Genomic DNA, 50,625 nt, shown 5'->3' with positions numbered 1-50,625 from the left:
TTGGGGGTTGAGATATGGGAGGAGGGAGGGGGGGGGGGGGAGAAAGAAATGAAAAAAGTAAAGAAAATAAAGTTAAAGGCAAAAGTTGAAAAATGATATTTAACAAAAAGTTAAAATATTTTTGAAATATTTTTTTATCAGTTCTTTTGTCTCTCACATGTCTTTAAGAGAGTGATCACACTCTTTGTGTCATGTCAGCACTTAAGGGTGCATTTATTTCGGTTTAATTAATCATGAGTTTTACACTAACTAAAGTAAAACTTATAAATAAAAAGGAAAAAAAATTCTTTTGGTCCCAAAATTTGGTCAGAATGATATTTTACCTATATTATTTTAATTTTTTTGAACATTTTTACCATTTTAATTTTAATATCTTTTAACTAAAAAAATGAAAAAAAGATCAATTTATTTTAAAATTAAAAAAAAAAGATATTTTAGATTTTTTAAAATTCTGGCCAAATTTTATGACCATTTAGCATTACCCAAATAAAAATATGCATTTGAGTATCAAGATGCTCAATTTTGACTTATTTATGCTTAAGTATTTCTGGAGTTTTCATGTTTCTTTTTTGTGCGGGTTGTATACATCCAATAATAAGGGGCAAAAGTCAAATGAGATTAAGGGTTCATCAAATCTTGTTTGATAAAAAATTAATTATATATTAAATTTTGAATTTCTCTAATATTTTCATGCGTGTTTATTTTTTTATATTATACTCCCTCTATTCCTAATTACTTGTCCACTTTTGAATTGACACACCTATTAAGAAAATAATTATTGACATAGTGCGTTATCATTTTACCCCTATTAATTATGAAGTTGATGAATTAAAAACTTAAGATTTTCAAGAAGTTCTACATTTTTCAATGTAATTGATTGAGGATATAATAAGTAAAAATATTTTGTCCTTTCTTGATTTGTCAAAATAGACAAGTAATTAGGGACAACTAAAACAGAAAAATGAACAAATAATTAGGGACAGAGGAAGTATTTTTTTAATAAAGAATTTAATTTTACTATTACGATAGGTTTATGACAGGATTTGAATCTATTCAATATTCAATTATGTGGCTATTTAGGATATGCGTACCTTTTAATATGATACGCACTTCATTGACTCGGAAAGAAGCAATTTTTTTGTGTAAATAAATAAAAAAAATGCATTTGAGTATCAAGATGCTCATTTTTTACCTTTTATTTTGTTTAAATATTTCTAGATTTTTCATGTTTTTTTTATGTGTTTCTTGTGCAAGTTGTATGCATCTAGTAATAAGGGCCAGGAGTCGAATGAAATTAAGGGGTTCATCAAATCTTCTTTGATGAAAAATTAATACTTTCTTTGTCCCTAATTACTTCACCACTTTTTCTTTTATAGTTGTCCATAATTACTTGTCCATTTTGACAAATCAAGAAAGGACAATTATTTTTACCTATTATACCCTCAATTAAATGATTAATTTTTTTGAAAAAGATAGAACTTTTCATCCACCTCATAATTAATAGGGATAAAATGGTAAACTCACTATGTCATTAATTGTTTTCTTAATAGGTGTGTAAAGAGATTGAGAATTAAAAGAAAACTTGAATGATTTTATTCATTGCTTACATCTGCTTAAATACAAGTAAATGCAACTAACTTGACTAACTTAAAGGAACTAACTCGACTAGCTTTAAGCAACTAATCTAACAACTTAAATCTTTAATCTTAAAAAGATTAGTTGACTTATTCAAACTAATTCAAAATTTAAACTTAAAATACTAACAAATAGATAACCACATGTTTATCTCAATACACCCCCCTCAAGTTAGGTGTGGTGCAACATTATCTAACTTGGCTAGACATCGAAGAAAGGCAGGTTTGGGCAGCGGCTTGGTTAGAGTGTCTGCTACTTGATCCATGGAAGGAAGATATGTGACAGTCACTTTGCCGGAGTTCACACTGTTGCGAAGATAATGAAAGTCTACCGCAATGTGTTTCATCTTAGTGTGAAAAACTGGATTCTTGCTAAGATATGATACGCCAATGTTGTCACAGAAAATACTTGGCGTGTTTGATATATGGTACCTCAGTTCATCCAAGAGGTTTTGAGCCCATGTAAGCTCCGCGAGTGCATTGGCGACCGATTTGTATTCAGCTTCTGTGGATGATCGAGCAACTGATTGTTGTTTCCTGGAGGACTAAGATATGGGATTTGGTCCCAAGAAGAGCATATGACCCGATGTTGAGATTCTATCACTGGGATCACTTGCCCAGTCAGCATTAGCATATCGGTGTGGCAACCCCTTTGCAATCTGTCATATCCACATCAGATAGAATCTCAAGAATATATCGAGATTGAGATAGGATGATCCCATTTGGAACACGCTTAACGTCTATTCCCAAGAAATAATTAAGTTCACCAAGATTCTTTAGTGAGAACCTGCTAGCCAAAGAGTTGATGACCTGCGCAACTAAGTTTGGATGGTTCCCAGTAATGAGAATATCATCCACATATACTAAAATGTAAACAGTAATTGCCAGGGATTTAAAAATGAACAGTGAGGCATCTGATTCGGACTTAACAAATCCAATAGTATTCAAATAAGCCGTGAGGGCCTCATACCAGGCGCGCGGGGCTTGTTTTAGGCAATAAATGGCCTTTTTAAGGCTGCATACATGATCTGGAAAATCAGAATTGACATAGCCTTTGGGCTGAGCCATGAATACCTCTTCCTGTAAGTTACCTTGTAAAAATATATTGTTCATGTCAAGTTGGTGAACCTACCAGTTATTTTGGACAGCAATGGACAGAACAAGTCTAATGGTGGTTGGTTTGACCACTGGACTAAAGGTTTCATGAAAGTCCAATCCCGGACATTGTGTAAAACCTTTTGCCACTAAACGCGCCTTATACCTATCAATAGAACCATCAGCTTTTCGTTTAATGCAAAATTGTCACGACCCGAGAGTATCCCCTAGTCGTAACATGGCGTATTCGACCCCGAAGGGGTCTTATACGAGCCACATAGTCATTCATTGCATTTTATAATGAAAATAGTGCGGAATAAAAAAAACTTATTTACATCCATACATTTAAACTTTATTTAAACAACTTTAAAAACACACAGCGGAAGTCTAAGTCTCACATGGCCATCTTAGACACAGTCACAAAACATAAGTAGGGACACGGCCCTTTACAATCAAAAGAAGTCTATTAAGTCTATTACATGAACAAAAGAACTTAAAAGTCTTATCCTCGAATCCATGAGGACATACCAAGTCTTGGAGAAAAGCAATCCAACACTTCAAACTAGCTAGGAGGGATCACTTGCCGGAACCTACACTTATAGTAAAAATATGAAGAATATGGGTTAGTACACAAAATGTACTAAGTATGATGACCATGCAAAACATGCTTTAAAAGGGACATTTTGGTTAGAAACCATGCATTATGCCACTTTTGAAGTACCGTGAATAGTTGCATACAAGACAAGCATAAACACCAAGTAAGTCATAATATCACCTTTAAACAATATCAACATGAAAACCTTTACCTCAAGAAACCCTTATGCTATACCTCGTGCAATGTATGGATGGCGTCCCATACCACCATCCATACTAAGGCACCACATTAAGGTCACTTAAGGTAACTTATCATTCCTTTCTTTCACCTTTGCACAATATTCATACATAAGAGGTATATCATTAATTAAGACATGACAAGGGAAAATAACTCATAATATAACCCAAGTATAGCATGCATCTCATATTAAGCATTTGAGAGCCAACATTCTTTAAGAAACCATTTAGGGCACATTTATTTCACATACATTAGGATTTAGAGAAACTCACTATGACCCTCTCCAAGCCTACTCGTGCAATGTATAGGTAGCATCCCATACTACTACCTACACTTTGTAGAACCTGTCAAGAAACCATAATGAAATCTCACATGATGGGAAGTAAGCATTTAACCGACATAGACCATGAGAGCTTGTCATGGAATCCGGTGTCATAAGTCCCCACACCGTAAAGAGGTGGTCTACTTGCCTAAGGAAGACCGGTATATATAGCTTAATGGATCCACTAGCTTCCTATGCGGGCACATAGTTTATGGGATAAGGTAGACGATCATTGAAACTCATGCCTAACTATTGGGGGAGTTTCCATCTAACCAAATCCACTCGGTGCTTAGCCAACATTCCCATAGAATAGTTCGTTACCTTGACATTATCACATATGAGAGGTGCCATTGGCCTACCAACTCCAAATTACATTTATTAACACATGAAAGGGTGCTTTAAGCCTACCGTTTCAAGGTTCATTTAGGAAAGCTCATTAACTCCTCTTGAAAGGGTGCCATGGGCCTACCGGTTCAAGTCTCATCATTAACCTTCATGGAAAGGTGCCATAGGCCTACCGAATCCAAGGTTCATTACTTATCATTAATGGAAGGGTGCAATAAGCCTGCCGATCCGAGGTACATTATAAGCATGTGTGGAAGGGTGCCATAAGCCTACCGATCCAAGGATTCAACAATCAACAATATAATCATTTATACAAGAAAATGATGCATAAGCCCTACCAATTCAAGGTATACTTTATATTGAAGAATCCTTCATATTCTATCATCAACATTCATGAGTGTCAAATTGAGAAAAATCCTTTCAATAATAACACATTTACTTTCATAACATAATCACATTAGCTCCATTGAATGTCCATTCATAAAAATGTCATGTAACACTTAAATTTCTCATACTATGCCTTCAAGGCCATGGTCACAATACATTCCATAATTAAACACCTCCACCATAAGTGGATCAAACCAAGCAAGAACAATTTTATCCATAATATGAGATTAAGCCAACTTACCATCCTCCAAAGCCATAATCAACAACACTCAAGTCCCAACCATTTTTCTTACCACAAGAGAATTCATCCATAACTTGCCCATAAGGCCACAACTTTCAATTCATCCATACATCACCAATCCATCATAGATAGATGTAGAAAATCATCATAAATCATCATTTAAACACTAATACAATCATAATAAGTCATTAATAACCATTTGAAAACGTTTGAAGAAGGAACCCATGAGTTAGAATAAAAACCCTAGGTTTTGAAGAACTTGGAAGCTTTGAAATCATGTTTTGAAGGGACTCTATGGGTGAAAGCTACCCATAGATGAAAAGCCACCATACCTTTGCTATGATCTCTCAAGAAATTTGATGAAGAAAAACTTGAATCCAAAGCCTAGCTCCCACTTCTTCTTCTTCTTAATGGAGGATTGTAGAGAGGGAAATGTTTTTAGGGATGGGAATTGGATTAATGGTATCTAGGAAATAATATATGTCCTTTGGAAGAATGGTCCAACACTTAGAAAAAAAATGAGGCGGGGGAACAGTAATTTCGGGCACTGGAAATTTGCATTTCCTGCCGGATAGATTTTACGAAAATGGGCATAACTTCTTCGTCCGAACTCCGAATGAGGTGAAACGAAGTGCGTTAGGTAGCTAACTCAAAGGGCTTTCCATGGATATATTATTGGCCACCCAAATAATTTGTGTGCTAGGAGATATGACCCTCCAAAGTAGACCCTCGAAAAGGCTTCACTTGGAAATTTCGGATTTTGATACGGTTGCTCTAAAATTTGGGTTAGACCCATTTCCCACTCAATTTGACCCCCTAAACAAGAATATGAAGTCGGATTTTCGAAAAAAGAAACGGATCTTTTTATATACAGCTAAACAAGTTTTCGGTAACTTTTGAAGCACATTTTTAAGAACTTTTTGGGTCAAATTCAAATATAATCATTTCATTAAGTTCTCGACTCCAAACTCACATGTGAGGCTCTAGTTTCACTCTATCATTTTTCGGGTTGTTACAGAAATAACCATTTACAGTCAACAATATTTTTCGTCGGCTCCCGAGGAGCTAACTCCCAAGTTTGGTTTCTCATTAGTGCTTCATATTCTAAATCCATTGATTTCTTCCATTCGTTGTGCTTAACAACTTGTTTAAAGGTGTTTGGAGTGGGGGAGAGATGAGCCAAGAAGGTGAATCGTTGTGTTGGTTTGAAATGTTATTTTTGGACCTTGTGATCACACCAGATGATGTGTTCATGGTGGGATGAGGGTTTTGTGGATGCTGGTTTGATATTTCTGAAGGGTAATTATGAGTGAGTGATGGAGTAGAAGTGGCATCTGCAAGATTATTATATAGACGAGAAGAAGAGGAAGAGATGGGGAAAATACCTGATTGATGAAGATTTGCTGGTAGTTGGCCTTCCGTCATGGACTCTTGATTATTTGAGGATCAGTTCAAATCTTGTGGATAACTAGAAGGAGATGGGATTGATAAGAAGATAGGGATAGGTGGCAGAAGAGTTGGAACAAGGTTGGAGTCCAAAGTCTGTTGATTTTTTGAAGTCTTTTCTGAATGGGATTCTATTATTTCCCAGTTTATCTTGGAAAATTTATTTTTTAACTGTGAGAACATGGTGGTAAAAGGAAAAATAGTTTCAAAAAATTGTACATCACGACTAACAAATACCTTTGAATTTACTAGATCAAAACATAGGTGTGCATTATGAACAATTGAAACTCCTAAATATACGCAAGGCATGGATCTTGGTTGAAATTTATTTTGAGTATATGGTTTGAGCCATGGATAACAAAGACAACAAATTTTTTTTAGCGAAGAGTATTTTGGGGTTTTGCCAAATAATTTTTGATAAGGAGACTCATTATTTAAACCAGGAGCAGGAAGTCTATTTATTAGATAGACTGCATGGTGACAGGCAAATGACCACAATTCAGGTGGAAGTGAGGGTGGAAGTGAGGCTTCATTGAGAAGAGTTCTTGCTGTTTCGACAATGTGACGATGTCGTCGTTCATCTATGGTGACTCGTTGAGGAGTGTAAGGTGGTGAAATTAAATGCTCAATGCCCTTTTGTTGTAGGTAGTGTTTAAGACCCATGTATTCACCCCCACCATCTGTGTAAACAGAGGCAATTTTGTGTTTGAAAAAATTTTCCACCAGAGGATGAAATTTTTCAAAAATAGTGGCAACTTCACTTTTATTTTTTATTGTATACAACCAAATATATTTGGTGTAGTGATCAACAAATATGCAGTAATACAAGTTTTTATCAATGGATAAAACGGGTGATGGACCCCATAAATCACTGAATAAAGTTTGTAATGGAGCATTGCTATTAAAAGTGAGTTGTTGAAATGGCAAACGATGAGCTTTATTGGATAAACAAGAATTACAAAACTCAAACTTTTCTTTGCTAGAAGTAGGAGGTGAAAATTTATTTAGGACAAAATCTAGAATTTTCAAATGAGGATGACCAAGGCGACGATGCCACAGTTGTCGAGAGACTTTGATGGAGGTGAAATTGATGGAGGGAAGATTATGACGCATATGTGGCCACTCATAAAGTCCATTTTTGTTCCGGCCTCGTACCAGTAGTCTCCGAGTTTTGAGGTCCTTCACATGAAAAGAGTATGGAAAAAATTCAACAGAGGTTAGATTGTCACTACAAAACTTGGCAACTGAAATGAGATTCTTTTTTATAGAAGGAGCACAAAGAGTGTCAGAAAGAATGAAATTAGCATTAGAAGCTTTTATTTGAGTTAAACCAGTATGAGTAATAGGAATAGTTTTACCGTCACCCATGGACACTTTCTCATTGCCAGTGTATTCGTCAAGATTGTCAGAATCTGTCGTTACATGATGTGTTGCTCCAGAATCAAGAATCCAAGGATTTTCATCTGGGTGATGATTCGACACAAAATTAACCTTTGCTTCAAAGTGATTATGTGACTTTGAGCGACACACATCAGCCGTGTGACCAATATTTTGGCACAATTAACATTTCACAGCTTGCCTTGGTTGTTTGCCACTTTGTGGGTTGTCAGTGGACTCTTGTCGTTGACCTGATGATTTCCATGATTGGTTGGAGAAGCGACGATTGTTCCTGTATTGTTGAGGTTGAAAGTTGGTCCTTTGTGCAACTGCAGCAGTGATGGTTGAGGACGATTTTTCAAGATCTTGGTGTTTCAGGGAAGAGTTCCTGGTCCGTGAGTTTGTGGAATAGTTCCTCAAAGCTTAAGGCTGTATCTCGTGCTTTTATGGCGGCAGAGATCTCACGATACTCAGGACCCAAGCCACTCAAGATCTTGACAGCGAGTTCTTCATCAGCTACTGGTGAACCAGCTACTTTGAAAGCATCAGCAATTGATCTAATTTCTTGTAAGTAATTAGCAACAGACCTGTTGGCCTTTTTCAAATTTTGCAACTGATCTCGCAGGCTGAAGATGTGAGTGTGACTCCTGTTGGCATACGCCGTATGAAGGAGTTCCCAGGCCAGTTTAGCCGAGGAAGCCGTTGCAATCGTGGGAGCAATGGTAGGATCGACTGATGCCATCATTGCCTGTTGGATCAGTTGATCCTGGCAGAACCACATTTCAAATTCAGGATTTTCGATAGTGGTATCATTATGAGTGATGGTGGATGGCAGAGCAGGTTTTGCTCCAGTGAGGTGCCCAATGAGTTTGTGTCCGTTGAGAAGCATCACCAATTGTGCTTTCCATGTTGCAAAGTTAAGATTACCTTGCAGTTTGATAGGTAATTGGGCAGCGGGATTAAATTGAATCAATTGAGGGATAGGAAGATCTGTAGTGCTATTATTGCCGGTGGTAGCAGGTGGACACATAGTATAGCTTAGTGAAAAAAAATGGATCAGACTCGTGAGAGTTTAGAGAAGCTCTGATACCATAAAGAGATTGAGAATTAAAAGAAAACTTGAATGATTTTATTCATTGCTTACATCTGCTTAAATACAAGTAAATGCAACTAACTTGACTAACTTAAAGGAACTAACTCGACTAGCTTTAAGCAATTAATCTAACAACTTAATCTTATCTAAAAGATTAGTTGACTTATTCAAACTAATTCAAAATTTAAACTTGAAATACTAACAAATAGATAACCACATGTTTATCTCAATAGTGTGTCAATTCAAAAGTGGACAAGTAATTAGGGACAGAGGGAGTATATATTAAATATTGAATGTCTCTTATAATTTTACGTGTGATTATTTTTTTATATTTTAATTTTTTTAATAAAGAATTTGATTTTACTATTACAAAAGGTTTATAACAAGGTTTGAATTTATTTAACATTCAATTATGTGGATATTTAGGATATATATGTGTATCTTTTAATATGATACGCATTTCATTGACTCAGAAAAAAGAAAAATCTGTGTAAATAAATAAAAACATGCAATTGACATTTGAGTATCAAGATGCTCAATTTTGACTCTTTTTTGTTTAAATATTTCTAGAATTTTCATGTTTCATTTTTGTGTATTTCTTGTGCAGGTTGTTTGCATTTGATAATAAGGGACAAGAGTCCAATGAGATTAAGGGGTTCATCAAATTTTCTTTGATGAAAAATTATTATATATTAAATATTAAATTTCTCTAATATTTTCATGTCGGTTAAAATTATAATATTTTTAAATAAAAAATTTGATTTTACCATCACGATAGGTTTATGACAAAGTTTGGATTCTTTCAATATTCAATTATGTGGCTATTTGGGATACGTATATTTTAATATGACATGCACTTCATTGACTCAGAAAAAAGCAAAATCTTTGTGTAAATAAATGTTACCAACGCCCTAACTCCTACCCAAACTATTGTATCCTTGTACATACTGCTTACCTCTCAAAGATTTTAAAAAATACGATAAGATATTATTAGTATAAATTTTAGGAATGCAATCTATCCCTATTTAGTTTGTCATTATATTAATATCTGAAAAAGTAAAATAAATCGGATACATAATATGTAGCTCGGATACATTAAAAGCTAGCTCAGATACATTATAAAATAAATCGGATACATAATATGTAGCTCGGGTAACGACTTGTTCCCGTCGTTATAGAAAAGCCAACGGGGGAAAATTTGGGGGCGAAAAACTTTTTCGTATTATTTGGATTTTCCTAACCTAATCCAGATTTGAACGAAATCGGAGTCTTTGAGGTGTAGGGAAATCTGGTAACAATCGGGTGAATCATTTATGATTTTGATTGCATGAGTGGTTAGATAACTCGTTAAGAAATCCGTACGACTTTACGGAATTGAATTCGGGCGAGGAACTCCCAAAATCGATCTTAGCATAAGAGGTATTTTCTGAGCATCGGTGTTTAGAGGTGTGTTGTGAAATGGGGATTTTGGAATTCTTTAAATAGCTCTCTATTTCGTTCTAGCCGCTTTAGCGCTGGATTGTGCCCCTCTGGGGGCCGCTACAGCGGGATGATGGCCGTTGTGGCGGGATCAACGCGACTTAAGGTTGTTAATAAATCCCTAAACAACCTTAGTATGCATTTTTTGACTTTTAGAGCTAAGGAACGAACCCTAGGCGACTCCTACTCGTTTTTCACCATTCTTGAGGCTAAATGTAAGTTTTTCACTCCCCGAATCTGTTTTTCGATCCGTAGAACGTAATAGAATGAGTGAATAATGATGGGGGAAGGTTTTGTTATAGATTCTATGGTGAAAACAACTCTAATTTGGATAATTGGGATCATGAGTTTGATCTAGGGTTCATAGAATTGTTAGTAATTCGGGTAATTAGTGATTGTTTATTGATTCCTGTATTATATTGATTATTTGTAGACCAAGAACAAGCGGAACGAATCCGAAAAGGGAATGATCAAGTTTCTTAGGGTTTCAAGCTTGTTTCGAGGTAGGTGATAGTTGTGATTCTACGATAGTGTGATGTATGTTTGTTCTTGCTTCATTATGATACTTGTATATGTATGAATGTTGCAATGTTGATCACACTTGTTGCAAACGAGAGAGATGAATGATGATTGCCATGAAATCATGACCTAAATGTATGATCTTGATGATGTACTTGTGATTGTGATTGTGGTGTGTTGAATGGATCAGTTGCCACGTTTCGGCATAACTAACTTGGATCGGTTGCCACGTTCCGGCATAACTATGGGATCGGTTGCCACGTTCCGATATAATTATGGGATTGGATACCACGTTCCGGTATGTTAACTGTTTAGGTTTGGGTTCCATGAGAGGACCAATGATTTGATATAAAATGTGACGTTGTTCGTTGTTCATAAATGTTGTTAATATTGTATATGTTGATATATATGCATATGATTATAATGTTGTCTTGACTTGGTTATGTGACACTTAGTGGGATAGCCGCGTGATCCTACCAGTACACTATGGTTGTGTACTGATACTGCACTTGCTCTTATTTTTGTTGAGTATAGGGCATCTTTAAGCTGCTACTGACAGATCTCGCTTAGGAGATCAGTGATCGTTCGAATTCAAGGGTGAGCCAATTCTTTCGGGATGCCATGGGTTCTCTTTCGTCTATGTCCACCATTTCCGGACTTAGACTATGTTCTAGTTAGTTGATTAGTTCATTAGATTGGGGTTGCATCCCTTCTTGTTTAGACTTGTTAAACCTTAGATGTTTTGGTACATTGACTTTCAGGTTCTAGGTGTTACTTCCGCATTTGTTTAGTTGATAGACTTTTGTTTGTAGTTTATGGGAACTCCCTACACTACACCAAAATGTATTTTTAGTGGCAATAAAATAATTACCCCTAATTTACTCTTTGAAATGAGATATAGCGGCAAATGTACATTCACCGTAAAAAAAGTTCTCGTTTCAGTGGAAATAATAGACAGTTGCCACTAAAAGTCAATAACTAAATTCAATTTTGATATTTTACTTATTTCCTCAAAGCAATAAAAACGCTGGCCATTAGATCCGTTGCCTTCCTCCTCCAGAGTCACCGCCTTTAGAGCCATCGTAGCCACCGTATTCACCGCCACTTAAGCCCTCGTATTCATCGCCACTGGAGTCTCGTATTCTCCACGGCCACCAAAACCACCGTATCCACCATCGCTATCTGGACCTCCAAATCCACCTCCGCTACCAATCAACACTATTACTATGTTGGTATTCTTCCTCCTTCACCGGTTACTATTTGAATTTCCTTATTTTTGGAAATTAAGTTATGATATTTTTATTCGTGGTTTGCAATATTCGGAGCAATTTTAGCACGTGCAATCGTCTCATGAGAAAACTAAGTTGTTAGAAATAAAGCTTGAGCCATTTTACAATTTCAGTATGTCTTTGTTTTCTCTGATCGATCTAATCGTATTTATGTATTCAAGTCCTCGCTCGAATCGAATTTGAGTCGTTGTTTTCTTCAAGCCCTAATTTTGAACACACCGTCAATTTCCAATCTAACACAGGTTGAAAATTTAACCTTTCATCTTTTCGATTCAAAATTCTTCTATAATTTGCACTTTTAGGCTACTTTATTTGTGTGTTGTAAGCATCAATAGCTTCTAAGGAGTATCTAACATTTTGATGTTGGTAGCATGTATGTTATTGTCCATGAGAACATCTGGAAGATAATCCATGTTCTTATTCATTTATCCTAAAGAGTTTTGGTGGAATTGGTATGACAGGTATAATGTGATAGGATTTACGTAATGATGTATACAAAGTTAGTTAAGGGTAGTTAAGGAATTATAGAAACTTGTTAATAAGTGGTTAGTCGGTTAGAGGAAAAAAATAGTGTATAAAACCACTGTTACATTGTAATTGGATTAGTCAGTCAATTTCTCTTTTCTGTATCATGAAATAAGAATCTCTCCTTTCTTCTTCTATAACACATCTGTGAAACACCATTAATGGTGAACTTAGATTGAGTAATTGGATGTAATTCAACATGGTATCAAAGCCTTTTACTCACGTTTGTGAGTTCTATTGAAGTTTTTTTTAGATTCGAGCTTAGTTGAGCTTCATCAATGGCGAATACTAAATTCAATCACAGTCATGCTTTGAGTTTACATCCTTCCGATACTACTGGTGTTTCTATTATTCCGATGCAGCTAACGGGATCCGACAATTACTCTATTTGGAGCAGGGCCATGCGTATTCAATTGCTTGGAAAGAACAAGCTGGGTATCGTTGATGGCAGCTGGAAGAAAGAGGGTTTTGGAGATGAGTTAGGGCATCAATGGGATAGATGCAACGCAATTGTTCAGCGCTGGATTATGAGTTCAGTAACTCAGGATTTGCACACAGGTATCGTTTATGCAACGAGTGCACAAGCAGTTTGGGAAGATCTTCGAGAGCGTTTTGATAAGGTGAATGCTTCACGGATCTATCGACTGCATAAAGCCTTTGCTACTACAGTCCAAGGTACTGATAGTATTCCTAGTTATTTTTCTAAACTAAGGAACTTATGGGATGAATTTGCGAGTATTGTGCCTCCATCCTGTCATTGTCCCCTGTCTAAGGATTTTCTGCTCATTTGGAGAGACAAAAACTAATGCAATTTTTAATGGGCTTAAACGATACATATGATCAGTCACATAGTCAAATATTGATGGTTGAGCCTACCCCTAATATCAACAAAGCATATGCTATGCTTGTTGAGAGGGAGAGTCAGAGATCAATTGCTTCTTCCTCAATGAATGGTGAAGGCACAGATTTAGCTGCTCTCATGGTAGGGAAGGGGATGATAAACAACACTACTGATTTTGGTGGTCAGGTGACAGGAAGAGGACCTTTATCCTTACAATAAGGGATCTAGCTCACAACACTATAATAAAGAAAATACTTCACAGACTAGCTCAAGCACTTCACAGACTAGTTCAAACCAGTATCATAAGGGGAAGAAAAACTGGGAACTAAAATGTGATTATTGTAAGATACAAGGACATGTAGAAGATAATTGTTTTCGATTGCATGGTTATCCACCTGATTGGAAATTCAAAAAGAAGGGCACAGGAAATACTGCTTACAATGCTCATAATGTTCAGGCTGATCATTCATCCTCACTGCACACAAGCATGAGAGACTTGCCCAGAGATGTACCAATAGCACCTTCATTAACTAGTGATCAACATGGGCACATTCAACATATGCTAGATGGAGACATTTCTACTGCTAATGTGATGGCTAACATGGCAGGTATGGCTCATACTCTTGAATCTAAGTTTGCAGACTTAGAATGGATAATTGATAGTGGTGCCACTAACCACATGGTTTCTAGTTTAGATGTCTTATATGATGTGAAAGAGGTTAAACCTGATCAGAACAGGAAGGTACATTTACCTAATGGAGGAGTGACTTTTGTTACTCATACTGGTAGCTGCAATGTCATGGACACAAGAGAATTACATGATGTTCTGTTTGTGCCTCAGTTTCATTATAATCTTTTGTCCATAACAAAGGTTACCAAGGAACTCAATTGTTATGTATCATTTTATCCTGGATTTTGTGTATTCCAGGACCTTCCAGTGGGAAATTGAAAGGGATTGGTAAGGAGAAGGATGGCCTCTATTTCTTGATTCAGTGAGGTCCCAAACACAACACTCATGCTCCTATTAAAGGTTTTGCTGCAAGTGATGTCAACAAGGATATTATGCTTTGGCATAGAAGACTAGCCCATGCTTCAGTAGGGTCAATAAAGGATATGTTAGGCTACACTATTGATGCATGTTGTAATTAAATGGTAGATCTTCTCTTATTCCAGTAGGTGAACAGTGAATAAATACAATACATAAGGTGCTAACTAAGGAAAGAAATAAAGAGTGATTCCTACAGATCTGCAGTGATCCCTATAAATCTGCTGCCTATATATAGCTATGTATATTACTAAGATTAAGTCTATATACATTCTATAACACTTCCCCTCAAGCTGGAGCATATATGTTGATCATGCCCAGCTTGTTACAAAGATAATCAACTCGAGTTCCATTCAACGCCTTTGTGAGCAAATCAGCTACTTGCTTTCCTGTCTTCACGTAGCCGATGGAAATCAAGTTTTCCTGAATCTTCTCACGAATAAAATGACAGTCAACCTCAATGTGTTTAGTTCTTTCATGATACACCGGAATTGAGGCAATATGCAAGGCAGCTTGATTATCATACCAAAGTTTTGCTGGTGTATGATATTCCAACCCAATTTCAGTTAGAAGATGATATATCCACATAATCTCACATGTAGACTGTGACATAGCTCTATATTCAGATTCTGCACTGGATCGAGATACAACACTTTGCTTCTTACTCCTCTATGACACTAGGTTCCCTCCAACAAAGACACAATAGCCTGTAGTCGATCTCCTATCAATTTTGGATCCAGCATAGTCAGCATCTGCAAAACACTCAACACGAGTATAACTGTGATTGCTATATAATATCCTAAGACCCGGGGCTCCTTTCAAGTAACATAAAATATGTTCCAAAGCTGCCCAGTGTTTGACTGTAGGTGAGGACATGAACTGGCTAACAACACTTACGGCAAAAGCAATGTCTGGACGAGTCACAACAAGGTAGTTTAACTTTCCAACTAACCTCCTGTATCTCTCAGGATCATCAAAGGGGTCGCCGTCATCTTTCATAAGTTGCACATTGGGAACCATTGGAGTACTGCAAGGTTTAGCTGCCAACTTTCCAGTGTCTGCAAGAAGATCAAGAGTATACTTTCTCTGAGACAAAAGAATTCTCTTCTTGTTTATATTTACCTCTATACCCAAAAAGTACTTCAACTGATCCAAATCTTTCGTATGAAACCTAGTATGCAGGAAGGATTTGAGGGAAGAGATCCCTGCATAATCACTTCCTGTGATGACAATGTCATCAACATACAGTACTAGCTGGATAGTGCCAACTGTTGATTGTCGATAGAAGACTGAGTGATCACATTTGCTCATTTTCATCCCAAACTCCAGGACTACCTCACTAAACTTCCCAAACCAAGCTCGGGGACTCTGTTTCAAGCCATACAAGGACTTCTTCAAATAACAGACTCGCCCATACTCCCCCTGAGCAACAAAACCAGGTGGTTGCTCCATATATACTTCCTCTTGAAGATCACCATGAAGGAATGCATTTTTGATATCCAACTGATGTAAAGGCCAATTCGCAGAAGCAGCTAGAGAAATGAACAAGCGGACAGAAGTAAGTTTCGCAACCGGAGAGAAAGTGTCTGAATAATCCACTCCATAAGTTTGAGCATACCCTTTAGCCACAAGCCTAGCCTTAAGTCTTGCCACAGAACCATCTGGATTAACTTTAACTGTGAACACCCACTTACATCCCACTGGTTTCTTCGTGCTAGGTAAATCCACCAAATCCCACGTGTGATTTTCCTCTAAGGCATGTATTTCCTCAAGCATCGCATCATACCATCCAGGAGGCACAATAGTAGATTGGTGCTCAATTGAAGAATCAGGCGATGTATGAGAAACATCATTTGATCGTTCTGGTATGGCCCTGGTAACTTGGTACACTAACCACTCATCTTCTTCCCCCTGACCCGTAGAAATGGGAGGTGCATAGAAGAATGGTGTAGCCTTCGAAAAGGCTACATCAGTTGATACCAAATATTTTCCAAGTTCAGTAGAGTAACAACGATATCCTTTCTGAAGGCGAGAATATCCCAAGAAAACATACTTCAAGGCCTTGGGATCCAACTTGGTAACTGATGGTCGAACATCTCTAACATAACAAACGCTTCCAAATACCTTAGGTTCCACTGGAAATAGGGACTTATTTGGAAAAAGAATGTTATAGGGTACATTACATACAAGCACAGTAGATGGCATGCGATTAATCAGGAAAGAAGCTGTAGAGATTGCATCGGCCCAAGACTGTTTAGGAACCTTTGTTTGAAACAATAGTGCCCGAGCTGTCTCAAGTAGATGCCTATTTTTTCTTTCAGCAACTCCATTCTGAGAAGGCGTATCAACACAAGATGACTGGTGGAGAATCCCATGTTGCCTCATATACGACTGAAATGATTCTGACATGTATTCTTTAGCATTATCACTCCTTAGAATACGCACTGACATATTGAACTGAGTTTTGACTTCAGCTCAAAAAGCACAAAAGTGAGTAAACACTTCAGAACGACTCTTCATAAAATAAATCCAAGTCATTTGAGAGAAATCATCCACAAATGTGACAAAATACTTATGTCTGGTTTTGGAAACAACAGGACATGGTCCCCAAACATCTGAATGAACTAACTCAAAAATTGACTCCACCCGCTTATTAACCCTTGGTTTTGTTGAGCTACGATAGTGTTTGGCAAATTGACACGACTCACAATCTAGTGAAGGAATATTCTGAAACTGAGGAAAAAAGCTTCTTCAACATAGGCAAAGAAGGATGTCCTAATCGACAATGTGCCTCAAATAGAGACACGACACAAGAGTAGGCAGCAAATCGAGGCTCCCAATATTCATCAAGAATGTAGAGACTATCGGATACATGTCCTTTACCAATAACTTTATTTGTCTTCAGATCACGAAACAAACAATGATCGGGAAAGAAAGAGATATAACAGTTTAGGTCTCTGGTAAGCTTACTAACAGACATCAAATTAAAGGCTAACTTTGGTAGACCTAATACAGATGACAAGGTAATGGAAGAAGTTGGTTTTACAGTCCCAGATCCTATAGTATTACAGATTGAACCATCAGCAACCGTCACAGGAGAGAGTGCTCCATGTGATCGAAAGCTAGAATATATATTAAGATTACCTGTCATGTGATCTGTGGCACCTGAATCGATCACCCATTTATTTGAAGAGGATATAAGACATGTTTTCCTTGACTCAACAAGGGTAGTAACTGAAATAGATTCTTTTTGTAATTTTTGATGTTGTGAGAATTTTGCAAACTCTTCCGCCGAAACCAAAGTTCTTTTATCCGAAGACATAGGAGCCACAATTTCAGTCATTCTCTCCAAATATTTTTAGCAGCACAAGAACTTATCAACAGAAAATATAACCAGAAGCATGTACGTGACCCCACAAATATTGATGAACAAATTCTAAAAAATGATTTTATCAACTAAGAAACCAATTGTTCACCCAAAATGAAGAATCTGAGTACTTTACCAGTAGACAAGAGCAAGTAATGAACAATTAAATACCCAAGCAAGTAGTTCAGAGAAAGAAAACCTGAACCGCAGCTTATGACCAAACAACACCAATTATCTGATCTGAAGTAGAAGCTAGCAGCCACAGAACCACAAAGTACAGACCAGATTCAGTGTAGCAGAATAGAAATGAACCAGGAAGTGACGAACAAACTTTTCCAGATCGTATTTTAACACCAAAACAGACCTGAGAAGTGACCGAACAGACTTTCCAGATCTATTTTAACACCAGAATAGACCTGAGATTCACTAGAAATACGTGTCGATGCCGTAAATTAAAACCCAATCAATTCAGCCAGACACGCACCTTCACGTGCCGGCTCGTGATGAACAAAAGACTGTATGACCAGTGCGTGACAGCCACTCGCTTCACAACCAGATGCCAGTGAAGACTGGTTTGGCTGGAAAATATACTCCGCCTCCTTCTGTGGTGGTGATGACTGACCACTTTAAATCAATGGAATAGAAATCCAAACTTCTTCTGTAACACAGCCAAAACGACACGAGCCTATTGGCTCTGATACCATGTAATTGAATGGTAGATCTTCTCTTATTCCAGTAGGTGAACAGTGAATAAATACAATATATAAGGTGCTAACTAAGGAAAGAAATAAAGAGTGATCCCTATAAATCTGCTACCTATATATAACTATGTATATTACTAAGATTAAGTCTATATACATTCTATAACACATGTAAATCAGTTCTGAGTCATTGTGAGATTTGCCCCTTAGCCAGACATACCAGACTTCCTTTTGACAATAGTAATACTAAAACTACAGAAGCTTTTGCTTTATTGCATTTGGATGTATGGGGTCCTTATAACACTCCAACTTTTGATGGAAACAAATATTTCTTTACTATTGTTGATGATTTCTCCAGAACTGTGTGGATATTTTTGTTAAAACTCAAATGTGATGTGTTGGTGATTCTTAAACATTTCTTTAGCATGGTTACTACTCAATTTAGTGCCATCGTTAAGGGTGTAAGAACAGATAATGGAGGTGAATTCATCAATACTCCCTTGCAAGACTTATTTAAAAGTCTAGGGATTATTCATTATAGGACTTGTGCACATACCCCTCAGCAGAATGGGGTTGCTGAAAGGAAGCACAGACATATACTTGAGGTTGCTAGAGCTTTAAGGTTTCAGTGTCACATACCAATCAGATTTTGGGGTCATTGTGTCCTTACTGCTGCATATATCATTAACAGATTACCTTTGCATACTCTAGCAGGCAAATCACCCTATGAGCTTTTCTTTGGACAGAAGCCTTGTCTTAAACATTTGAGGACACTTGGTTGTCTTTGTTTTGCAAGCACACTACCAAGGATTGATAAATTTGCACCCAGAGCAGTTAAATCAGTATTCATGGGTTATTCAAGTGTTACCAAAGGCTATATCTGTTTTGATCTACAACTACATAAGTTTTTTGTGAATAGAGATGTGGTGTTTCATGAGGAACAATTCCCTTTTAGTCACTTATCATAAGATCCCATATCTTCTCCTTCAACTTTTGATCCATGTACAGATGATGATTTTCTTGTTGCTAGTCCTACCTCTCATGTTAATCCTTCTCCTATGGCACAAGTAACACCTCTTGTCCCTCTAGTTCTTGTGTCCCCACATCTTGTTAGTCCTGAGCAGCCTCTCAGAAGATCTACTAGACTCACTAAACAACCTTTTATGGTTATTTGAATATGTTTCCAAGCCTTCTGCTAGTGCTGTTTTGTATCCCCAGCAGCCTCAGTCTCCTACTCTCGTTTATCTCCATCTTATCAGAAGTATCTACAGGTTTTTTCTGCTGTCACTGAACCCTCTTCCTATCAGGAAGCTAGCACTGATACAAGATGGGTAGAGGCTATGGCATCTGAATTGCAAGCTCTTCAAGATAATAATACTTGGGATTTAGTTCCTCTCCCAAGAGGTAAAGTTCCGATTGGATGCAGATGGGTTTATAAGGTTAAATTGAAGGCTAATGGTGAAGTTGAGAGGTTTAAAGCGAGGTTGGTAGCAAAAGGTTACACTCAAAGGGAAGGGCTTGATTTTCATGAAACTTTTTCCCCTGTGGTTAAAATAGCTACTGTCAGGACTGTTCTGTCTTTGGCTGCTCAGCATAATTGGTTTATTCATCAGTTAGATGTCTACAATGCATTTTTACAGGGTGATCTTCATGATGAGGTCTATATGCAATTACCTGAGGGCCTTGCAAGTCAGGGGAAGTCTGGTCTAGTATGCAGACTTGTCAAATCCCTCTATGGACTCAAACAGGCAAGCAGACAATGGAATTTGAAGCTAAGTGATGCATTGTTGAAGTCTGGTTTTATTCAGAGCAGTCTAGATCATTCCTTATTCATTAAGAGGCAAGGATTAGATATGGTGGTGATTCTTATCTATGTGGATGACATGTTGGTAACAGGAAGTAGTTTGGATCTTATTGAACACACAAAAGCTACTCTACACAAAGCTTTTAAGATCAAAGACCTTGGAGAATTAAAGTTCTTTTTGGGGATGGAGTTTAGTCGATCAGCAAAAGGTATCTTAATGAATCAAAGAAAATATGCTTTGGAAATCATTTCAGATTTGGGATTAGGAAATGCTAAGCCAGCCTGGACTCCACTTGAAGCAAATGCTAAATTAACAATCCCAGAATTAGACTGCCTCACAGGAGATTTAGATGATGAATTGTTTGATGATAGAGAACAATACCAAAGGTTAGTGGGCAAGATGTTGTACTTGACCATGACCAGACCAGATATTGCATATTCAGTTCAGACTCTTAGTTTTTACAGCAACCAAAAAAATCACACTGGGAAGCAGCTGTGAGGGTGATGAAGTATATTAAGAGAGAACCAGGGCTTGGAGTATTATTAAGCAGCAAAAGATCAAGTAGACTAAGTGTGTACTGTGATGCTGATTGGGCAGCATGTCCAAACACAAGAAGATCAGTATCAGGCTTTCTAGTTAGACATGGTGAGACACTATTGTCATGGAAGTCAAAGAAACAAAGTGTAGTTTCCAGGAGTTCAGCAGAAGCTGAATACAGGAGTATGGCCAATGCAGTCTCAGAATTGGTGTGGATAATTGCTTTGTTGAAAGAACTAGGAAGTGAAGTTGAACAACCAGCTGTGGTGTACAGTGATAGTAAAGCAGCCTTACAAATTGCAGCAAATCCAGTATTTCACGAAAGAACAAAACACATAGAAATTGATTATCATTTTATTAGGCAAAAGATACAGACAGGAATGATAAGAACAGAATATGTGAGTTCCAAAGAGCAACTAGCAGACCTATTTCACTAAAGGGCTGCCCAGATCACAACATGAATGTTTGGTAGGCAAGCTTGGTGTGTTGAATGTTTTTACACCCACCAGCTTGAGGGGGAGTAATGTGATAGGAATTACGTAATGATGTATACAAAGTTAGTTAAGGGTAGTTAAGGAATTAGAGAAACTTGTTAATAAGTGGTGGTTAGTCGGTTAGAGGAAAAAAACAGTGTATAAAACCACTGTTACATTGTAATTGGATTAGTCAGTCAATTTCTCTTTTCTGTATCATGAAATAAGAATCTCTCCTTTCTTCTTCTATAACACATCTGTGAAACACCATTAATGGTGAACTTAGATTGAGTAATTGGATGTAATTCAACAAGGTACACCTACTAGAGCTCGAGTTCTGGTGGAACTGGTATGACAGATAACACCTACTGGAGGTCGGCTATTTGTTGTTGCTCTAATCCTGCAGTTTGACATATGTAATAAACGTTTTTCCTAGTTGGTAAGTTGACAAACTCAGCTCTGTAAACTTGGAATAAGGTTTTAGTTGCTCTATCTTGGTGAGTTTAAAATTTGTGATCACAATCTGCAATTGTATACGAGTAGTTTCAATGCAACTTTGAGTTTCTACTAGCCAAGCTTGTTAATTTACTCTCTGGCTGAGGTTGATTTTCTTTCTCAGAGGTTTTGCATTTCTTATCTTGCGTAGGACAATTTGATCAAGTGAAAATTGATATCTGCATTTGACTCTAATTTCTGAGATTGACCGAGTATTAATTTGTAAGTTTGAGTTGAGTCTTACTTGTGCAATATAAAATTGGAAAAGTGGTGATGTTTGGATAGGATTTTCTTGATCAAGATTGTTCCTGGAAGACAAGATTATTGCCCAAATTAAGATAAAACATAAGATTAATTTTCTTTAAGAAAAACATAGGATTAATTTTCTTGTTAACTTACAAGATTCTCGCCCAAATTAAGACAAGATCTTGCTCATGTGCTTTCTTTGTTTCCTCCACCTTGTTCGATGATATCTAATCAACACCAAGGGCTCCGTTTTGTGGCTAATTTATATGAAGTATATTACCACGTGCATAACTATCTTATGCCACTGTAAACTTGGTCTGCTAAACTGTTATTTGCCTTTTAGATCATCAATCATCTGTCTGACAACTAGAAAGCATGTGTGTTTAGTTTTGCCATTGTTCCTTGGGAACTTCTATCAGCAAAGATAATGACTAGTCATGAAAAAGGTCACATGATCCTATCAGAAGTTGAGTTTGTTGTCCTCTGATTTGTATACTTTTTTATGCTACAGGTTAATATGATACCATGACTCCACCACAACCTCCATTTGGAGCAAGACAGGTCTGTACCTCAAATTTCTATTAGCACATAGAGCATGTCGTTAATCATATTTTTCTTTTAAGCAAGCTAATCTATGTTGTTTAGGCATCTAAAGCCTTCACATTTTGAGAGTGGAAGGACTCCTTGAATATTTGTGCTATAAAACTTTTGTTTTCCTTATTGTTTCTTGTATGCTGAAATTTTTCCACTCGTTAATGTAAAAATTTGCCCTATAAGAAAATTGAATCAAATATTCAGATAGTTGAATATACTTCACATAAGATTGTTTTTCTCACCATCATAATGATTTTAGGTAAATGTATTTTTTATTGATTTTGGACTAGTTCCATGAGTTAATTATAGTCAATGCTTCCTGATTGGGTATAGAACTATAACTAGATTGTACTTTGGAGTGGATTTTTTTTACTGTTTACTTTATATTTTAACTGTTTCAATACCTTTTTCTCTTTATAAATGAAGCCTAATGTCACGGACTTGCTGATTTTAGAAATAATTATCTAATTAGACAAACTTATACTTATACACAGTTAGCCAATTCTCCTGAGTTGGATGCAAAGATGTGTGACATATGCTACAGCACGGCTGCAGCTCCAACATATTTTCCACCACATTATTTTGTCACTAATGATGCTAAAGGAAATCAAGTTGAGTTCAATCTTATTGATGGTAGTGTTGCTGCTGCAAATCTGGTACGTAATTAGACATACTTCACTATCATATATACTATTATTACCTGTACTTTTTAAAATACTACGTATCTTATCATCAATTAAGAGTTTCCCACTACAACAAAAATGAGCAATAGTGACAATAAATTCTTAATTGCTGCTAAATATATACTTTTCGCGGCAATTAACACTCTTTGTATATGTCCCTAAAGTCTTTAGCGACATTGCATCTAATGGCACTTAATTAATGCCGATAAAGACTTTAGCTGTAACAAACTCAATTCCAACAAAAGCACTCTTATATATATTAATCAGTGAATACAAGTTACAAGGTAGAATACGCATAACAAAGTAATAATACACTAACTAAGGAAAGATAAACCGAGAAAGAAGTAACTAGAAAGGGATGAGATACAAGACCATAGAGAGGAGATGAGAGGATCAGAAAGCCAAATGTCACGGACTTAGAGTCTTACTAATACTCTGTGCGGCACTTGACAACTTACTCACGAATCTTTCACGATCTTGTAAGCTCAAGTAAGCCCTTTATGCTAAGATCGCTAAGGAAATGTAAAGGAAGACTTAGAAAGATTAAAGAGAGCTTTTTGGAAGAAGGCTTTTGTATTAGCTTGGAAGGAATGCTTTACAACTTGCTTGGTTGCTTTCTTGGTTGGATGCCTTGCAAATGAATGGCACCACCTATTTATACTAAATCCTAAGGACTAAAGTGCAAATAAAAATTACTTACAAGTCCCTCTAATATTTACACAAAAGCCCCTCTTCTAGAATTCTCTATACCTCTAGAGAATTCTAAGGCTTTCTTGAAACTATCTAAATTATTCTAGAGAATTCTAAGGAATTCTCTAGCCTTCTTGAATAATCTAAAGGGTTCTAGAGTCTTCCGGAAACCTCTCCACAACTCTAGACCCTTCCGCCCCTATCCGGACGCAAAATTCTACTGCGAAGTGGCGGGACGTGACACTAAGCTATTAGCTGCAGCCCGATAAATGCTAATTGGTTGGAAACATTTGGTGGAGACGAAAGAGAATTTGTATAGAAGATTGGTCAAGGTGATTCTAGTTTAAAGTTGTTAGAAGGTAAATGAGTAATGATTGGCATTAAAAAATTGTCTCGTATATATCATCCAAATGATTTATGGCATTAGATACGTCTTATTCATATAAATACCTTTTAGTTTTTTATTTTTTGACATATGGTGCAGATCACAAAGATTCTGGCTTTTAGTCCTGATGGTCAGTTGCCTTCTCCTGAAAGCATTGATGGGCATATAAGAGTCGGACACAACTTCAGGTAGTCTGAAGGGAAAATTTGAAGGTCCTAAAAGGGAAATAAATACAAGTGAAACATTTCCTTATGCCTAAGAAATTCATCTTTGCATGACAATTTGAGATCCAGTGGATCTGATAGCATCTAAGAAGACATCTGGTGCAGAGTATCCTGTTGTTTTGATGTGGAATGATGACATCCGAGAGGACACGAGATAATGGTTTATGAGAGGATATAGATATGTACTCTATGATGTTTAGGGATTTGAAATATGGAAGATTATTGAAATTAGAATAAGATTAGCTTTTTGAATCAAGTGGTGTAATTTTTTTCATATTATGATTATGAATGAATTGTTACTTTTTTGTTTATTGTGATTTTAATGAAGGACGTCATTTCTTAATATTAGTATTTGTCAATTTGTGGGCAGTTTTATTGCAATAAGGTGCGTCATTAGTGATCATGCAAGATGTAAATTCTAGTTGATTTTAGTGGCCATTGTTATTTCCGGTAAATAAATGCCCCTAGAATTGAAACCTTTTGGCGGCAATAGTTGGTATCTTTACCGGCACTCTTTATAATTGCCGCTAAAGCCTTTAGCGATATTGGATCCAATGGCAATTAAATAAAAACAACTTTCACATATAGCAAACACAAAAATCATATTTGTATGCTATAGCAAAGTTTGCATAATTGCGCTTCATAGCAAACATATATATGTACAATTCGCTATACATATACAAAAAGATCAATTGTATAAAGTGAGAGAGGCGAGTGAGCGAGCGAGATCTGGGAGAGGGGAGAGAGGGGAACGAAAATATATGTATATATACAATTTTCTCTCGCTTTATACAAACACAAACGTATTTTATACAATTTGCGTTTTTTGTATAAAGTGAGAGAGACGAGTGAGAGAGCGAGATTTGGGAGAGTGGCGAGCGAGATCTGGGAGAGGGGAGAGAGGGGAACAAAAATATATGTATATATACAATTTTCTCTCGCTTTATACAAACACAAACACACTTCATACACTTACATTTGTATAAAAAACGAGAGTGGCAAGCGAGATTCACTAGGAGAGAGGTGAAATAGCAACAATTTGCTATGAGGTACAATTAAATCAAACTATATTTATAGTATTTAATTTGAATTAATAGTTTGCTATTATATACAATTTTCCCATTAAATAAATGTCGGTAAAAGTTTTAGTGGCAATTTGTATTACCGCTAAAGTGCATATTAATTACCGCTAAAAGCCTTTATTGTTGTAGTGCTATTTATTTCCTTAGTATTTAACTTGCTTCTGTAACTTAATTTCCTTAGTTTTTAGATTAGTTGCTTGGTTGAATTGTAGTAGTGGTTCTCACACCGGAGTGTTAGTGTGGGTGCCAATCACGACGGTCTGGGTCGTGACTCGGATACATTAAAAACTAGCTCGGATACATTATAAAATAATTTAGAATTAGAAGAGAAATAAGAGATTTTAGAGGTTTTTAGAAATAGAAGGGAATATTAGAAATAAGGGAAACATAAGAGTGTATTTGAGTAATTTTTCCATATTAATATCCTTTTGAATTGACCGGAAGTTTGACAAAATTGTTGTGCTAAATTATTTTAAATATATCTTTAATATAGTATGATAAAATATTAATAACCTTTTGAATTTAGGCTTGAGTGAATTTTTTTTTATAAAAAAAACTATACACTATATTAAGAATATTCACATGTTTTATATATAGCTTCACAATATTTTTAATTATTAATATGAAATTTTACTCACACACCTCAATAATCGCTCTCAAACAAAGTTCCACACGACCTCACAACAAATGGGTCATTGGCATGAATGCTCATATTTTAAGATGATTTTTAATTTTTGTCCATTAAATTTATTTTTTCTCTCTTCAACACATTAAGTAACAAAAAAGTGTCCAAAAATGCCTTTAACATTGAAAAATCTCAAGATAAAATTCACAACACACAAGTTATGTCTTACAAGAAAAAAAATTTAAGACATATATGTCTTATAACAAATCATAAATTCAACTTCAGAACTCACAAAGTTATATCTCTTAATTTTTTATTTTTTTGTTGGACAAGGCACTAGTTAAGAATACTTTAGCTTACATTTTTTAAAATTAAATGACCAATTGGGGAAAAAATTCAATGATTACTATTAATTAAAGAAACAAAATTAAAAATCATCCTAAAATAGAAATAGTTTGTGCAAAACTTATCAATAATTGGCCATCAACAAGCCCCCGCAATAAGTAGCTCGTGCATAAAAGTCCCTTGATGGATCATCTTATTCATGAACTTTATCATTCACTATCCTCAACCTAAGTGTGTGTTCTTGTCCCTTTGGGAAATATTCGATAAAAGTGAAATCATATAGTGAAGATTAGCATGAATCTTGTATAACAATGACACACATAAATCAAAAATATAATTTTCATGCTTTTTCAAGCTATGTACCTTGTTTGGTGAAGATAAATTGAGCTCCACAATCGTCCAGTAAATTATCAATTTTATTATTTTTGAATTAATTAATTTAAAAGTATTTTAAATATGACATAATATTAATTACTTCGTATCAAATTCATATGATCTTCCCCAAAAAATTCAATATTTAAGAGTTAGTATTACTAACATTCATTTCTCTCTCTCACCATCCTTTCTCTCTCTATAACATCACATTCTTCCTTTTCTTTGATAAAATTAAATCTAGACAACATCATGAAAACAATTCTACGTCCTTTAATTTCCTTTTTTTGTTTTTATGAACTTATCATCCGTTTGTTGACTTTGTTTTGTTTTGGACTTGGGTCACTTTTGGGCCTAAACTTTTCATGTTGGCAACTTTCTATTTAATAAGTGGGCTTTACTCGTATTTAAATGAGAAATTTTTACGTATAGCAAATTAAAAATTGCTAATTGTATGTTATAGCAAAAACTTTATAAAATTACAGTCCGTAGCAAAATTTTAGTTGGCTACGAATGTGTCTTTCTGTATATTCGCTAGTCAGTCTTTTTTTTTTATAGTAGATGGAATAAGTTATACCTGAATAACTAATACATGAATAAAAATACAAATTGACAACTCTACCCTTCACTCTCAATCAAATATACTTCACTTCTTTTTAGAAAACTTTCAGATCATCTTTACACATTTCTAGATCTAGAATGATTGTTCATCTTTTCAGAGAATTTGATATTGCACAATAGAACAATATGTTTCCAGTCATTTCAACTATAGCATCTACTTGAGCTTAGTTACTGCTAAAATTTCTCACATTGAGTAATTGATATGAAATTGAACATTCTTTACATGCCTTATAGATGAGAATTTGTCCCACTCGTTATTTCTTCTACTTTATCTTTTACCTTTTGTGTTTTTTGAAGCGGTGAAAGCATGGAATTAGTGGACTTGGGTTGCAATGTAAAAGGTTCTAGTGTTTTTTGAAGCGGTGAAAGCATGGAATTAGTGGACTTGGGTTGCAATGTAAAAGGTTCTAGTGTTTTTTGAAGCGGTGAAAGCATGGAATTAGTGGACTTGGGTTGCAATGTAAAAGGTTCTAGTGTTTTTTGAAGCGGTGAAAGCATGGAATTAGTGGACTTGGGTTGCAATGTAAAAGGTTCTAGTGTTTTTTGAAGCGGTGAAAGCATGGAATTAGTGAACTTGGGTTGCAATGTAAAAGGTTCTAGCTGCAGTTGACCGTCCATAAATTTGTCAAACTCAATAGGACAAATAATTTATTTTTAAGAAGTATATAATGTTTATTAACTTTTAACATAACAAACCAACACCCAAAGAAGTTATTAAACCCTGCATAACTAAACCCTGCATAACTAATACCTACATTACTAATACATGCATAACTAATACATGTATTTCTAATACCTGCATAACTCTAACCAGCAACCAAACGGCTCCTAACTACTAATATTATACATTTATACAAACACAATTGTATAAGCAAACAATAGAAGACATGAATCAACACAAAAAATATAAAAATAATGATTATACAGTCCAATGACCCACATAATTATACAGTCCAATGACCCACAAACAACAACTTCAGTTTTATCATTGTGATCAGTATAAAACAGGGGCGAACCCACGTGTTGTCCAAGGGGTTCACCCGAACCCCCTCAATAAAAAATTACACTGTATATATAAGGTGAATTTTCTGGATTTATGTGGATATATATATTTTGAACCCTCTCAATGACAAAGTGAAGGAGATAGCCCAGTGGCAACTCCCTTCAAAGTTAAGCCTGACGTCCAGGGATCAAATCCCTAGGTTAGCGTTTTATTTTTTAGTTTTTTACTTTTAGTTTTTTTTTTTTTTTTAGTTCCAGTTCCGATTTTCATGTTTTTTTTAAAAAATAAAATGTGCTAAAATGTGGTGTTAAACTCAAAAAATTCAAGGGTCCCATACTCCCATTCCTAAAAGCTAATAACTTTTTCACTTTCCAAATCCCTAAATCACTTTCTTGTTCTTCCCCAACTAAAAACTCAAATATTAAAATCATCTACCATAATATTCTATTGTTGATTGTTTCATACTTGATACTTCATGCTTGGATCTCACATTCAATTCGAAATGAAAAATCAAAACTCATGCTTATTGCTTAAAAGGTAAAAGCCCTTTTCTCTTCTTCTTCTTTTCTTTCAATTTTCAAGAAATTAAATGGGTCTTTATTTTTTAAGGTTGTAGACTTGTAGTATCTCTGATTATCTGAAGTGGAAGCTCAAAGCTAAAATCAAAAGAGTTGATTGTTTGTCTTTTCTCCAAGGTAAGTTTTTCTCTCCATTTTCTTGAAAAGTTTGTCTTTCTTGATTGAATATTGACTATCTTCATTTTAAATTGTGAAATTTTTTTGATTGTTTTTTCTATTCTTTCTTTGATAGTCGTAACTAGATTGATGAACCATTTGAATTTTGATGGTAATATCTAATGTAATTTGTAAAAAGTTATCTTTAATGCATTTAACAATTAACTATTTTGTATAGATTCATAGTCAATGGAGAAGTACTTTTTTAAAGTATCCAATTCAAACTCTATTGCTCAGAATCAACCTAATCGGGAAGAAAATGCTAATCATTTGGAAGTAGCATCACATTCTTCTCAAGAATTTGATTCAAGTTCTTTAAAGGCTGATCCAGGTGAAAGAACTCAAATCTTGGAATATCATCCAAATCATCGTGACGCTATTAGAAGAGCTTATCTCCAAAAAAACCTTGTCAACCTCTATTAAGAGAGTTTCCACAAACAAACATTTTTGGAGATGTGCGTCGTTTTAATCATAAATGGTTTGATGAATTTCCTGATTGGTTAGAGTATAGTATAAGTAAAGATGCAACCTTTTGTTTGTATTGTTATTTTATTCAAGCAAAATAACAATCTTCAAGGCGGAGGTGAAACATTTTCGAGTGTGGAGTTTAGAAGTTGGCATAAAAAAGCAGTTTGCAAACACATGTTGGTGGGCATACTAGCATTCACAATCAGTCAAAAAGAAAATGTGAAGATCTAATGCGACAACAACAATCCATTCATGCTTCATTTGAGAAACAATTTAATCAAGATAAGCATGGGTATCAGATCCGCTTAGCAGCTTCAATTGATGTAGTAAGATTTCTTGTGAAACAAGGCTTGACATTTCGAGGTCATGATGAATCTAAATTATCACTTTAACTAGTAGGTAATTTTCTTTGAGATTCTTTCATTTTATGCTCAAAAAGTGTGATGAAGTTCGTAAGTTTGTATTGGAAAATGCTCCTCAAAATGACCAAATGACTTGTCCAAAAATTCAAAAAGATATTGTAATTGCTTGCAAGATTGAAACAATTAAGGGCATCATAAAGGAACTAAATGGTGATTATTTTTCCTTATTGGTTGATGAATCTTTTGATGTTTCACGCAAGGAGCAAATGGCGGTTGTTTTACGATATGTTGATAGAAGAGGATTTGTGATGGAAAGACTTCTTGACTTTGTTCATGTTAAAAATACTAGTGTTTTATCTCTAAAAGAAGCAATTGTCAATTTACTTTCTCAACATTCCTTGAGTCTATCTTATGTGCGTGGACAATGCTATGATGGAGCAAGTAATATGCAAGGTGATATCAATGGCCTTAAGATGTTGATTAAGAAAGAAAGTAGATCGGCTTATTCCATACATTGTTTTGCTCATCAACTTCAATTAACTCTTGTTGGTGTTTCTAAAAGATGTCTTCAAGTTGGAGAACTTGTTCATTTGGTTTCAAATATTTTTAATGTTTTGGCGGCTTCTTATAAACATATGGATGATTATCGAGAATTTCAAAAAAAAAAAATTTAAGAAGCTTTTGATATGGGTGAGCTTAAAACGGGTAGAGGCTTGCATCAAGAAGTTGGTATTTCTAGAGCTTGCGATACTCGTTGGGGATCTCAGTTCAAATCTTTTAATTGTTTTATTCTCAAGTTTGGTACAATTATGGACATTCTTGATAATATTGTTAAAACTGCACATTCTATGGATGAAAGATCCAGGGCAACAGGATATATCAGAATTGTTCAAACTTATGAGGTTGCATTCATGTTGCATTTGATGAAAGAAGTTTTAGGAATTACTAATGATCTTAGTACATGTTTACAAAAAAAGGAGCAAGACATTGCAAATGCCATGCTACTTGTTAAAGTGGCCAAGAGAAGGCTGCAAGAGTTGAGGGAAAATGAAAGATGGGATTTATTTGTTGTTGAGGTTTCTGCATTTTGTATCAAGTATAATATTGTAGTGCCTAATTTTGATGAGCCGTATGTTAATTCTGGAAGATCACGACGTAAATCTGCTGATTATACTGTTTTTCATCATTATCGTGTTGAAGTATTTTGTAAAATAATTGGTTGGCAATTGCAAGAACTCAATGATCGTTTTGATGAGGTGACAACCGAGTTGTTTTATGGAGTTGCTTGTTTGAATCCGGTAGACTCATTTTCAAGTTTTGATATCCAGAAAATAATGAGAATGACTGAATTATATCCTGATGACTTTGATGAACTTAGCATGTGTGCACTTGAGAATCAACTAGCAAATTACATTATTGATGTCCGTGATATCGATAAAAGGTTCTCTGATTTACATGGGCTTTGTGATCTTTCAAAAAGATTGGTTCAGACAAAAAAAACATTCATGTTATCCTCTTATATTTCGTTTGGTTAAATTTGCTTTGCTTCTGCCAGTTGCCATTGTATCCGTTGAAAGAGCTTTTTCGGGAATGAAATTTATTAAGAATGAGTTGCGAAGTCAAATGAATGATGACTTCTTGAGCGGTTGCATGGTTCCTTTTATGGAGAAAGATGTGTTTAAGGATGTTTCAACGGATGATATTATTTTGTATTTTCAAGCAATGAAACCTCGTCGAATAGTATTGTAAACGTGCTTGAGAAGTATTAGCACTGACCTCTTTTTGGAGTTTGTAGTTAGCACTCTAGTCCTAGAGTAAGACATTACGAAGTGCTAATTTTTTTGTTCTAGTTAGCTCCATTTTTTGCTCTACTTAGCATCCTAGTTCTAGATTGACATATTGTAAAGGGCTAACTTTTTGTTTCACTGTAATCACTCATGTTAGTTTCAGATTTCTTGTAACGAAACTAACTTTTTGTACCTATAAACTATATACTACTACTTCCTTGAAATTTTATTTTGTTGGCTTATTTACACGTTTATACTTTTATTTTTCGAACCCCCTGAACGAAAATCCTGGGTCCGCCACTGGTATAAACGTCAGTTTTATCTTTCCTTTTTTACTTGACCCAAAAATAAGTGTATAAGTGTGAGCAAATGTGTATGTTTAAAGGAACATTATACAATAACTACTAATATTATACATTTATGCAACCACAATTGTATAAGCAAATAGTATAAGACATGAATCAGCACAAAAAATGTAAAAAATAATGATTATACAGTAAATGACTGAAAAAAATAAGTTATATATACAAAAACATTTAAATTGAAAAAAATTAACAAAAATTAATAGAATGAGATGAGTTTTGGTGGTACCTGAAATTTTTGAAGTAACGTTTCTCTTTTGAAAACGAGATGAGGACGTGTTGGAGAAATTTGTAATTTGAAATTGTATTTGGGGAGAAGATTTGGGAGAATATGAAGGAAATAGGAGAAGAGATTATATAAAAGAAAGGGAAAAGGAAAATGTTTGTTTTATTTTTTTAATAAATTATACAAATCGATGGGGCCCTATAATAGCAAAGTGACCAAGATTTTGCTTATTAAAGGAAATAACTGAAATGGTAGTTAGTTCATTTAATTAACATTATTAGTTTGTCATTTTGTACAATTATCCCTATTTAAATCCATTTTTTTTAAATTCTACTTTTGCATTTCCTATAATTAAAACAAAAGTAATTATTTTATTTCAAGAAAACCAATTGATTTTTCTTTCTAACTAGAAATATGAACACTGCAGTAAGACTTAATATTAAGCTCGATTGAGTGTATGAAGCGAATTTTTAAAATATTTATTATAATTGATGTACAAATTTTTACACTAAATTAATATAATTTAATAAAATAAAAATATATAATATTTAATCATGATTAAACGATAAATTTGTATATTTCAACATATGTCAAACAATATTGAATTGATATAAACACTCCGATGTGAATGAGTTTTTACTCAATGTATTTACTACTTCACAATAGTAATGAAAAGGCTAATTAATAACTTATAACAAATATGGAATTGGCTAAGCACACCGAGCAGGTTCACCAAATATATACATCACTGATCACAAAAAGCTAAAAAGTCTACCAATTAAAGAAGGATTATCGAGATCTCAAGGATTATCATACCTAACTTTCTCTAATTTACCTTGCATCCAAAAGCAAAGTTACAATATTAATTCACTAAAACAATATAATACGATACGATACAATACAATACAGTCTTGTTGAGATATATAGTTTATATTTTATTCAAAATGTAATTAGTTTTATAATTAGTTTTTAGCTGAGCAGAGTCAGTTAGTTATAAGTTAGTTAACCTTTCATGATTTTGTTAGTTAGATTGGTTATTCCTTGAATACTGTGCAGGTTGATTAGTTAGCTTCTAGAATCTTCTTAATATTGTTTTGTATAAATACAGTACATCGATCATTGAATGAAGTCAAGTTTTTATTCCCAAATTGCAGAGATTTTCTTCTTTTTTGTTCTCTCTTAAAGCTTAGCTCAACATTCATCAATGGAGAATTGACATTCTCCATAAGTTCTGCTTAAATATAATATGGTATCAGAGCCATAACGATTCAATTTTCATCATTAACGATTCAATTCCTGCTGATTTTTTGTGTTCGCAAATTCATCACCAATTTTTGCTTTTCTCTTTCTTTTTCACTCACAAACAGATCTGTTTGCACATTATGGAACAAAATAGCTCTTAGGAAGAGACTTCGACTGGGAATCAAGCTCCAATTCATGTTTTTGCAGATCTGACCAGTGTATTTTATGTTCATCCATCTGAAAATGCCGAATCCACAATTGTTCCAGTTCTATTCGATGGATCTAGATATCGCTCATGGAGATGAGTTGTTCTTCGTGGATTATCTGTAAAAAATAAGATAGGTTTCATCAATGGCAAGATACAGAAACCATCTCCAGATTCAAATACCTTCCCTCAGTGAGAATGGTGCGACGATATGGTGACATCTTGGCTATCGAATTCCCTATCCAAGGATCTCAGAGATTGCCTGCAGTACGTAGACAATGCGAAAGAACTTTGGGATGAACTGGAGGACAGGTACGATCAAACTAATGGAGCTAAATTGTTTCAATTGCACTGTGAAATCAACGAACTTAGTCAGGGGAACCTAGATATCACTGGTTTCTATACCAGAATCAGGAAACTATGGGAAGAGCTTAGTGCCTTGGACACTAATTCACAATGCACATGTTTGTGCACTTGTGGTGGTAAATAAAAAATGCACAAAGCTGAGCAAGATATGAGACTCATTCAGTTCCTAATGGGACTGAATGAAGTTTACACTATTGTGCGATGTAACATCTTGATGATGAATCCATTGCCCACCATGGCTCAAGCCTTCTCAATTCTTGTTCAAGAGGAGAAACAGAGGGAGGTCAGACCTCACAACAAGTTCAATTTGGATTCAGCTTCTTTTCATGTGAATGTTGCTGGTACCAGCACCAACTTTAGGACTAACTACACCCCTTATAAGAACACTGGGGGAACTAGTATACCTCCAAATAAGTCCACTCTCTTTTGTGAGTATTGTAAGAAGACTGACTACATCAAAGACAAGTGTTATAAACTCCATGGTTTCCCTCCTGACTTTAAGTTCACTAAGGGTAAGAATGCCGGAACAGCAGCCATTGCTCATGGATTCTCTGAAGAACTGATGGGTGATACTCCTGCCAAGACTAATGAAATGAGCAAGGGAAAGGGAAAATTGCATGAACAATCAAGCTAAGCACTGACTCAACAACAATTCAATCAGTTGGTGAGCTTGTTGGAACACATCCAGGTTCAAGGAAGCAACAATACTACAAGGGAAACTGCGAGCAATCCCAATGGTGGAGCTGTCAACTTTGTAGGTATTCTAGCTTGCTACTCCTCATTTTCTGTTATTGGGAATTTATCATGTAAATGCCTAAAACTTCATGTTGATTCTTGGATCATAGACTCAGGGGCAACACACCACATGACCTTCTCAAAGTCACTTCTCATTAACCTTAGACTTTTGCCCCATCCTTTCCTAATTACTCTCTCAAATGGTTACAAAGTAAAAGTGATAGAAATTGGTGATGCATGTCTGAATTCTTCACTCAATTTGCATAAAGTAATGTTTGTACATAGTTTCAAATTCAACTTAATTTCAGTACACTGCTTGATTTTGAACTTAAAAGGGACTGTCAGTTTCAATAATTCTTCTTGTCTGATACAGGGCCCTTCACTGAAGAGCCCTCTGGAGATTGGTAGAGCACACAATGGACTTTATTTTCTATGCTCAAAATGCCACACTTCCCCTCCTGCTGCATCAACTTATGTTTCTTGTATTGCAGCTAGTGCACCTAGTTCTTTACCTACTTGTTTTCCTTTTTTACCAATTACTAATGTCTCTCCTAAGAACTCATGTAGTACTTCACATGATACTTCTAGTATGACAGGTTGTACTGCCTCACCTGTAAGATCCACATGTTTGAAGAATAATATTGTGTTTCCTGTTTGTACTTCTAATGCTGTTGTTCCTATCTTAAATAATCATGTTATGTCATGCATGTCTCATGGTAACAATGTTGATCACTTGTGGCATAATAGGCTAGGTCATGTCCCCTTTGTTAAAATGAAAGGCATTCCCACTATTCCCATAAACTTTTCACCCAAACAGCCCTTTACATGTACCATATGTCCCATGGCAAGGCAGGCCAGACTCCCATTTCCAACTAAAACCATTGTTTCCAACACCAACCCTTTTGATCTCCTTCATATGGACCCTATCATGTTCCAGCACATAATAATTACAAATACTTTTTGACCATAGTTGATAATTTCACTAGATCAACATGAATTCACCTCCTCAGTTGCAAAAGCAACACCCTTCATGTTGTAAAATCCTTCAGATTGAAAATCAGTTTAGCACCAATGTCAAGTCAATAAGAACTGATAATGATACAGAGTTCACTAACAATGAAACCAACATGTACTTCCAAACCAAGGGAATAATACAATAAAAGACTTGTCTTTATACACCACAACAAAATGGTGTTGTGGAAAGGAAACACAAGCACCTTTTAAAGGTTGCCAGAGCACTGTTGTATCAGTCCAAACTCTCCACTACATATTGGGGAGAATGTATTTTGACAGCCACCTACTTACTAAACAGACTTCCCAATTCAGTAATTCATAACAAAACACCTTTTGAGATGCCTTACCACCAAAATCCTACTTACTCCCACTTTAGGTCTTTTGGGTGTCTATGATTCCCTACCCTAAAAAGCGACAAAACTAAATTTGATCCAAGAACCACACCTTACATATTTGTTGGATACCCTTTCAATACAAAGGGTTATAAGGTTCTGGACCTAAGCACCAAGAAGATACATGTTTCCAGAGATGTGACATTCCATGAAAATATTTTTTCTCTTATTTTTTATGAGTCTGAGTCTGATCATAGTTTTGCAACAGCATTGAAAAATTTAATATTGATCCAAGCATGTTAAATTTCATTTATGGTGTCTTTAGCAAAACCTCTGTGTTGGATGATGACACCACTTTTGTTGTCATTGTTTACCTGTACCTTCACAAACACCACCACCTCCAAGTTTTGTTCATTCACTGAATATTAATCCTGCACCACTAAATGACCAAACCTCTATTGATCACCCCTTGCCCAACACCACTACTCAACATCTAGATCAAATACCAAACCTGAGAAGGTCTAGTAGACCTAACATTACACCAACCTACCTGAAAGAATATAACCACTACCTGCCCTCCTTACAACACCAATCCTCAACACCTTCAGCACCTTTTTCTCACTTTGTTTTTTCTGAAAATTATCTGCCCCTCACATGTCTTGGACAGAATAGCCAACAAGCAGTTAAAAGTCTTTTACATGACAATGAACCACATTCTTATGATGAAGCATCACTTGATCCTGCTTGGCATGCAACAATGACATCAGAATTTAAAGCTCTTTATGCCAATGACACTTGGGACCTTGTTAAACTGCCCATAGGGAAGAAGTCCATTGGATGCAGGTGGTTTACAAAGTTAAACATAAAGTTGATGGCACAATAGAAAGGTTGAAAGATAGACTTGTTGTGAAGGGATACACTCAATTAGCTGGCATTGATTACAATGAGACTTTCTCCCCAGTTGACGACAATTAGGACTTTAATAAGTATAGCTATTAAAAGGGGTTGGGATATGTTTCAACTGGATGTTGAACAATGCATTCCTTCATGGAGACTAATGCACCCCTATTTCGAAACAGTTCACAACATAATATGGCTGTCACTCTGATTTTTGAAAAAAAAAATTGTGTTAGAGTCGCCACCTAAATTTTAAGGGAAATATTAAGAAAACCATTTTTTTATATGTAAGTGTAAACTCTGTTTTGATTTGTGAAACCAGTGAGATTCTGAGTAAGGGTTTTGGTTACTCGAGGGGAAGGTATTAAGTATCCCTCAGAGCCTATCCGAAGATAGTCCTTAAAACTCAATTTAGAAAAATATAATTAGGAAAACTTGTTATTTATTTATTTTTTCTTTAAAAATCAATGGTAAGTAAATTTTATTATTTTTAGAAAAAAAGGGTAAAATACAAGGTACGACATATATATGTCTATAAAATTAATAGTAAATGTTTATCATACGGTAGTAAATAAATAAATGTACTAAAATGTATGATAATTTTATATGTTGGAAAATATAGATGTGTTTTATATAAATGTATCCAAAATAAATGTTGAGTTCAAATGATATAAAAATTTCTTGTTTAATTTATATATAGAATTAAGACGTGAAAGAAAATAAAATAAAATGATATAGTAGTCGAGTTGCAAACATGTAGTAAAATAATGTGTATGTTAAAGTGTATGGATTTATAAATTATATAAAAAAAATAAAAAAAGTAACATCTGTAAAAGTGATAGTAGGTATGAAAAAAAAAATATGAAATGTATCAAAATAATAAGTTACATGTAGAGAAAAAAAAAACATATATAGGATGTGTACCTTTTTGCATATGACATATATATGTATGTACCTTGTATTTGAACCTGTTGGCATATCTAAAATCTTGAAATAACATGTTAAAAATGTTTTAGTAATATTTGATTTAAAAAAAAAAAGTGACAATAGCAAATATACTTTCATAAAGGGGTGATGTCAAGAATATAAAATGTACCTAACTATTGGGACTTATTCTATAGTTATACATTTATTTTTGTTAATAAAGTATAGAGGAAATTTTAGGTATAGCAAAGATAAAAAATTCTATTTGTATGCTATAGCTATAGTTTGCATAATTGCGTTCCATAGGAAATTTTATGTTTGCTATGAAGCTGTTAATCTGTATATTTCAGGATTCATTTGAAGTTATATACAATTTTATTTTTTAAATAAATTTAATAAAAGGCTGTAAATTATGTTACAAAAAAGGATGACAATTGCTAAACTCACGCAAAAAGATCTCTTTCCTTCTACGACTTCTTCATCAGTAGTGACTCCATTGTAACTGGGTAAATCACATCGATCAAGTTTTGGTGATTCTCTTCAAGCAATCGAGATCAAATCAATTTTAGAGATAACAAGAGGAAGTAAAATGTATTTAATGCCGAAAAATGCTTTGATTTTACTTTTTACATATCGAAATTGGTGTTTTTCGTGTATTGAAACTCATTTTTGCTTTTAAACATTCATCAAGTGAATGAACAATCTGAATTGTATTTTTTTTAGATGTAATAGATTCTAACTCATATAGTCGCAATCATTGTTCGAATTCGAGTAAGATCATCCGTTGAATTATGCAAAAAAATTGTGCTTGTATAATGTTCTGGAAGATATTGTTGTTTATCCTTCATTTTTGAAAGTATTTTTCGAATTCGAGTAAGATCATCTGTTTATTTCTGCAAAAAAATGTGATTCTATAATGTTGCGGAAGATATTGTTGTTTATCCTTCATTTTTGAAAGTAGATTTATTTTTTGAAAGTCATTAATTTACAGGATTGTATATTATGATAGTAATCTATGTTGTTTGTTTTGATTTGTATATTTGTTGTCGTTAATTTGAATTTATGAATGAACAATGAAACTGTATATATATACAGTGTCAATTCGTCCTTAGTTCTGATAGTTTAGTTTGTATATCTGATAGTTTAGTTTGTATATTGTGTACAATTTGTATATGTATAAGTCTTTTATGTTATGCTTGTCAATTATATATTTATTTGTAGTTGTAGTTTATATATACACATACTCTATGTATATGTATATACGTGGAATCTGTATATGATTTAGTCCGTTTTGTATAATCTTATATTTTGTGGTTCAATTTTTGTGAACTTGCATATTAATTCAATGCAGGTTCGTGTTTTGTTGTGATAATTTAGTTTGTATATTATATACAATATGTATAAGTATATGCCTATTATGTTAGGCTTGTCAATTGAATATTTGTATATGGTTGTAATTTGTATATGTAGATATACTTTGTATAAAATATATTTAAAATCTGTATATTAAATTGACTTGGCTATAATTTGTATAAATATATGTTTTTTTTGTTGTGATTTTCTAATATGTATATTTTGATAATCTTGCCAATTTATATACAATTTGATTTTAAAAAATAAATAAAGAAAAATGCGTTAATTTCTGTCACAAAAAAAAAGAAGAAAATCGCTAAACTCACGCACATTATATTTTAATTGGATTTCTTTCCTTCTATGACTTCTTCATTAGTTGGGATTCTATTGTATCTGTATAAACAAACTAAAACATAGTAATTGTTTATAAACAAAATTACTACATATATATACTTAAAGATATTATACAGACATGTATTGTTATGTATAACTATGGAAAATATACAAACGAAAAATTATATACAAACAAATGCTAATATCTACTGCTACTTGTATATACAGTGTCTTTTGTGCAAAATTTATAGAATCTGTATAAACAAACTAAAACTAAAACATAGTAATTGTATATAAACAAAATTACCACATATATATAACTATGACACATATACAAACAACAAATTATATACAAACAATTGTTATATATATACAATTAATTTTTATACAACATATAATTGTATAAAGGAAATTCATATGCATGATAATGGTGTATACAACAAATAATCAAAAAATTATACAAATACTGTAAAAACAAACAAATAAACATAATAAATCTGAGAAAGTATTACTACATATATACAAATGGGCTTATTATATAATCATAAAATAGAACTCAATAATTATTGTTTATACATATACATTAACTTCTTCAGATCCATCCGGTCCACTAAGCCAGGGACATTGTCTTCAGATGATTTTGACTGATCACTGGTAGAATCAATTGATTTTGCTTTCCTCTTCTCTGTTGAACTAGATTCGCCTTTTGTATTTGACTTTGTGATAATTTCATCCATTCTAATTGGGTCATTTTCAAACTTGGATCTGAAAAATTGGAAAAAAAAATCAATATAGACAGGTTTTGGCAGTACCTGAAATTTTTGAAGTCGCGATTGAGAGCGTAGTGGTGAAGATTTGAAATTCAAACTAATTTTGTGGAGAGAATTTAGGAGAAATTGAAGGGTATGGGAGAGAGGAAGGAGATGAAGTGAATTGTATAAAAGGAATAACTTCCGTTTCTTTTTATTTACCTATACAAATCGTGAGACCCGTCAGTAGTAGCAAGATATGTGAAACTGTAGCTACTCAAAGGAAATAAATGAAACAGTAGTTATATTATTTATTTTAAATTAATAGTTTGCCATTATGCACAATTTTCCCTAAAATATATAGACCTACTTCCTTATTTATTTACTTATTAAAAAAATAAAATAATCTAAAACGGTACCAATTTTAGCCTTACGCTAGTTTCAAAATCATTTGAGAGTTTTAAAGGATAAGTTTTTCCTGAACATAAAGTCCTAAGTGAGAGTTTATCCTAAGTGAGAGTTTATAGATAAAGCTAATGAATATTTTGGTCCTTCTCGGAACGAATAATTTAAGCCGTGTGTTTTTAAGACTAAAAAGGTAACGATTCTAGCGAGCTTTATAACATCCATTTTAGTCTTTTAAAATGACGTTTCTTCTTCCTTTCGAAAGTAGTGTTTAAAGCACCATTGGACCCCAAACTATTGTACTTTTAAAATCTCGAAGAATAACGGTTAGTTCAAAAAATCTATACTTTAAGTTATGCAAAATAATTTTTTAAACTTGAAAAAAAAAAACTGCTTTGTAAAGCTTGTTAAAGGTGCAGTTTTTTAAGCTAAAAATCTGCATTTTTTGTGCTCAAATCATGCACATTTTGAGCTCAAATTCAGCACTCTTTTGAGCTCAAAACGCTGTACTTTTTGGGCTCAAAACACTGCACTTTTTGAGCTCAAAACGCTGCATTTTTGAGACTCAATATACCACTCTTAAACTCTCAAGAAAGGTGATATATTTAACCTTGAAATCTGCACTTTGAACCACCAAAATCTGCACTTTTGAGACCCAAATATCAAACTTTAAGTTGCTAAAAACTTGTACTTTAAATACTTGTTTATAAAGAGAAAAAATCTGAAAATAAATTCACAACAGTTAAAAATATTATTCCCCGTGTGAACTTCTTTAAAAGATATGTTTTCATAACCATCAAAAATGTGTCAAGTAACAAATAAATTTAGTTGAAAAATGTCATTCTAAACTAAATAACTATAATAAACCCAATACCTAAAGGGATGTGGGGGTGAACGACTATACTTTACCATCGTTCTTAGTTGTTCCAAACCAAACAAAATAAAAGCAAGCATAAATATAAATACGAAAAACATTAATATGGAAAATGTTAGTCGAAAATAGCAACACATATATTTAGATAAAGCACATGAAACTTTGAAGTGAGAAAGAAGCGTTGGACACTATTGACGCGAAAAAGGCTGCTAGACACGAGCGATAATGCAGGTTGTCATTAGCTTCTCTAATTTGGAGAGAGATGGAGTTATAACACAACTCCAAATGCGCTCCCAAGTGTACATGTACAAAAATAAAAAAAATAGGAAAGTTAGCACGTAATTTTTACTATGAATTAATACAACAAGCCGTCAATATTATAAATATGAAAAGAGTTTATCAAAAAAAATAACATTCTAATTCAGCCTGTATGCAGACTCTTGGATAAGCAATCTTAAGCAGATGTGCTTAGATTTTAATAAGTTAAGGCATCTTCTAGATGCAAGAGAGCTGCTACTTCACATATATATTTTTCTTCATATATATAAGAAAATATTTTAGGTTGATGTCAGTTCATTATAGTTTATTATCAAGCCTAAACTTCTTGATCCAAACTACAGGCAAGTAAAAGGGTTGTCTAAGATGTGTTTTCAGATCAACCAAAATGAGTCGTAAGAAAGACAAGAACACTTTCCTACTATCTGCGATTCAACACACAAAGGAAAAGTGTTGGTAAGTCCTAAACATGAATGTCACTTAACAGCAGAGAGCAACACAAATCATCTCACGAAATCGCTGTAAAACTCAAAGGCAGAAATATAAACATGTCTTGCGCTTTTTAAGCCGATTCAACTCAAGTTTATATTAACAACATAAGCAGCCGCGAGTTTCCATATTTTACAGACAACTAGTTAATGTGCAAAAAATAATAATAAAAAATAAAAAAAAAACTTAGGACAAGCTAGCAGACCAAAAATTAATCTCATGTATTTCACAATAAGATGAGACAACAACAATGTGCAATTTGAAATCTGCCAATTTTCAGCAAATAAGTAGTGCACTTTAGTAAATAGAAAGAGACATTTGTATTCATAGATTTGTTCATGTTCTATCGTACGTCCAGATATCTAAACCGTCCATATGCCCATTTTAATATCTAAGAGAAGCATCGTGAAAGCATCATTGGACAACCAACAAAAGTCATTACTAACTAAAATACACCAAGTAGACAGAGTAAAGAAATGCTATTGGTTATGAGTTATTTCACATGTTCTGATCAACAAAATTAAAATTTCTTTTCTTCTTTACTAACTTTAAGACCAAAAGTCTAAAACAAATAGGGGGCAGAAAGTCGAGCGGCTGCTTAGTCATTTGAGTGCTAATTCATATTAAGACTAATTTAGAGCAGAACGATAATAAAGTATCATGCCACCATTTTAAAACTGAAAACAGGGGAAATATTTACCATCCCAAAACTTGATTGATACAGGGAGAAAGATTTTAACGTGCAAATATTCATCAATCCATGTCAAAAATGTTTAACATGCAGATATTTGGGCAGCGAACACATTCCAAACTTTCTAACTTAAATATTTTTAGCTAAAAGGTGAACCAATAAACTAAAGCTAAAAAAAATTGGTGTAACAAGACAGATTAGGATGACTCTAATGGTCTTAACTGTATGTGTTTAGACAAATATAACTTAGATGAGGCATGTTCATGTCATAATACTATCTGACAGCAAACGACAAACAGTACCAACAATTCCTGGAAAACAACACAATTACACAACCAAACTAAACCTGGACAACCTCTAATACCAAAAGGGAAAACCAAATGAATAGAAACGAAAGAATCATTCATTCTGCAAGACGATCATAACAAATTAAACTCTACTAATCCAGGCCGCAACTATTGATTTGTACTCGAAAATAAGCGCAAGAATAATAGGACAAAGATTTGTCTAACATAATGAGGTTCTATAACAATGAACATTCAAACTATTTTGAATAAAAACGAAACAGTGATTCAGCTAGTTTTCAGAATAAGATAAGTCATGGCGAAAATAAGACACTAATTCAAATTAACAGTTCACTATTTCACATACAACAACTCAGATCAGTTTGATTCGTAACAAACAAGATAAAAGCGAAAGAGTAACAAAAATGTACCTCTTTTGGAGCAGCAAACAAGAGCTTTGACGTCAAGAGATTTCGACTCCTAACTTCCTCAAAACTCGAATTCAGAACCGAACTTTCGAACTCTAAAAGCTTTGTGTTACCCTTTTGTTTATTTCTGAAACTCTATGATTTTCTGGATGTTTTCAGTTTGTTGATGGATTTTTCCCGTCGATTTTTGGATGTTTTTTAACTGATTTCCGGATCCTTTTTTTTCTCGTCCTTAGAAGGAACCAAATGGCTCCTTTTTATTGCCAAAATCGCAACCTCTATTGGCTTCAAGAATTCAAACTTTGAATTCTTGAAAAGCCAAAACGGGAGGACTAATGATGAAGGGGGAGAAAAATCCCCCAAGAATCGCCTTTTCAGGTGGATTTGAAAGCATTGAGTGATTGATAAGGCGTTTTTCCGACGACCAGAGCCATTCTGACGAGGGGGATGGGGGAGCACGTGGGGGAGGTGATGGAGAGGAGCCTGGAGCGTCCGATTTTCTGGAAAAAAGAAGATGTTGAGGTGATCTTTGGGTAAGATGAAAATGTGAATGTGATTTTGGAAGAAGAACAGAGTATAGGGCGGTGGTGGTAGAGTAGGGGTCTTTTAGTCTTTGGTTTGATCTCGATGTTTGATCGGACGGTTAATAAAAATCAAAGGTTAAAAAAAAAGATTAATAATATATTTGGTAATAATTATATATATTAAAAAGATGAATTAATTAAAGCTGTTGGATTAAAATAGAGGGTTGAGATTAAAAGTTAAGAAGCACAATCCATGTGCTCGCCTACGTGGCACACACGGATTGACCGGTTTAAGGGGACTTGGATTGCCAAAATTGCTCAAATTAAATTCATTTAAATTTTAACCTCTTCTTTATTAAATAGACATAGTTTATTAAATTAAAAATAATAATTTTGCAAGACTAGCTTATTTGTTAAAATTAGTGATTCTAAAAATAAAATTAATATAAATTAGCAGCTCATTAATTAATTAAGTTTTCCTAATTTTGAAAATGTGTCAAAAAATATTTATCGCTATAATAGAAATTATATTTAATTTAGAAAAATCGAGTTAACCCTTAAAAAAAACAATATTTATTTTACGTGAATTTTGAAAAATGAGAAAGTAAGTAGTAATATAATATTTAATTTTTTATATAAAAAATAGTATTTATGAAATAAATTTATCAAATAAAATAAATAATTAAAAATCTTTTTTATTCCTACAAAGATTCATAGCATATATATATTATTATTATTATTATTATTACTATTATTATTATTATAACTTTAGTTAAACAAATGTGGAGAGCCAAAATTGGGTGTCAACATAGACTTACATGAAGAAGTGTATATGGATGTACCTCTAGGCCTCGTGGTGAAAGATGCAGGGTTAGTTTGTAGACTCAAGAAGTCCTTGTATGGATTGAAGTAGGCAAGTAGACAATGGTATGATAAGTTGACACAAGTTTTGTGCTCAAGAGGCTACTCTCATTCAGACAGTGACTACTTTTTGTTCTATAGGAAGATTGGTCCCTCTTTGGTTTTTGTTGTTGTTTATGTTGATGATGTTATCCTAACAAGCACTGATATTGCAGAAATCAACTCTTTAAAAAGTTATCTACATAATGAGTTCAAGATTAAAGACTTGGAAAGACTACAATACTTCCTAGGCTTGGAAATTTTATACAAGGAATTTGGGATTCTAATCTCTCAAAGGAAGTTTACTACAGATTTGCTACAGAGTTTGACTGTTCAGATTGCATACCTGTTCAATCACCTCTTGAATCCACTGTTAAACTTAAAGCAAATGAGGGTTTATTGTTGAAAGATCCTACACACTACAGGAAGTTAGTAGGTAAGCTTAACTTTTTGACCAACACAAGAATGGACATAGCCTTCAGTGTACAACACCTCAGTCAATTTCTTCAAAATCCTAGAGAACCACATCTCAAGGATGCTTACCATGTTCTCAGATATCTCAAGAGTGATCCTTGCATGGGTATACATTTGTCCAATAATACAGATTGCTCAATTACTGCTTATTGTGACTCAGACTAGGCTGCCTGCCCTGATACAAGAAAATCAGTAAGTGGCTATGTTGTGTTGTTGGGGGACAACTCTATTAGTTGGAAATCTAAGAAACAAACAACCATATCCTTATCTTCAGCTGAAGCAGAGTACAGAGCTGTTAGAAAAGTGGTGGGTGAGTTAGTATGGTTGGAGAGGCTGCTGACTGAATTGGATTTGCCATGTAACTTGCCTATATCTGTGTTTTGTGACAGCCAAGCAGTTGTTCACATTGCAAAGAACCCTGTGTTTCATGAAAGGACAAAACACATAGAGATGGATTGTCATTTTGTTAGAGCTAAACTGCAAGAAGGCCTCATTACACTCCATCACATTTCGACTAATGATCAACTAGTTGATGTTCTGACAAAAGCTTTGCCAAGTGCCAAACACTCAATCATTCTACACAAGTTAGTTGTGAGCTACTGATATGCCGCGAAATCGTAGCACATTTGACGCTTCATAACTATGAACTAATACTGGAATTAAGTGATATTTCGGGATTATTTTATGGGTTTGTTAATTGTGTAGGCAGAATCTGGGTTTTACAGAAAAAGAAGCAGAACTGATGTCGACAAGTGAAGTTCACGACCAATGTAACGAACCGTTAACTTCATAACGGTCCGTGGTTGAGTTCGTGAAAGTAAGGCAGAACTGGGACCTGAAAAGATGAAAAGCAGGAACAACCAAGTAAAGATCACGGAGGGGTATACGGGCCGTTGTTATTTACACAGACTGTGGTACCTACCGTGAAGTTAAACCAGTATAAAAGCAGGAAAGAGTTACAAGAAGGTTTGAACAAGTGAAGAACACGAGTGACTTCACGGGCAGTGACACTCACTACGGACCATGGTGTCTCTCGTGGTACATTCCAACGACTAAGTGTACATTCCAGCGACCAAGTTTGAAGACCCACTCTGGGGAAGATCCAAGGCAAGACCACGGAGGGCTTCACGATCCGTGAATCCCTTGACGGGTCGTGGTAGTGCCCGTGACAAAGCCTGAAAACTCAGTCCTAACTTGATTAGGACTCATTTTAAACATTCTATTTTGAATTACTTTAGGTCATTTTTTAGGGGATTATGTGGCATCAGACGTTACAGAAGGAGGAACGAAAAGAAACTTGAGGGGGGAGATTTTAGATTGAGATTAATTGTCTTCGGTGGGACAGAGTTCCTTTCGATCTTGAGACTATCAAGTGGTTGTTGATTTACCGATTATTTTTGTAAGTAATTCTTAATATGTTTTCATTATCTATGATTGATTCTTTGCATAAAAACATGAGTAGCTAAATGTCATGACTGGGTGTGTGGGATCTATGATGATATTCTAGTTGCGATTCCCTAAAATGAGTAAAAAGGCAATCTTTGATTACAACTAGTAGTTTACAGCTTTCATTATCATTTTTAGTCTATTGAGTGCACGCTTTAGACAGGCTTGTATTTGGTGTTTGTTCGAGAGAAAAGCACCAGTTGGGAAAAAGCTAAACTAAGTTTACGAATTGGAGTTAAGGTCGGATTTCGAGAGAAGGGATCTTTAACACCGGATTAAATTAAGCGAAGTCCAATATCGATAACACTTTAAGTTCGAGAGAATTAGAGTGGATATTATCTAATTAGGCTCAGAAGCGTTAGATTTATCTAAGTCGCTAAGAGTCTGTAAACATTGATTTACTTGACACTCAATTTACGGAAGAGAGTTATAATCGTCGTCATAGTGAACACAAAACCTGGTTTCTTTAAATTGATTGAATCAACTTACAACGATATCATTTGTGAACTGTGTAACTAAGTTTTGACTGGAAGTACTTGCTGATAGAATACTTTTCAATTAAACCAAAATTTACTTTCCTTGTTAATTGTTTAGGAAATAGTAACGACAATTGAGTAAATGCGATAGTGAAACTTTATCTGTAAAGAAATTCTCTGTGGGATCGACCTCAACTCTAGTTGAGTTCTGTAAATTGACAACGATCGTTTACATTCCTTATTAGGAGTGTAAGTTTGGACGTATCAAATTTTGGCGCTGCTACTGGGAATTTCAATTCAGAAGTGTTTTACTAGCTTTTATTCAATTTGTAGTTATATTTCCTAATTTTACGTTTTGTTTTATGTTTGTGTCTTTTTCAGGTGATTGCTACTGTGTATGCCAAGTACCAGGAGTAAAGGAGTTCCATTGATCCCTTAGGACTCAGAACTCGAAAAGACTCTTCGAAAAATGGTGAATGCATAAGAACTGGAGGCACAAAGACAAAGGTTGGGACTAGAAGCTGAAGTCGCTGCAAGAGGTGTTCAGCAGAATGGCGGTAACAACCAACCTAGGGTGGTAGATGAGAATAGAGGAGTTGATGGATTGTTCCCTCCCCAGCGCCAACCAATAGCTCCAAGAGGTAGAGCTCAGCATCCAGCGCATATGATGTATGATGATGAAGATGATGCAGATTTGGATGGAGCTGGAGCCACTGGAGCGATAGTGTTACCTGCACTACCTCCAGGTGTTAAGTTCACAATCACCAGCACTATGATTCAATTGTTGAACCTTAAGGGTATGTTCAGGGGTGCCGCTGGTGATGATGCAAATCAGCACTTGATGAACTTTGTGGCTATCTGTAAGTCACAAGAGATTCCTGGGGTAAATCAAACAGCAATGAGATTGAGGTTGTTTCCATTATCCCTTACGGGAGGACGACTAACTGGTTGAATGAGATACCAGATGACTCCATCAGAACTTGGAATGAGTTGAAGGAAGCTTTCCTGGAACGATTCTTCCCAGAATCAAAAGAGCTGCAGATGAAGGACGAGATTAGTACACACAAGCAACTACCAGGAGAAGCCATGCATGATACTTGGTGGAGGTTCAGCCAAAAGTTAAAGAAATGTCCCAACCATGATCTTACCGAAAGGCATCTTAAACAGGCCTTTTATAGGTCTCTGAATTATGTTACTAAACCTGTTGTTGATGCAGTTTGTGGAGGCTCATTTATGAGGAAGCCATTTGCAGAAAGCATGCAGCTATTAGATGAGGTCTCAAAGAACAACAGAGCATGGTACACAAGAGATGCAGAGGTAGGAGAGCTCGGATATACATTTGAACTTTCAGCTGATCAAAGGAAGAGAGAAGAAGAAAGGGACCAAGACATGGCACATATGAGGACTCAAATAGACTTGCTCACAAAGCACATTGTTGTCAAGTCTGAAAAGGTGAATGTTGTGGGACAGCAGCACAGGTATGAAGATCAGGATCTTGGCATTGATGAGGAAGCTAACTATTTGGGAAATCAAGGAGGTTTCCGGAATTATAACTCTGGAAATCAGGGTTACAATTCTGGAAATGCAGGTCGGAGCTATGCTACGGATGGTCAGTATGAAAGGCCAGCAAATAGAGCTCAAGGAAACTAGCAAAACAGATAGGGGTATAGGAATGACCGCAATGGTGTATATGTACCTCCAGGTAATAGAGACCGGGTGAGTAGTAGTTCTAACGGGTCCAAACTGGAAGACATGATGACTAAGGTACTTCAAAAGGTTGAGTTAACCGATGCAGGGGTAACAGAAATGAGAGGTGACTTCTCGAGCATGAGTCAGTTGGTGGACTCTCACACCACCTCCATTAAACAAATAGAGCAGCAGTTGGGGCAACTCTCAGCCTCAATGAATCCGAGAAAGAACGGATCACTACTAAGTGATACCATTCAAAATCCCAAGAAGGAAGGACACTGCATGGCCATAGCCACCAGGAGTGGTAAAGTTCTTTCTGACCCTATTTCTGCAGGTACTAAGTATGTACAGGTCTTGGAGAAAGCTAGCAGAGAGGAGGATGAGAATATACAGGTAGATGATCAGGGAGAGGCTCAGAAATCTCAACCTAAAGCACAACATTCGAGAGGAAAAGAGAAAGAGGTTCAGGAACACCTGCCCTTACAACAGATTCCCAGGCCACCTCCTCTTTTCCCTCTAAGGCTTAAAAAGTGTCACGACCCGGGAGCACCCCCTAGTCGTAACCGGCGTACTCGACCTCGAAGAGGTCTAATACAAGCCTCTTAGCATTCATTCATCGCATAGACACTAAAACCATAAAGAATTTAAAACTTTCTTTACCAAGAAAACATTGCATAAAAAAAAATAGCAAGCGGAAGACTTTCTAGACTTTATACATGATGTCTCAAACCATCTAATACTTTAGAGTACAAAATTCGGGACTAATCCCGTACACAACCTAAACAATACTAAAAAGACATAAAAGAACATATTGGGTATTGTCCTCGAATCTATGAGGACTCACCAAGTCTTCATCTCCAAC

General features: G+C 34.9%; 2 protein-coding genes and 1 long non-coding RNA gene across 3 annotated transcripts; 1 reads left to right on the top strand and 2 right to left on the bottom strand.

The window, feature by feature from the left end:
- Positions 1 to 8,037: 8,037 nt before the first annotated feature.
- LOC107058515 (uncharacterized) lies at positions 8,038 to 8,709 on the bottom strand. Its single transcript, XM_015304320.1, has one exon. The coding sequence runs from the start codon at positions 8,707 to 8,709 to the stop codon at positions 8,038 to 8,040; it is 672 nt and encodes a 223-aa protein (XP_015159806.1).
- Positions 8,710 to 30,968: 22,259 nt separating this feature from the next.
- LOC107058514 (uncharacterized) lies at positions 30,969 to 32,031 on the top strand. Its single transcript, XM_015304319.1, has 2 exons — positions 30,969 to 31,746; positions 31,838 to 32,031. The coding sequence occupies exons 1-2, from the start codon at positions 30,969 to 30,971 to the stop codon at positions 32,029 to 32,031; spliced, it is 972 nt and encodes a 323-aa protein (XP_015159805.1).
- An 8,815-nt stretch (positions 32,032 to 40,846) lies between these two features.
- LOC107058516 (uncharacterized) lies at positions 40,847 to 44,835 on the bottom strand. Its single transcript, XR_001472101.1, has 2 exons — positions 44,258 to 44,835; positions 40,847 to 41,029 (listed from the first exon to the last, which is right to left on the bottom strand). It is a non-coding gene; the product is annotated as an uncharacterized lncRNA (long non-coding RNA).
- Between the last annotated feature and the right edge of the window lie 5,790 nt (positions 44,836 to 50,625).

This window comes from Solanum tuberosum, unplaced genomic scaffold (genome assembly GCF_000226075.1).
Source record: "Solanum tuberosum cultivar DM 1-3 516 R44 unplaced genomic scaffold, SolTub_3.0 scf00514, whole genome shotgun sequence".
Classification (NCBI taxonomy): domain Eukaryota; kingdom Viridiplantae; phylum Streptophyta; class Magnoliopsida; order Solanales; family Solanaceae; genus Solanum; species Solanum tuberosum.
This window is presented reverse-complemented; position numbering and strand designations above follow the sequence as displayed.

What these genes read in the sequence shown, in the direction of transcription:
- LOC107058515 (XM_015304320.1), bottom strand. Translation starts at nt 8,709, where the DNA reads ATGTGTCCACCTGCTACCACCGGCAATAATAGCACTACAGATCTTCCT.
- LOC107058514 (XM_015304319.1), top strand. Translation starts at nt 30,969, where the DNA reads ATGGGTGAGCTTAAAACGGGTAGAGGCTTGCATCAAGAAGTTGGTATT. An exon ending in CTCTGATTTACATGGGCTTT is followed by an intron (nt 31,747 to 31,837) that starts GTGATCTTTCAA and finishes TGCTTCTGCCAG; the next exon opens with TTGCCATTGTATCCGTTGAA.